Source organism: Hoplias malabaricus, chromosome 9 (genome assembly GCF_029633855.1).
Source record: "Hoplias malabaricus isolate fHopMal1 chromosome 9, fHopMal1.hap1, whole genome shotgun sequence".
NCBI lineage: Eukaryota > Metazoa > Chordata > Actinopteri > Characiformes > Erythrinidae > Hoplias > Hoplias malabaricus.
This window is the reverse complement of record NC_089808.1, coordinates 12,317,427-12,389,515: the sequence shown is the minus strand read 5'-3', so window position 1 is coordinate 12,389,515 and position 72,089 is coordinate 12,317,427. Positions and strand designations below refer to the sequence as shown.

Below are 72,089 nucleotides of genomic sequence, written 5' to 3'. Positions count from 1 at the left end.
TTTGGAAAGCAAAACTGTTTGGGTTTATTCACATGTTTCATTAAAATATTGTCTCTTTCAGAACAGACCCTTCCATTTTTGACATAATGAAAAACCTTCTGTCATTTACAGTGTCTCTTAAATTCACAGCACAAGGACCAATAGACATGGTCTAAAAAGACTTAAAATTACATTTGCTTTAACATTGTCTTACTCTGATAATAAAAATGGTTCTACTGTGGCCTTTATATTGCTTATTTGAAAATACAAAGATTTGTTTTAATAATATAAGGCATAGGATAGGTAGAGTTTAATTATGCAAATGAATGGTATATTTAACATTGTACCCAAAGTACAGCTGTGCAGATGTTAGTATAACCATTTCAGATGTAAAGTAACAGTCTGGAGTTTAAAACAAGTGAAATGAATCCATTAATTAATTATAGCCTGTATAAGTATAGCCTGGTAACCTCTACAGTATTGTATTAACACTCGCAGTAGAGGAGTATTCAGCTCTGTGGACGTTATTGTGTAACCCAGAGGAATTTATTTTACCTGACATCTTTGTTCACATCTCCTCAGGCACCACACTGATTCCTGCAACCCCCTTCATCCTGCTCAAAGTTGCTACTCCTGTCTCCTGCATCATGGATTCAAACCTGGTGGAAATACTTAAAGGAGACAAGTGCCTTTCCACAAGCGACTGTGAGTTTAACTCTTCCCTGCTTGGAGACCCTGAGGCTCGGAACCTGACTCCAAGCCCTGGCTGGACTCCGGAGGCTGAGCCCCTGTCCCTTCTCAGCCCAGCGATCACAGCCGTCTACTCTGTTGTGTTTGTGGTGGGGCTGGTTGGAAACTGCCTCGTCATGTACGTCATTATCAGGTACAATACACATCAAAGTCAAAGCATATTTCAGCAGAACTCTCAAAAGAGGTTCCATCAGTGGCATCTCACGTCACACAGGGTAACTCCAATTTTCATCAGTGCCATGAGATATTCTTTTCCAGGCAGACTTTGGAGGTATTTTCTCGACAGGAAGGACAACTTGATGTCACTGTGCCTCATGACTAGTGCAACACTGTTATTTTCATGAAAGACTGTTAAATGCTCCAGGAATTTATAGGTATTTTTGTTAAATAGATAAATAGATTTTTTAAATTATATAAAACAGACTAAAACTGAAAGCTTTTAGTCCTGTTGTCTGTACTTTTACATATTTACTATGTGTGCACTTTAATTTTGTTTCCTTTGTGGTGTGTGTGTGTGTGTATTTGTGATTTAAGGCAATAGTTCCAGTTTCTAATTTGTCAAATGCTGATGCAGGAGTTTTTAATAAAACTGCTGTAGAAGCCTCCAGCTAGAGCTCTGTTTTATGAGTCAGCTCTAAGGTAAATCAAACTTATATTTGGTAAAAGACTTAGAGGGTGTGTGTGAGTGAAAGGGGGAGAGAGAGAGAGAGAGAGAGAGAGAGAGAGAGAGAGAGAGAGAGAGAGAGAGAAAGCCTGGTATTGCACAGAGACACACAGGTGTTACTCAGAGGTGATCCTTTATCCTTTATAGATCCTATCTGTCAATATATAAATGTCAAATCATCTGCCAAGCCTTTACAGATTGGCCTCAGTGGGGCAGACGTTTTTTGCTTCTCCATCATTAAATCTGATCCAGATTTTAAAGTGCAACTTGACAGCGGTAAAACTGATGTATTCCACCCCTGATTCAGCACTTGTGCAGGGAATCTCTGAGTGTTATACCATCAGCCTTCTTGTTAATGTGAATTGAGCTGAAGTGATACTGTTCTGTTCAATCAAAAATACATGTACATTATTTATACAGGTAGAATTCCAATGTACTGACCAGTTCCAACACTCAGTTCTGGTCTATTTTGTGTTACTGTATCATTTCTAAACCTAAAACATAACCCTCTGAACATAAAATCCACATTTGCTTAAGTGACCAACTTGCACATCAATATTTTAATGATATCATCAGTGCCACAGCCACATAAATTCTGGAAGTGTCCTGGAATGAGTGAACACCATTCTTCCAAAAGATAGCCCCTCAGATTTGGCAGGGTCATCAAATCAGAGAATACTGTCTAAATAGCCCAGATCTCCCAAATTTGCACATCTGAGTCATGATTTGGTGACTAAGAAAGCTGTAGCTTCTGGTTTACTACATTATAAAAACAAATTGAGCCGTTCAGTGACACTTCCACATCTTTCAGCAGCTACACTGGCTACTGATTACAAAACATGTAACATTGTGCCGTTAACCTTAAAATTCCTGCATGGCCTCACGCCTCATTATCAGACAGTGCTACTCCAGTCATATGTTCCATTTCACAAAGTAAGTTCCTGTAATTCTAAGTGTCCCAGGTTCAGGCTCTTCACTTCGGGCATGAATTCATTCAGCATTGCTCCCCTTTTCAGAAACAATATAGTCTATTCTCTTCACTCCTGTACTTCTCTTTTTTCCTCAGAACTTTACTCTTAAACCTCTTTACAGAATACATCCACTCACTCACAATCACCAGTCTTCGTTAGAAATGTTTTTGTTCGTTTTTGTTGGGATCAGGCAGCATCACTTTTGCTAATTTGTAGTGAAATTACAAGAGAACACAGACTGTGCCATAATAATTATCCCACAGCGTAACACAACCACCAAACCTCTTTACCTAGGCACTGAGGCACTTGCACACTAGTGGGAAAAGACAACTCATATTACCATTATGACAGGTTTTTTACTGTCACCAATCTGTTCTTGACCTGAATTGACATTCTCAGTCACCCGAGCAACAGATGCTCTTCGCGATTTTCTTATATAATGCACAAGCACCAGGGCCTTTGAATCTGCATTTTCAACCACAATATCTAATCCTATTTACTGCTGTGAAGCAGCAGAACTGTGTTCTCTACAGTGATGGAGGACAGCAGTACAGTACATTTGGTATGAGATAGAGTGGAGTTTGTGATTCATAACTCATCTTCCAGAATCACTACCTGATGTTATAGGTATAGGATGTAGCACAGAGTGGTGGATAACACTGCTGCCTTCCATTCTGCAGACCAGGGACTAATTCCCTGCACAGACAGGAACACCATGCTTCACCAGTAAGAGTAATTAAGCAAGACCTCTTATACTGCCACAGCCTACATCAGTAACATATTTAAAATAATTTAGCCAACTGCTGTAAAGAGAAATGTCTTGCTGCTAAATGCAATCAGATCCTCAAAGCTATGTTCCAACAGATTGTGTCTAGATTTCCCACTGGAATAACTGTTACTGCACCAGTGGGGCTCACATTAACTGTGAACACATTTTATTTTAGAGGAAAGGTTGGATGAGCAGGTGTCCACAAACTTTGTGGTGTATTTACTGCTTAGAACACATAACACAACAGCCCACTCATATCATTCATGATGTACTTATCTAAGGCCCGTCTGTTCATGAGGGTGGACATTAGTCTTTTGTTTGTAAAGTACACTGTTGCTGATGAGCACCAGCTAAACACGTTCCATCAGTTCATTCATCCTTTGGATAATGTACCAGTTGCATTTACACATGAATGTATTGGTGATCCAGACAAAGAAACATGCTCTTTAGGTAAGTATACCCTCATAATGTTACAGAATAGTCAAGGTTCCTTTTAAGAACTCTTCATCTTTATTTCTTTGTCAGAATTGCTATGAATTTATACATTTTCATGAGTAGCCCTGTGGGTGGTGTTTCAGGTGTAGGAAAAGACTTCCTGCATTTACTTCAAGCAAGTTTCATACCTCAGCAGAGAAACACAGCAAAACCTGAACAAAGTTCAGCACAAAGTCCAACACATTATGTCATGGTTCTGTGACCTTTGATCCAGATGCATTTTGTTTAGGCGAGAAACACATTCCACCAAATGCTCAGGTGCCATCAATTTCAAGGTGCCCTTGTGTGTTCTGTGATTCCAGCCCCTTTTTTAGAGTATATTTAAAGTATATTCCAAGATTTTCTGATGTTGTCTGTGGTTGCATGTTGGACCTTTGCCAAAACAGAGGCTTCCATAAAGCAGTCACACAGTCAGACAGAGTCAATTTATTATGTTCTCCATTAATATTAAAGGACTAAAGTTACCATTAGCCCTGGAGGGCTGTTCTACCTATTCCTGAATGGAGCATTATTAACCTAGCCATGGTGACTGACAGCTAATTGTTTCTCCTCCTAACTGATTAGGCTATTAGCTGTGATTGGTGTTATTCCTTGGCCAGTTTTAGAAATAGCCTCTATGTTTCAGGCTTTCAATGTTATGTGTTTGTTTTTTGCTTTTTTGCCATGTTTTCAGTGCACACCAAAGTGCTTCTGCATCAAAAATAAAATGTTTCTTTTTATTTGCTCAGGTAAGGATTTAAATCATGCTAGGAAAGGAACCAAAATTGATATTAAATCTCCTATAGAAGTGAAAAGCTTTTACTTCCTTGTGCTCTAGCCAGGAGTGTTTTTGCTTCTTTTACAGTATTTGTTTAATAATGCAATTATGTGTAGGTTGCTTGTGGTTTCCTGTTCTACAAAGTGCTCTCCATTTGCTAGTGTACATGTTAGAATCACAGTATATGTATGACTCCTGCCATATAATTACTTCCCCATCTATACAAATTAAATATAAATCCTGTCTGTCTTTTACTGTCCTATAATTATGCTTTTACGTTCACTTAAGGAGGCCATTTCAAAACTTAAGCCATTCCCCTGCCTTTGGCAGCAATCTTGGCCTGTCTTTTTTTAACCTTCTTTCTGCACAAAAGTCAGAAGAAAGTGAGTGAATGAGTGGAGTAGAGAAAACCCCATGAACCGATGCATCTGTCGCCCTGACTTCACTCAAAAATATCTAATCAAGGCTTCTGTCTCTCCTTTTCTATCCCCTGATCGCTGTGATATATTTATTCACTGGTGGATTTCAAATGAACCTCTGTCACATTGCTACTGGCAGTGAATGTTAAATAATAAAGTGTATGTGAAGAAAAGAAAGAAAGACAGTAGTGTAAAAAGGGATGGTGTAAGGAGATATTAGGGTTTGACGTGTGTTTAATGTGACTGAAAGCAACATCTGAAGCAAGTTCTGAAAAAGGAATCCTGTAAAACCTTTCATCCTGTGAGTGCTGAAAATTTAATCTACATTCAAAGAGGTTTGCAATGACACTCACTTATTTCCGTGGGTATTTTATGATTGATGTGTCATTTCTTTGACCTGACTTTTACAGTATATACATTGCATTTTATTATTGGATACACAAAACCGTTTTGTTCATTCCCTGACATATTACTGAATATCCCATTAGGTAATTTTAAATTTTTCTATGAACAGTGATTTTACCCCACAGAGTTTACAGTGACAGTGAATTTGAAATGTTTATTTCATTTCCCTCAGATACACCAAAATGAAGACCGCAACCAACATCTACATCTTTAACTTGGCACTGGCTGATGCTTTGGTCACCACCACTATGCCATTCCAGAGCACAGACTATATGCTGAACTCCTGGCCCTTTGGAGAAATAGTATGCAAAGTTTTCATCTCCATCGACTACTACAACATGTTCACCAGTATTTTCACATTAACCATGATGAGTGTGGATCGTTACGTGGCCGTGTGCCATCCTGTCAAGGCCCTGGACTTCCGTACTCCACTCATGGCTAAATGCATCAATGTGGGCATCTGGGTGCTGTCTTCAGCAGCAGGAGTGCCAGCTATGGTGTTGGGGGGCACACAGACCAATAATGGTGAGTTACACTAGCTTCAGAAAACTTAAAGTTTCACAGTCAGAGCTGATGAATAAAGAAAAAATGACCCGATACATTTTGTCCTACCTACATTTCTCACATTTAATTGAAATACAAAATACAGTGGAACCTCAACTAACGAACGCCTATACTAACTTTCCAAGATACGAACCGGGCATTTGAATACTTTTTGCCTCCACCAACGAACCATGACTCTAGAAACGAACCCGAGCCTCCGCCGAGTCGGCGGCTGGAAATGGCCGTATCTACGCTTCGTCTCCCCTTTTTATTTTTAGTAATGATACAAGTATTTTTTTTACTAATTTGAGAGTTTTGTAAACATATATCAGTGCAAAAAGGGTGACTTTCGGGGTGGAATTGCTTTTCCATTATTTTAAATGGGGAAAATTGACTCGAGAAACTAACTTTTCCACTTACAAACTGGGTCACGGAACGGATCAAGTTCGTAGGTAGAGGTTCCACTGTATATAAATATATGCTACATACAAATAATGCTACATACATGCCATATACACACCCACAATCTGTGTTTACAGAATTAGTTAACATTACACATATTATTAATAATTAAGTAAATTAATATAATGCCTTTCAAGTGATGATAAAATCTTAAAATAGTTGAAGCATCCTGCTGATATCAAATCATTACATAAACATTCAGTTACTATTCTAAATAAGTAAATATGCACTGAATTATAATTCTGTTTAATACAAAAATATCAATATGACTCTAGCTGACTCCAAACATTTGAGCATTAGCTCTGATACAGAGCAGTGTCCCTGTTTCCTAATGGATTGTGTGTGCAGCAGAAGGTTTTCAGTGTGGCCTGACACCATTTACAGCACATGTGTTAGATCTGACCCTTCCAAACTGACAGGTGTTTTAAAAAAACTTTGTGTTGACCTCGGCTTATGGAAGATTTTATACCAAAATGCCCTCTTTCATCTTACAGCAGTCTTCTTTTTGTCAGTCCTAGTCTTACTCATTAGATTTTTCTTACATTTCATAACCATGTCATGTGTGTGACTCCTAGTTCTTTAACAAAATCTTAAGTAGAACAACTAAAAACCCAAGTAGCTGGAGCAGCACATCATTATGAAGACAAAAATAAAATGATGTGGAAGGCATGGAATTTCTTTATAGTATCAGTGCCAAACAATAAAAAAATATCCTGATTTGACAGCTTGTGACCTGTTATTTTATTCTAGATGCTGACACTTAGCGAGCCTAAATAAATCAGAGAATATCTTCAAAACAATTGCCATTCAGAGTTATGTAAATGTGGTAATTCTTTTGTCTTCTGTCTATTGGATATATATTAATCACAGATCATTTAATTGAAATATTCACATGTTTTTATTAAATATGTAATGGAGCTTGTTTTGTGAGTGCTCCTAATAACAAATATCCATGTTCTTGATTTGATCACATTCTTCTTCTTTCAATTTGCAGGCACCACTGAGTGTGCACTGCAGTTTCCTGACCCATACGAGTACTGGGATACCTTGATGAAAATCTGCGTCTTTGTCTTTGCCTTCGTTGTGCCCGTCCTCATCATCAGCGTCTGTTACTCCCTCATGCTCCTGCGGCTCCGCAGCGTCCGCCTACTTTCTGGTTCTCGAGAGAAAGACCGCAACCTTCGTCGCATCACTCGCTTGGTCTTAGTGGTCGTGGCAGCTTTCATTATCTGCTGGACCCCCATTCATATTTTCATTTTGCTGAAAGCCATAGTGTCCATTCCTGAGACCACTCCAGTGATGGCTGCATACTTTCTGTGTGTTGCTCTTGGATACACCAACAGCAGCCTCAACCCTATTCTCTATGCGTTTCTAGATGAGAATTTTAAGCGCTGCTTTAAAGATTTCTGTCTGCCAGCAAGGGGGAGGGGAGACAGAGGGCTGGTTGGTAGCAGAGGAGGGAGAAGTGCAGGCAGACAGCTCCCTCAAGCTGCAGAGAGCCCCCCAAAGACAGCAAAGCCAGCATGACTAGGCGTGGAACTGTCCTCCATCACCCAGACAGGAAAGGAGGACTCAAACATGCTCGGCCTCACACAGGTGTCATCCACCCTCTGACCATGGTGCAGCCTAGAGCCAGTTTTGGTGTGAATGACTCTGACAAACTTCTCTAGCAAGCACAAGAGAGCACTGTGATAGACATGCCATACCAGGACATTATTACAGGACTAGTGTGAGGGTGTAAGAACCAACTGGAGACTGTTGCATATTCTACCTACAACTGTGAAATTTTGTTTTGGCTTAACAGATATATGGTCTCTGACATATCAAAGCTTAGAAACTCTACATTTTGTTTGGCTTTGTTTCCCTAAGACACTAAGTATTAGATATAAGCCTTGATTTCATGATGAATGGATCAATAAAAAAAATGGTCCAAAAACTGTATGAGTAACTTTTCCTGCAAAGCTGCCGTCACAGTGATATTAATCACATTTCACACTTTGATCCGATTTTACTGTTTGCGAGTTTAAAGTGTTTTAAACAAGGACAGTGTCATGGATGTGAAGCTACACTCTTATAAAGCAGTAAAACTAATTCTAGTGCCCCCTTGTGGACAATCTTCAACCTACTCAGCATGAGTGAGTGGGTGAATGAATTACAAGCTGTGAGGCGCTTCAAAAATTGAGTGAATGTCGGAAATATTAGTGAAGGAACTGTTGACACAGTAGTGAATTATACATAATATTCATTCATTGTCTGTAACTGCTTATCCAGTTCAGGGTCACGGTGGGTCTGGAGCCTACACGGAGTAACTGAGCGCAAGGCAGGAACACACCCTGGAGGGGGCGCCAGTTCATCACAGGGCACTATATCATTTTATTTATTTATGTATTTATTCATTTATTGTGCCCTGTGGGTATATACATAATAGAGGATATAAATAATAAAAATAAAGGTCTTTTTGGGGGATAGTTTTCTCTAAAAATAAATGTATTATAGTGAATTTAATTTGGTCATAAAAGTACACACTTTACTGAATGTTATTACAATCGATTTCTTTTGACATTCCAAAATCACTGCAGTTGAATTGCTACCTTCAGATGCATTTTAAACCCTTAATATCTATTGACCTTTCTGCAGACATGCAGTTACAGCAGGACTCTGAAAAGCTGTGTTCATTGGCTACCTCTCAGAAAAAAGGTCAATCCTGATTTGAACTCTCTCCTTTTCCATTCAGAGACTCACTCAAGCATGTGTACACCCTCAAAAGGTCTTTTGATGTGCTTTGGGGAATAAGGCTCTGCAGTCTGAACACCTGTGGCACATAAATGTATACAATTCACATGCATTGATTGTATAACTGTAAAGGTAATCCTTGACATACATTGGATGGGTGAGACTAGAAAATGTTGATGTATTTCTCAGGGCTTTTGGTTTGTATTTTGAGTCAGCAGACACCACTCAGTTCTGACTTTCTGTTGCATGAGTTGCATGAGTCCTTATGTTGTTTTGTTTCTCTTGATTTACTTGTGCTGAAAGTGGGCTATTTTAAAATGTTGTGAGAGTATCTGTTTAAATGAGATGTAATTGGGAGCTTGTCTCAAGTTCTGATGTAGTTGATCATGTTTTAGGGTTGTGATCATGTGGATGAATGGCAGTCCTGCACTGTTCATGTCGTTCTGTATTATATACAGATACATGTGCACTTTAAAGGCCAGAATGTTTTACCCTTTCCAATATAATTGTCTTATGAGCGCAAGCACAACTCACACAAACAAAACATTGTTTCTCAGAGGTGGCTGATCTGTTGAATGGCTTCAGCTTGTTAAAATCATTTCTTTCCCTTTTTGAGACAGTATATTCCAGCTGTAATATGTTCTGATATTAATGCACAAGTATGCAGCCCTTGGACCACTGTACTAGGCATTTTCTAAGTAAAAATGTTGATAGGTTGAACATAAACCAAGGCTTTACTTATGGCCAACAATTCAACCTACAGGAGTCTATAGTCCCACACGTTCCCATTGAAGTTATAAGAAGTATATAAGCAAAGTCTTCTTTTTTGATGATAGACCAATGAGAGACCATCTGAGCTTTTAAGGGATAAGTAGAGGTTATAAAATGGTCAAGTAACAATAAATGAGGACTTTTGGGTATGTGAACCTACACAAATTTTACAGATAAAGCTTGGGAATGAAAGTAAATGTCATAAAGTGAACAATATTGCATTTAATTAAGAGAGTCATCTTACATTAATCTTAAAGCATTCTTTAGGTCTTGTGCTAGAGGGTTAAAAAATGAGCAGGTATAGATTGTATGTGTGCGTGTGTGTGTATTTGTGTCTAAGTGCAGATAAATGAATGTGTGGATATAAGGATGGATGGGTACATGCAAGAAAAGAAGCAACTTGTGCCATCTCAGATTGTTTTTGTAAATCCTGACCTGAATGTTAAATTTGACAGAGGGCTTAATATTGATGTGCTGTGATCTCCAGGTCGAACAAATAAAGGTTCGACATTCAGAAAAAAATACATGCATGATAAAATTTGTACAGAGTGTAAGAGCAGATTTTAAATAATAATATAAAAAAATAATGAATTGAAATGGAGATACAAACATCATTTAAATGTATGTAGCTAAACTTATAGAAAAATAAACCAAACAACCCAGAAAATATTGCGATTTACTTTGAAATAGAACTCTAGAGATTAGATTTTCAGAAAAAGGCTATGAAGTATTAGAGGATTTAGTTTGAATGCAGCCAAACTTCAACCTAAGCTGACTCAGCAGACATAACAATGCTGGCATCATTGTCTAACTGCTTACATACTGCACTGTATATAGATTCTTGTCTGTATTCCTGTGAATAGCATATATGGCACAAATAACTATTTACTGTAATTCCAGTATGTAAATACATATATTTTCATGAGGTTTTAAGGGTTACAACATATTCGTTTTACACTTCTTTTTCTTTGTATCCCTGTTGTCAGCGTAGTTTTGTGCACTGTGAAAATAGTTCACAGCTACTGCTGATATTATTTCTCTTTTCAATGGTCTGAACGACCCCCTATAAAGTATTAAGAGAAATGTATTAGCAGTAGTAGGTTTTTTCTATGTACAAATATTTATTTTTGTATTTTTATTTGCCTTATTTCTTTTTGTCCGTCCTTCATGAAATTATTTTGTGCATTTTGGTTCTATGAAAGATTTTTTAAAACAGTACAAATGTCTAAATAAACAACACCATTTGTGGAAAATTCGGGATGCTGAGTAAATAAAATAATAAAAAAAAACAGAATGCAATGATGTGCAAATCAAACAAACCCTATATTTAACTGAAAATATAGCAAAGACTATATTAAAAATGTTTATTTGCTTATTTTATATTTGATGCCAGCAACATGTTCCGAAAAATTGGGACAAGGGACAAAAGACTGGTAAAGTTGTATAATGCTACCAAATAAATAAATAAACAGTCAATCATTCAGTGACATGATTGGGCTTAATACGAGCATCTCAGAGAGAGAGTCTTTCAGAAGTGAATATGGGGAGGGTGTTTACCACTCAATGAAAGCCTGTGTGGGCAAACAGTTATTAAGTTCAAGAACAATATTTCTCAACATAAAATAGTTAAGATCTTATACTTTTCTTATTTTTATTTAATTATATACCTTACATAACATCATTAAAGATTTCAGGGAATCTGGAAAATCCTCTATATGCAAGGGACAAAGCCCAAAGTCAGTATTGGCTGGTTGTGGTCTTTGGACCCTAAGGTGGCAGTGAATTAAAAACAGACAGGTTTCTGTAGTTAATCACTGCATAAGCAAAGAAACACCACCCAAACCACTGTCTGTGAAGAGTTTCTTGCTGCATCCCCAAATGCAAATAAGAAAACATATATAAACAAGATCCAGAAACGTTTCTGCCTTCTGTTGGCCCTGTCATACTTTTTTGGAATGTATTGCTGTCATCAGGCAAATATTATTCAAAAAACAAACTTTCTTAATTTCAACATTTAAAATGTTGCCAATGTACTATTTTAAATTCAATATAGGGTTTGTATTATCTACACTTTATTGAATTTTGTTTTATTTTACATTTTGCACAATGTCCCAGTTGGACTATAGTACAGTTGCACAACTAATTTAAAAAATACTTGCCATATAAATCATTCATAGTGTCATCTCTGGAATTAACATAAATACATTGTAAATTATTGTTTTTTTGTAATTACAATGCCTCTAAAAATAACAGGCCTCTAATCTCTCATTAATTTAACTGGAGAATTCATAATATCATGAGAAGAAACAGATCAACTATCAAAATATGAATAAAGGTATATATCTGTAATTTATATATTATCCTGCAAATATTTATGTGTATTTTAAGTGCTTAATTAATAGGAGTGTAAGAACAATCTGGAGGTGTGTGTGTGTATATATATGTGTGTGTAAGCATAATTATGTGACTGAAATGTGTCCAGTTCCTTCTGCAAATAGCAGTGAGAAAAAAAAATAAAAGTTTTTTGCATGTAATTACGTGTGTTGTTGTAAACTGATGCTGCAAGAGCATGATATAAAATGCTAAAAAACAAGATTCTCAAAAATGCAAAGCCCCTCATGGAACTGACCTTTAACTAAAATCACTCACCTACATACACACTCACAATTCTGAAATGTTTCACATGAGCTCAAGGAATATTATTTTTATAATGTGGTCTTTCGGCCCCGAGCTAGAATTCATAGCCTAGTCTGCCAATTAAAGGGTAACAGTGTTATCCACTAAGCTACACAATAAAAGTTAAACCATGGGGTGGAAGCATCATTCATTCATTCATTCATTGTCTGTAAGAGCTAATCTAGTTCAGAACTGCGCTGGGTCCGGAACCTTTTTGGAATCATTGGTTGGGAACACACTCTGGAGGGGGCCCCAGTGCTTCACAGGGTGACAGACACTCGCACATTCACTCACACATGTGGACACCAGTTCACCTACCAACGTGTGTTTTTGGACTGTGGGAGGAAACCCACGCAAACACAGGGAGAACACACCAAAGTCAGTCACCCAGAGCGGGACTTGAACCCACAACCTCCAGGTCCCTGAAGCTGTGTGACACATAAAATGTAGATTTATGAACTGTGAAATTTGGAGTTTTTTGTTTCTAGGGCTCCCAGCACTACTGAAATCAATGGGGAGATGGGGGATGATTTCCTACCTTCCTCCAAAATTACATAGTGCAGTTTCTGCTATGCTGAGCCAAAATGACAGAAGCTCTATTCTCCCTATTACAGGTCAGGGCAGCATCATTTAAATTGACAACAACACTCTGAATAAACCTAGAGGCAGACACAGGTAAGTAATACAAAAATACAGCCTTAGATCAGTAGCTCTTTGACCACAGCTTACATTTATAGGAGAGCTGCTGTTCTACTAAATTCAAAGTTAATGTTCAAGCACTAAGATACATCACATGCTGTAAATGGCACAACATCTCTTTCTTGGCAAGACAATGTCTTCCACTAACTGTGAAACATGGCAATGGATCCATAATAGCTCCAGTAGCCGTCATGTGGGAGTCATTATATCCCAAGTTATTTCTTCTTGAAAATTACCCAGTTCTGTCACAGAATTTATATGACAGCATTTCAAGGACTTGAGCTGTTATGAAAGCCAAAGATGAACTGGTCACACTGGGAAATGAACTGGGAAAGAAGGACTGGCGTGCCCTCCAGAGTGTGTTCCCTGAACTGGATAAGCGGTTATAGGCAATGAATTAATTAATGAATTAATGTATATTCAGTATAAACAATGAGCACCCATTTTGGACATATTCATGTCCACACAGCTTATACAATCTCTATTTAAAAAGGATTAAATTTTTCACTTTGAGGAAACTAAAGATTATCCTATGATCATCATGTTCAAACCAAGCATCAGCTACCGGTGAATAAACCGCCCCAGCATTAGGCTGTGGAGCATCATACAATACCTGGGATTGTAAGAGGTCTGCCTGGGGTTGGGGCGAGGCTGCCGGCTAAACCACCCCCAGTCACTAGAGGGAAACAGAGACACTCTTAATTTGAGGCAATTAGTTCCACCTGGGCTACTCCTACTTAAGGGAAGCCAACACACTCCTCAGTGCTCAGTCTTGGGTTTCTCTTTTCAGAGTGCTGTGCATGCCTGGCTGGTAATTTGGTAAAGGCTCTTGAGTATTCTCCTGGGTCTCCCTATCTTCTGACTCTCCACCAGTGCTTTCCCTCTGAGTTTCTCTTGGGATTCAATAATTTCTTTTCTTTACCATTTTTAGTATAAATAAACAATTAGAAATAAAATTAGTTCTGTTTTTGTTTCCCCCTCTTTTCTTTGCCAGTGACTGTTCTATCTTTTTAATTTCTTTTGTCTCTTCTTGTCCCTCCCTTTTGTTTTGGGAAACTCTTTTGCCTTTGTTTTCTGTTGCTCAGTCATTTTGAGCTGATCAGTTTTCCTCTCAGGTGTTTCATTCTTTTCTGGCACTCTTAACGTCCAGAGGTGTTGTTTGTGTGTCTCTGCACTTGATGCCTATTTCTCTAGTGCTCTCTTGGTGGCTTGCCCTGTTTGCTCTAGTTTCCCAAACTGGGGGTTTGGGGTTCCAATCCACCCCTGGGTGAGCTGCCATGTTACAGGGATAAGTTACTTCAAGTGTTTTTGAGAAGAAAACAATGATCCAAATTCATTATCAGATTTAACTATTGCTTGTATGTTTGAATGACATCAATTATAAACAGCATCTAAGCTAAAAGCTCCCCAGAGTATGTAAAGATGTGCCTCATTTCAGAAGAAAAGTCCACTGAGTTTTAGCCATACTGTGAAAAAAAGCTAATGCTCAGAATATAAAAGATTTAAGCTAACACTGGATCTGTGAGTGAGTTCAAACCAGTTCCATGAGGTACTTTGCATCTAAAAATATGAAGCAGATTATGGAGTTATATTCTGTTTGCAATCAAGGAGCTGAGATTGTATTTGTACTAAGTGTTTTGATGAATGTCCTGTGTTCACGTTGTATACAAGATGTGGCAAGTCCATTACCTTCAAGGTTTCATAGATGGTTGTGACATACTGACCTCTGTCATAATACATCAGCAGAGTGTATGCCTTCTGGAAAACAATTTTTCAAATTTGCATTTGCATTTTCCTTCTGTCTCCTTAGATTTGAACTACTCCTGTCAGTGTTTACCTACACTTTCAATGGCAAGGCAGAGTACTGAATGTCCTCCTTAAATAAGAGCCATGCTTCTGCAGTGATAATTGAAGAGAGTAAAAAAAAAAGTTGTAATTTGTTGTTAGTAATGTGAATAAATACTTTGTTTCTTTCAGTATGTCTGCAGTCACAGTCTGACAATTCTATGACAACCAGAGCACAGTCCTGTGATCAGAGCTGAACACCACTGATTCACACAGAGCTTGGCAACAAAAGCTGAGAAGGTCACAGAACAGCACTGGATAATTTAGACTAAATTGAACCAAGACTTATTCTTCAGTTCCTTCTTTAAAAGTCCACCGTAAATGTTACTGTGCTTACTGTACATTCTGGAAGGGTAGGTGCAAAAAAATGTACACCATCAGCCTCATTTTTATTTGTTATTGTTATATCTACCTATAAAAACTCCAGTTAACGTCTGGTTTGGAATTATACTGGTTTGCAGTTATACTCTTGACCAAACAAACTACAGGTCAAATAATACCTTTAAGAATTTGTATTTACCTTAAAACTAAACCTTCATTGTGATGTTCCACTGACCTGTTATAGGGAGAACAGAGCCTGTGTTGTTGATACTTGTAGCTCAGCTCTGCAGAAACCACACTATGCAACTTTTGGATGATGGTAGGAAACCTCCCCTCCCACCTCCCCTTTGATTTCAAGCCAGTGCTTTGAAAGTGAATTACATTCTGCAGCTGTAGGGGGAGCCCAAGTGCAAAACATTGCCAGTCCTTCAGAGGACAACACACACACATATATAACCATGGACACTTTTTTTGAGGCACCAATCCATTTACCAACATGTGTTTTTGAAACATGGGCGGAAACTGGAGCACCCAAAGGAAACCCACACAGACACAGGGAGAACACACCAAACTCCTCACAGATGGGACAGGGCTTGAACCCACAACCTCCATGTCCATGGACACTCCCTGCTGCACCACTGTTTCACCCTTAGAAATTCATGTCAGCTAACCTAAAATTATTGGTAATTTTATAATCGGTGATGTGAGGATTATATGTTTACCATGAAGTGGGATTGTTGTTGTTTCTTGTCCTTCTGGGCTTGGATTGTCTCTGTCTATATATTTAGAGGCGTTCATCTTAGAAATTACAACCTCTCAGACGACACAGACAGTTCTCCGAGAGTAGGTTCATGTCTCCCTCTAGAGGTTACAACCGATAACTACAGTACATTTTCATTAAATATATATTGGAGGATAAAATGATTTTTTTTTTTAACACTTCCAGCACTAATCTGTCCCATAGCCTACAGCTACCTCTAGTAGTGAACAAGCTAAATAAAAGACAATAATCATGACTAAGTAATATAATGAATGTATTCTTAATCTTGTATGGACAAGAAGGACTTATATAGGGGTCAAATTGTGATGTATAGGCTTGAATAGGGCATAGTCTTTTGGGGTGTTCCCTGTAATGGTGCAGTGGCTAGCACCTACCAGAAGGGAGGGGGAGGGGTATGTCCTAAAGAAGATGAGTTGTGTATTTTTTAACTGTGTAATTGTATTTCCACCAGCAAATGTGATATGTGATGATCATAAAGATGTATGAATTAACAGTTAATAATCCTCTATTCACTTCTAAGCTGATGTAAAAACTGTGAATAAAATATAATGCAAAATTATGATAAGCAGCCATATATAAGAAACCTATATAAATATGCCTATTTTATATTGAGGATTTTCAGTAATTATCCTAGAGTCGTTCTGCTCCTACTTATGTTAGTACATCTTAGACATTTAATTTGTTTAATTTTTTGTCCTGTTTTAAGTCCATAGACATGTTTCAACATGTCTGTCATGATGACTTGACCACAAATTCTGTAAGTAACCACAACTGTTACTTGGTAAATTAACTTGCATGATTTGGTGTCCTACATCTGGTTTTGAAATTTGAATGAGTAAGTCATGGGAAATTGGTAAGTATAGGATAACTTACAAAATTCTGAGCAATGCAAAGGTAAGCCGTTTCAGTTTTAGTATATTTAGTTATTAACGTCAAATACCATCAAAACTACATTAATTTTTGCTGTATTTCTGATTTATCTTATATACATTTTTGGAGACCGGTAGTACCAATTGTCCAGTGGTGGTCCATGATGTCGTGAAAGGTTATTCAACCGTAAACCTGCAGCTTTGCAAAAGGTATGTACTACTGTTGTATATATTTAAATATGTCAGCAATCTTACTGAAATTAAACAGGTATTACTTTTTTTTTTTTTTTTCCCCTCTTCTCTTCTTGATTATTTTTCAGCTCAAGAAGGATGGGCTCCCCCTCAAAGTCTGGATCCTTCCAAGGTTTCTTCCTTAGAGGAAGTTTTTCCTTGCCACTGTTGCCAATGGCTTGCTTTTTGGGGGTTAGGCTGTGGATGCTGCAATGGACCTTGCAGAGAATTTTCTTCATTATTTTGAAGTTCTAATTATAATAAATTGATAAAAGTGAAAACATCTTTGTCACGGCTCAGCATTCTTTCTCAATGAACATAGGCAGACATTAATGTCCCCACTATGCATGAAAAAAAAAAAATATTAACAAAGATGAAGCTAACAGCTGCTAATAAGTTAACCAATTTCTTAGCAATGTAAAATATAGTGGCAGTTTATTTAACAAAAAAAAGTATAAACATGTTTAGTTGAACTCAAGTCAATTGTTTACACAGTTACATACAAAAATATAAAATACATAAATAGATGGATAGACATACAGTAATAATTGTATTTTCATAAGCTAATCACATTAACTCTCCTTTACAATTAAACATTTTGAAACTTCACTGCATTGAAGTGAACAGAAAGCTTCATTAGAGATATGTACAATTTTTGTATATTACTGAACAGATTATAGAAATTGAAGAAACTCGAGGCACGTGTTTAATTCAAATGTAAAAGGAAGTGTGTATGTATTTTTAAAATGTAAAAGGAATTTGAAGTATGGCACTGCAAATTACGTGCACGTTGTTACTGTAAAGCAGCAAACATTGGAAAAGAAAACTACTACTGTTTATTTCAGATGATGGTTTTAAATGCCAGACTGCTGCGATTACACTTAGTGCATCCAATGTTTTGTCTGAATTTAACACAAAGAATGTCAGATATTTTTAAAAGATTTATAAAAATATTTTTCAAAATGTGAAATGACCAATTCCGCACCAAAGCATCCTTTGTGTAGAGGATATATTCATTCTCCCTGTGTCTGCCTGGGTTTTCTCCAGGTGCTCAGATTTCCTCCCACAGTCCAAGCGCACATGTTGGTTGGTGGATTGGCTGGAAAATTTTCCACGTATGTGTGTGAGTGAATGTGTGAAATTGTTCACGTGTGAGTGACTGGGAGCATGAAATTGTCCACAGATGAGTGTTACTGGGTGAGTGTCTGGAAATGTCCAGAGCTGTGAGTGCATGTATGACTAGATAAATGTTTGAAATTGTCCTCAGGTGTGACAGGGTAAGTGTGTTGTGCCTTGTGATGGACTGGAACGCTGTGAAAATGTTTTCCTGTCTCGCACCCAGCGATTCCAGGTAGGTTCCAGACCGACCAAGACCCCGATTAGGAATTAAACAATAAAGAATTATTCATTCATTCATTAATTCATTCATTGTCCGTAACTGCTTAGCCAGTTCAGGGTCGCGGTGGGTCCTGTGCCTACCCAGAATCACTGGGCGCAAGGAAGGAACACACCATGGAGGGGGCGCCAGTTCCTCGCAGGGTAACACACACACATTCACACCTATGGATTCTTTTGAGTCGCCAGTTCACCTACCACCGTTTATGTTTGGACCGTGGGAGGAAACCAGAGCACCCGGAGGAAAGCCATATGGACACGGGCAGAACACACCAAACTCCTCACAGACAGTCACCCGGAGCGGAGCTTGAACCCATAACCTCCAGGTCCCTGGAGCTGTGTGAGTGCGATATTACCTGCTGCGCCACTGTGCCGCCCAGTAAAGAATTAATGAATGTTAAATTATTTATTGTGCATTTATTTATTAATACATATGTCATATTTTGTCGTCCAAGGGCCCACAGCATTCCACAGTTCTTAAATGGTGTGTCACTCCCGTTAGCTCACAGGGGTAAAAGTTGTGGAGTGACCATGACGTTGGCTGTGGTCTATTAATAGGCTGTTTACAAATCATGTCGCACTGTGTGAAGTGCATATGGAAGACAGGAAATTATTTCTATGTAGGAAGTATGGCGCTACTTTGGGATGCGACCAGAGCTCCTCTACTGACTGACAGCAGAACAGACCCCTGTTTACAAATGTGATGTGGATTATTTGGTCAGGGATCCATATTTCTTTCATTTCACATAACATCTAAACAAGCACTACAAGTGTTGACAGAAACAATACAACCCTTTAAATATTACAGTTTTATCTGACTTGTGTGTGAGTAATGAGTAGGTCGATGGCGGCTATCATACTGTAACGACAGCCATAACCCAAGAATAAGAGACCCACCACAGTCATCGTGGAGCACCTTGGTCAAGCCAACAGATAACAAACAAGTTGTATGCCTCAACATTTAAGAGCTTTTATTGTTTTGTGAGTTGGAGAGAAGTCTAGAAAAAAAGACATTCAAACTGCTTCAAAATAAGCTAAACTTACAGTTCCGTTAAAAATCGTTATCCATAACTTTAATGATATTTGTAACACATAATATAATTTTTATTGTATGTTTCTCTCACAATATCGTCAAATATTGCACTGCGTCTCCTTCGTTCTCATTATCACATACCGCCCTCGTCTGCTTTGCGCGTGTCGTCGAAATCACGTGACTCTAAACAACTGGTAGTTCTGGGCTCGGCCAATCGGTTGTCGAATTGGATGCAGCCAATCAGAAGACATCTTGCGCCCGCTTATTGGCTGTTAATGAGCTCGTCGACGAACCTTACGGACGCATGGTTCAGGAAGGTTCCAGAAGGCTGTCTGTTGTGATGTCACAGAACACCCGAAATTGTTAAAGGCCCTCTCGAGACGGCTTTCGCTCATTTGGACAACGGAACAATGTTTGGGAAGTTGTCTGCGTTATGCCGCGCTGTGGTGGGAGCCAAGGTGTTCCCCGAGAACAAGACTGTGGGACAAGTGCTCCTCGACAGTTTCGACCCGCGAATGGTCAACGGGGCCATGGCCTTGGCCGCCACCGGGGCACTACTGTGCTCCTTCAAAAGGAGCGGTTCCCGTCTCTGGGGAAACGTAAGTTCAGTGATTGATTGGAGGATTACAGCGTTAATGAGTTTTTACAGAGTAATGAGCTGCACTGCTTTAATGCCATGACATCTCTTAAAAAAATGCAAGAAAACGTTAATGAACACGAACAGTTTATGTTGTGTATTAATTTAATTCGTTGTTCATCGGGCAGCCATGTTAATAATCATGCCGCAGAATCTGCGAACAGACCCCTGCTGTTCTTTCAGGAAAATAACGGGCTTTTAAACGAAGCTGTTTTTTTCCCATATAGTTAAATTAAACAAACAAATAAAAAACTATTTGGAAGTTTCATTAAGCAGGTTAGTAATGAATATAACAGGACTATAATTTACGGTCTCATTTAAAAGCTGTTTTTAATTGTTATTAACTTGTGTAAATACATTTGAATGCGTGTAGGTTGTTTGCTGGCCCAGTAGTCGTTAACGTGAGTTGAGCCATTTTATGTTAAAGGTTTGCTAAAATTTTATCTATTAACTTTCCTTCTGAATTTGTAGAATTTGGATGAGGATGAGCAGAATCCCGACGCCGGAAGGGTGATCAGGGTTATCTCTGTCAGTGCGACCAGGACGAGATACCATCTGGACGCCCAGTGGTCGTGGCAGCACGCCAATATCAGGGCCACGGCAGTTGAGGAGACATGGCGAGCGGAGTGGATACTGAGTTGAGGGTAAGAAATGCTGTTCTGATGTCCTGAAGCCGGTCACACCCTGGATGGGCCAGCTGATGAGGCCACAAAGAACGTAGTCACTATAGTCCACACAGAGGGACATATCACTGAGCCATCAGTACGTGTCCCCTACTTTAAATGTTTCCTGTCTACTTGTTTATAGACTGCACTGTAACAGTACATCTTTGACTTGGATATGAACTGAGCTCCGTCTTTTAAGAAGAATTTAGTTTGAAATGTTTACTAAACAGTTTACTGAGTTTGTACCATTTCTGCCCATATAGACAGGAGCTGAGGAGGACTGTCCTACGCGATGGGGAGGAAAAAAAAAAAAAAAAGATGATTTTATTTTTATACCGAGAGGAGCACATTCATGAGAGATGACCCAAACCTCACGGGCTACCAATGCTTACTGCGTGAGGTTTAAGAATCAGACCTCCTCATTTTGCAGTAAGTATAAAACAACTGAGTTTTCTTATTTATAGTACTATTACAGTCATATATACGAGTGTTTTTTGTGTGTTCCAGGTCCTCCTGCCGCTCTTGAGTTGACTCTCATCCACACCAGAGTTGACACCAAACCTCACGGGTTACCTATGCTGCGTGAGGTTTGTTAAGAGTCAGGCTGCCTCTAATCACAGTAAGTAAAAGAAAATTTGGAGTGTCACATTGTAATCATATCATGTTAGTACATCTAAGACATTTAATTTGTTTAATTTTTTGTCCTGTTTTAAGTCCATAGACATGTTTCAACATGTCTGTCATGATGACTTGACCACAAATTCTGTAAGTAACCACAACTGTTACATGGTAAATTAACTTGCATGATTTGGTGTCCTACATCAGGTTTTTACATTTTAATAATTAAAAATAATTATGTAAGAAATAATGTTAAATTGTGTATATATCTGTTTGCAACTGCAGTGCATTTCTGTCTTTTTGTGTGTAATCCAGTTCCTGGTTTTGAAATTTAAATGAGTAAGTTATGGGAAATTGGTAAGTATAGGATAACTTACAAAATTCTGAGCAATGCAAAGGTAAGCCGTTTCAGTTTTAGTATATTTAGTTATTAACGTCAAATACCATCAAAACTACATTAATTTTTGCTGTATTTCTGATTTATCTTATATACATTTTTGGAGACCGGTAGTACCAATTGCCCAGTGGTGGTCCATGATGTCGTGAAAGGTTATTCAACCGTAAACCTGCAGCTATGCAAAAGGTATGTACTACTGTTGTATATATTTAAATATGTCAGCAATCTTACTGAAATTAAACAGGTATTACTTCCCCCCCCCCCTCTTCTCTTCTTGATTATTTTTCAGCTCAAGAAGGATGGGCTCCCCCTCAAAGTCTGGATCCTTCCAAGGTTTCTTCCTTAGAGGGAGTTTTTCCTTGCCACTGTTGCCAATGGCTTGCTTTTTGGGGGTTAGGCTGTGGATGCTGCAATGGACCTTGCAGAGAATTTTCTTCATTATTTTGAAGTTCTAATTATAATAAATTGATAAAAGTGAAAACATCTTTGTCACGGCTCAGCATTCTTTCTCAATGAACATAGGCAGACATTAATGTCCCCACTATGCATGAAAAAAGAAAATATTAACAAAGATGAAGCTAACAGCTGCTAATAAGTTAATCAATTTCTTAGCAATGTAAAATATAGTGGCAGTTTAACAAAAAAAAAATATAAACATGTTTAGTTGAACTCAAGTCAATTGTTTACACACAGTTACATACAAAAATATATAATACATAAATAGATGGATAGACATACAGTAATAATTGTATTTTCATAAGTTAATCACATTAACTCTCCTTTACAATTAATCATTTTGAAACTTCACTGCATTGAAGTGAACAGAAAGCTTCATTAGAGATATGTACAATTTTTGTGTATTACTGAACAGATTACATAACTTGAAATTGAAGAAACATGAGGCATATGTATTTAATTCAAATGTAAAAGGGAAAACCAAAGAAATAAAAAATTACACAGTTCAGATAAATAAAACATTCACAATGCAGATTGAAATACTCATGTTAGTTATTTAGCTCCATAAAGATCCAAAAACAAAAATCACACCTGCTTCTTAAATTACCCACTCCATCAGGACAAGCTGCTGGCTCCAGCTAGCAGGTAATGTATCAGCAGTTACAGGAGTCTGAAGTTACAGCTTCTCTCTCACTCTTTAGTCTGATTTCCTGTACCATCTTAAATGGTGCTTTAATTTAACTTGGTCTATTACTGTTCTCTTTCCTTTATATTCAGGGAGTTAAGATGGTATTTTATTTACATGCACCTTTCTCAATGGTAAAACACAACATAATGCACCATGATTTAAAGCGAAATTGGGAATTTGAATAAGAAACTAAGCAAATAAGAAGTGAAGCCTTGTTAACTTTTATCTGCTCGTTGGAACCATCAGCTTGTCCTGGTGGAGTAGATGCAAAGTGCTGGTGAGAAACTTCAGTGTGGCTATGGAACTGTACAATCTTATTCTGCCGTGGGTCCAGAGTGTTGTCTAAAAGAGCTTGCAATACAGAAAATGTGTCACTAAAGTCAATGTTTACACTTAATACAGTCTATAGTGTGCAGTGATATTTCTCACAGGCGACACACACACACATTCACACCTATGGATTCTTTTGAGTCGCCAGTCCACATATCAATGTTTATGTTTGGACCGTGGGAGGAAACCGGAGCACCCGGAGGAAAGCCACATGGACACGGGCAGAACACACCAAACTCCTCACAGACAGTCACCTGGAGCGGGGCTTGAACCCACAACCTCCAGGTCCCTCGAGCTGTGTGAGTGCGATACTACCTGCTGCGCCACTGTGCTGCCCAGTAAAGAATTAATGAATATTAAATTATTTATTGTACATTTATTTATTAATACATAGGTCATATTTTGTCGTCCAAGGGCCCACAGCATTCCACAGTTCTTAAATGGTGTGTCACTCCCGTTAGCTCACAGGGGTAAAAGTTGTGGAGTGACCATGACGTTGGCTGTGGTCTATTAATAGGCTGTTTACAAATCATGTCGCACTGTGTGAAGTGCATATGGAAGACAGGAAATTATTTCTATGTAGGAAGTATGGCGCTACTTTGGGATGCGACCAGAGCTCCTCTACTGACTGACAGCAGAACAGACCCCTGTTTACAAATGTGATGTGGATTATTTGGTCAGGGATCCATATTTCTTTCATTTCACACAACACCTAAACGAGCACTGCAAGTGTTGACAGAAACAATACAACCCTTTAAATATTACAGATTTATCTGAGTTGTGTGTGAGTAATGAGTAGGTCCCCAATTTGGCGGCTATCATACTGTAACGACAGCCGTTACCCGAGAATAAGAGACCCACCACAGTCATCGTGGAGCACCTTGGTACCGAGATCAAGCCAACAGCTAACAAACAAGCTGTATGCCTCAACATTTAAGAGCTTTTATTGTTGTTTGTGCATTGGAGAGAAGTCTAGAAAACAACCAGTAGTTCTGGGCTTGGCCAATCAGTTGTCGAATTGGATGCAGCCAATCAGAAGACATCTTGCGCCCGCTTATTGGCTGTTAATGAGCTCGTCGACGAACCTTATGGACGCATGGTTCAGGAAGGTTACAGAAGGCTGTCTGTTGTGATGTCACAGAACACCCGATATTATCAAAGGCCCTCTCGAGACAGCTTTCGCTCATTTAGACAACGGAACAATGTTTGGGAAGTTGTCTACGTTAAGCCGCTCTGTGTTGGGAGCCAAGGTGTTCCCCGAGAACAAGACTGTGGGACAAGTGCTCCTCGACTGTTTCGACCCGTGAATGGTCAATGGGGCCACGGCCTTGGCCGCCACCGGGGCACTACTGTGCTCTTTCAAAAGGAGCGGTTCCCGGCTCTGGGGAAACGTAAGTTCAGTGATTGTTTGGAGGATTACAGCATTAATGAGTTTTTACAGAGTAATGAGCTGCACTGATTTAATGCCATGACATCGCTTTAAAAAATATGCAAGAAAACATGAAAGAACACGAACAGTTTATGTTTTGTGTATCAATCTAATTGGTTTGTTCATCGGGCAGCCATAATATTAATAATCAGGCCGCAGAATCTACAAACAGACCCCTGCTGTTCTTTCAGGAAAATAACGGGCTTTTAAATGAAGCTGTTTTTCCCTTAAAGTTAAATTAAATAAACAAACAAACAAAAAGAACTATTTTAAAGTTTCATTAAGCAGTTTAGTAATGAATAACAGGACTATAATTTACGGTCTCATTTAAAAGCTGTTTTACATTATATTATTAACTTATGTGAAAGAGTACATTAATGTAAATATTGTATTTAATGCTGTATTAAATACATTTAAATGTGTGTAGTTTGTTTGCTGGCCCAGTAGTCGTTAACGTGAGTTGAGTCATGTTATGTTAAAGTTTTGCTTATTTTATTTATTTATTAATTTTCCTTCTGAATTTGTAGAATTTGGATGAGGAAGAGCACAATCCAGTTGTCGGAAGGGTGATCAGGGTCATCTCTGTCAGTGCGACCAGGACGAGATATCATCTGGACGCCCAGTGGTCGAGGCAGCACGCCAATATCAGGGCCATGGTAGTTGAGGAGACATGGAGAGGTCAGTGGATACTGAGTTGAGGGTAAGAAATGATGTTCTTAGTACTGAAGCTGGTCACACCTTGGATGGGCCAACAGATGAGACCACAAAGAACCAAGTCACTGTAGTCCACACAGAGGGACATATCACTGAGCCATCAGTACGTGTCCCCTACTTTAAATGCTTCCTGTCTACTTGTTTATGGACTGCAATGTATTAACATCTCTGACTTAGATATGAACTGAGCTCCATCTCGAAAGATGCTGAGCTCCATCTTTAAGAAGAATTTAATTTTGAAATGCTAAAGTTCACTGAGTTTGTACCATTTCCACCTATATAGACAGGAGCTGAGGACTGTCCCACACACTGAAAAAAAAAAAAGATTTGTTGATTCAACAATCCATACTCATGAAATTCATTAGCTTCTACTTTAAAAAATAGTTCTTTATCTTTACTTTATGTACATGAGTATATGCGACTCAAAAATGTTATTATTCCTTTGAATAAGATAAATGCATTGAAAGAACGAATGATTATGAGTTGTTTCAACTTCAGCTAAATTTAAGCTCATTCAAGTCACTAGAGTACAAAGAAGACATGTCCAGAGCATTTTTTGAACCGGTTTGGTTCCTGATTCTCGGAACCTCGGTTCTTCCCAGTGAACCGCCGTGTTTCTGCACGTTTAGAGGGGAACCAGGAATACTGGTTCTGTTAGGTGCGATGCCATGCGCGTTGGGCAAAATTCTCCTGTTTCTCCACTGTTCTCAAACTCAGCAGGACGGCTCTGAACTCAGCAACATTTACACAGTATTATATCTCACTCTGGTCCGACTCCACGGTAAACAAAGAATAAATGACCCTATCATGAGTCTAACAGCTTATCTTTGGGTCTGACGCTGTGAACCGCGGCAGTTCACTGGAAAGAACCAAGTTTTCAAGAATCAGGAACGGTGTGGAGCCTAATTGTACAGCCCCGTCCTAATTCCCCTTCCCAAGGACCCCTGGGCAGCTGACGTTCCGCCTGATAAAAAACATGACTGACTTCTCGCTGTCAGTAAGTTACGCAAACCAGACCATGTTCCTCTGAATGCTTTCTGTGCATGAAAGAGTTTGTTTATATGCAATAATCTGGATGAAATAAACAGTGTGTGTGATATTTGCTCTTAGCCTAGGACTTTTACATATGGGGAGCAAAACAAAATGGAGTCAGGGGGTACGCAATTAGACACTAAGGTTTTAAAGTGTTTTAACAGTGTTATTTGTTGTTGCAAGACCCCTGGATGTATTCTCTGTGTTAAATATTTTATTTTTATACCAAGAGGAGTTAGGGAGGAGCACATTCATGAGAGATGACACCAAACCTCACTGGTTACCTACGCTTACTGCGTGAGATTAGTTAAGAGTCAGCCTTCTTTTATTCCCAGTAAGAAAAAGAAAATTTGGGGTGTCACATTGCAATCGTATTATGTTATTTCATTTTAGACATTTAATTTGTTTAATTCTTTGCCCTGTTTTAAGTCCATAGACATGTTTCAATGACTTGACCAGAAATTCTGTAAGCAACCATAACTGTTGGTAAATTAACTGAATGCTTTTTTTGTCTTGTTTTTGTACTCACCATGAATGTAGGCAATAGAGGACTGAGCTAAGGTATGATTTCAGAGGTTGATTCTGAATATTTTGATCATTCCAACTTTTTTAAAAACAGCAAATTATTCCGACCTGGTTGGGGAACCCTTGGTGGCTGCCAGATGTTTGGGTGTGTCTGCATGGGTCATGTGATCCTATTGTTCATTCAAAATTGTAAGAAATACATATATAAAAATATAATTTCCACGAGGTCAGAGAGCCCTAGGACTCCGCTACACGCCACCTCTCGGCTTGGTCTGAGTGCCCTGGGCTTCAGAGAACCAACTAGTGCTTTCAACAATGGTGACTTTAATTATGAGTCTGACTCTACTCTGGAGCCTATTGAAAACCTTGTTCTCTGGTCGGGCCCGGGCACCCACATTTAAAGCTGATTAAAGCCTTTAATGTGGGGGAGTATGGAAACAGCACCCAGTGGGTGCCCTGCAGTAATTTGGCCCACTGGAGGACCTCCCTGTATTACCAAAGTGGCACCAGGACTCAGATAATGTTTTGAGTCGAACAGTGGCAGTGGTCAGTCCGATTGTCCGGTCGACTCCCATGACCCCCCTATAGGCTAAACTATGTCTTGCACTATATATCACCATTGGGGATCCGGGGCCCAAAGGAGATGTTTCCCTTAACCTCTAACAGACATGGGCAGTGGTCAGTCCGAGTGGTCAATCGAAGTTTCCAACATAGATAGGATACCCTAAGTGGTTTCAGTGTGTAATAACACAATGACCATTGTCTCTGTGTCCCCGAGTCACCCCCTAACGTTGCAGTACCACGGCAGAAGTGTGATATCCACAGGGGTGAAATCTATGCGAAAATGAATGGGGAGGTTAAAGTCAGTGGCGGGCCGGTGATACTGCTGTACCGACAGAGGAGAACCAAGAAATGTTGATTCATGGGGTACGCTGACAAACAGGAGTGGGGCCACAAGTTCAGATGCAGAGCCCTGGACATCACTGTGCTTGCGGACGCCGTTTTCGGACTGTCTCAGTGTAGGGAATTGGCCGCCTAAGTCTCCCAAAGATAGGTACGGGAAGGGTTAACAAAACCCATTCCTGGAAGCTGACTCGCAGCATGGGGTAGGATCCCTGTGCTTGTTTTTATGAAGCCTGGCAGGTGCCTACCCAAGGCGGGTTAGGTCTTCTGGTAGAGCAGTAGCACCATTTCAGTTGTTATCGTTCAGACACCTTCCTTTTGCACTGCCCTCTGAAATACTGACGGCCCCCCACTGGAAACGCCAATGCCCACGTTGTGCTCGGCCCGCCCAAAATAACCTACGCCAAAAGGGTGCAGCATGCCTGTGCGATCCTCTCCGATGTTGACGTAACCCCTCGGACCCTGGATTACTAAAACCTTGTATTTCGAATATCACTATTGATATTTACTGATCAGCCAAGACACACAGAGTCCGTTTTGTGTTGAACATGACCTTTCTCTCCATACTGATTTGAGATAACGGAAGCTAGTTGAAACGGTCTGAAAGGGAGCAGAATGCGTCAGAACATCACAGATAGTTAGAAACAGAGTGAACACCTGCATAATGTAACTTTGTTCATGGCCATATGAGACAATAGAATATTTGTTGTATAATTAGGGCGGGGCTAGGGTTATAAAGGCTTTTTGAGAAACTGTTCCAGGGAAGGAGGAGAACAGAAGGGTCTATGCATTGCATTTCCTTACTCAAATAAATTGGACACTCACTTTGATACCGGCTCAGAGATTCCGTTTTTCATTTCCGTCACAATTTTCCACCACAGCATACAAACGGATGCATGGTTCAGGACTTCTTGGTTGCTCTTGACATTGACCACCCCTGGTGATTTGTACCAATGAGGCATCTATAAAAAAAATCCATAATTATTAACATAGCATGTGGAAATAAAGGAACAAAAACGTTGCAATAAAAATTGTGTACACAAAGCTTAGAGGATACAGTAAGGGGAAGATCAGATGGCATCAAGTGCAGGACAATTTTTAAAACTAAACATAGCACAAAAAGTAAAGAAAATTTTGCTTGGTAGATTATTTCTTTGTTGTAACAATGCTTCTCAGCAATTAATCTTACACCATTGGAAGCCTGTTAATTTTCCTTTTAAATGGTGCTGCATTTGTGAAGACACACTCTCAATCTTTAAATCTAGATTAAAAACCTACCTTTTCAAACAAGCTTTTGGTTAATCACTCACCTTCAGGTTACTCCTTCTATATTGGTGTTCGGGCTGGTTTTCATATTATCACTGTTCTGTATTAATCCTGTCATATCACCATAGCTACAGCATTCTTAGTTAGCTTTGTAGTAACTGCCAACAACGCTGTCTGTCGCTAGGTTCTCTTGCCTGACCAGTGGAAGCTTTTTTCGCAGGACAAATTTCCCCGTTCTTTACCATGACCCTACTAACCTTTTGTATTTTTATTTGTTCCCTTTGTCTGGCTTTCTTTCTCCTGTCTCTCTCTCATGCTTTGAGATGTCCTGCTGCTCTCCAGGTTTTGCCCTGATCCAGCCCGTGTCCTGTACAAGATCCTGGCCTTGTTAAGACTCATACATCACTAATATCATCATCCTCACCATTTTCATTTCTGCTTCTCCATCATCACTAATATACTACATTTATATTACTATAACCCCTTCACTTTTACTTCTGTTCTCTATTGTGTCTCCGGTGTCGACCCGAGGAGGATGGGTTCCCCGTATGAGTCTTGGTTCCTTCCAAGGTTTCTTCCTCGTGTGCTGAGGGAGTTTTTCCTTGCCACTGTTGCCCCTGGCTTGCTCATAGGAGGCTTGGACCCGGATCTCTGTAAAGCTGCTTTGTGACGACTTTTTGTTGTGAAAAGCGCTATATAAATAAAATTTGATTGATTGATTGATAAAGAACATGCAATTGTGGGAGGAGCAGTAGAGCTGAGTATGTGGGTTGTGCCCATAAAAATTAGCCAAACAGCTTATTCTGCCATTGACTCATTGTGTGGGTTGTGACTGGCTGATTGAAGGTTGAAGAAACAAGACATATTGGCAATTTAAAAATGTATTCATTTAACAAACAGGAGCCTCAGTAGCGTGTGGAAGAACAATACACAGCCACAACAGCCTGGCACCTCCTCCTCATGCTGCTTACCAGCCTGGTCACACACATGGTTGTGTTGGTCACTGTGGCACAAACAGCATGCCCAAGCTGATCCCACAACTGTTCAGTGGGGTTGAGGTCAGGAACTGGCAGGCCACTCCTTCCTCTCCATTCCCAAATTCTGGAGGTAGTCTCTGATAAACACTGCTCTGTGGGGGCAAACGTTGTCATCTTTGAGGATAGAGTTCGGTCCCAGACTGTGGAGATATGGGATTGCCAGTGGTTGCAGAGTTTCATCTCGATATCTTTCTGCATTGAGATTGCCTCCAATGATGACAAGCCTCGTTTTTCCAGTGAGGGAGATGCCGCCTCACACCATCACACAAAATAAGCTGTTTTGCATTGGCAGAGAAGATTTGGCAAATATTTTTCAAGAGCACAACCCACATACTCGGCTCTACTGCTCATCCCACAAATGCATGTTCTTTACAAATGTGGCACCATTTAAAAGGGAAATTAACAGTAACAGTATAAAGAATATTAGCAAGAAGCACTGTTACAACAAAGAAATAATCTACCAAACACAAATGTCCTTACTTTTTGTTTATTGTTTATTTGTCTGCATGTAATTGGTGGAAATTAGTGAGATAATGGATGAATTATATTGATAATTACAGTTAGATAATGCAGCATGTCCTGTTTGGTGTTAAAAATGAATACTAATACGTTGGCACTGTATTTTGTTATGGTTTTCCTAATGTCATATCGTATCATATATCTCCATTTCTTTTAGGCATATTGAGATATGAGTTTTTGGTCATGTCGCGTAGCCCTAGTTGTCGCTTGCTCACACTTTTTGCAGTGAAGAGGAAAGATATTAATATGAACTCAAAAAATACATTTTTTTCCACAAGTACTATGATTTCAATTTGATACCTGATCTAAAAGCCATGCAGATTGATATGCAATGCACTTCTGTCAATATGATGTCAAATGAAATCAGGAAATCCTGTATTTGACCTTTAATTTCACATATCAAAAGCACAATTTTCAACTGCATCAAATGATCCCCATAATGACCCTGATTAGAATTAAATGGTTGCAGCAGATGAATGAATGAATGAATGAATGAATGAATGAATGAATGAATGAATAAACAGTAACTGCTCTTCATAAAAAATTCATAAAAAATTATCCAACAGAAACTGGTCAAAATTTCTAAGCAGTTACCTTCAGTTAATATTAGAATGTTTTATAAATTTTCATACATGGGGTTCCTACGTCTGTAAAGTTATCATATTTCAAGGTTTTTATATTCATTAGTACTTTTAACTGCAGGTAAGATAACATGAAATAGAGACTAGTTTAATGCAGAGAAGGAAGTAAACACAAGTAGAGAGAGAAAGAAAAAAAAAATACAAAGAATGAAAATTTTTACCTCATGAAGTTTCCTGTCGATATTGGAGATTGAAATTGTAGTACAAGGAGAATAGGGCTGCCTTTCCAGAGACTAATGGAGGCTTGTGCAAACACAGACCACTTGTCTTTCCACTGTCAGCAACCATCTTGCATTGGTCAAAAAAATTTCACTGTAATAATAATTCAAATGCATCTTAAACTTTTGTCATTCTGGAGTACTTTGACAAATCTTGCAATTATATATACATACCCAGAATAAACATCTGAGGACTCACAGGCAGGTTAAGGGTTTCAAAATCAGCAGCTGTGGCACTTGCCTAAATGATGAGAATATAAATTCTTTTAAGTCTTCACATTTACCATAGCAGTTTTCAATGACATGTCAAATTAAAATCTACATGACATAGCCTAGGTCTAGTTTCAGTTTTGCTGTTTTAATGATACCTATAAATGAACCTTAAATGCACCAAACTTCCTGAAAGTCATGGTGTAAAGAGCCTCTCTACATTTAAAACAAAGTACATGCATTTCATAAACCAACATACTACTTTTTGTTTTTAGGTACTTTGATATGGCGTTATTTTTGTGCCACAATTCTGCACAATTCGAGTGAGCAACTCGAATGAGTGAGAAGGTTTCTGCGCGCGTGTGGATATTTTGAGCAAGCAAGAAATTTTTTACACGCTTGCAGATATTTTGAATGAGCAAGGTTTTTGCGAGTGAGCACGGATATTTTACTACATTAGAGTTAAAGCCAACAGAATTATGAATAGCTAACCGCAAGCTAACTTAACTGCAGTATTAAGTTATTTAGATTTTAGCATTACATAACAAAGCATAATAGCCATGTATGTTGATAACTAACTATCTAGATAACATTTAAAATATATTCTATCACTGATAGCAAGGAGACGGCAGACCACTGTTGTTCCACTGAGGAAAAGGTTGGAGGTCCACTAGTGTTTTGCACAGTGAACCACTGGTGATTTAACAGAATTTTAGACAAAATGCCACATTTTAGCACTTTTCCATTAACAGTCCAATTTACATTTTTACCTTCATTAGGTTCTTTTGTTATTCTTTATAAATAAGATTAGTAAATAATTTTAATCCAGCACAGTGTCAACATTTTTAGTATAATCATTTAATATCATTATGATATGTATTATATATCATATATAGACAAATGAGATATATCTCTCATAGTTGTTGGTAATATTTGTATTAGTTTGTTTTCCAGAATAAAAGTTTCTGTGAATTTAAAATCTGTTTGAAGAGATTAAAAATTAGTTATGTCCTGTACAGGACAGTAATCTTAGTGGTCCGGTGGTGGACCTGCAGTGGTCTACAGTCAGTGGTGTGCCAGCATTTTTATGCCAGTGGACCGATATATGCTCGCTGTCTGGGATTACTAATAAAGAAGTTTCTACAGTAGTTGCAGTACCATTTACAGTCATTGCTAGCACTATTTTATACTATGTACATTATTTTCAGCACATCACCTACGTTGCTTACTCAGTAAAACTAGATAAATACAATTAAGGCAAAAACAAAACCTCTACCATGTGGCCAATTCAATTCATATAAAATAAAATTACTGGCTGTGCACTGGTCTGTTGCCGTTTGGAGGACATTTTCAGATTTCGCAGCTAGCCATAACCTGTAACCGGTGTCCCACTGTTTACTGGTCTCCGGCCTGTATGTCCACCCACTTGGCGGTCAAGCCATTCGATCAGAAATGACCTTTGTCGTTTTGATTGGCTAAAACTGAGGCACTTTGTAATGACTGTAAGTGTGAAGCGAGCGCGCGGGTCAGAGACAGAAGGACAGGAGAGCAAGATGTGTAGGTTGTAGTGTGCTAGTGATGTGTCGTTCACGAACGAACCGGTTCAAAGAGCCGGTTCTTGTAAGTGAACGATGAGAGCCGGTTCCCGTCTAAGACCGAGCCATTTTTTTCTAAGGCCTGTCATTCAACCAATCAGAGAACAAGCAAGCTCCAACCTTCCAAGCTGAGACACTTGGTTTTCCTGAATGCCAAACTGCCTTCCGAAAACCTCCTTGCTCGTTCGATATCCGCGCGCGTGCAGATTTGTGGCACAAAAATAACACCATACTTTGAAAGCAATACTCTAACTAAACACAGTTAAATAATTAAAATGTACACACACAAACACTTAGTCAATTAATTTACTAGTTTTGCATACCTGGCTAGCAAATAAGTTCTTCCTTTCAAAATCTGACTATAAACTAAATAACAAAAATGGGAGGCTCAAATCAGATTTGGAATGGAGCTGGTAATTCTGCAGCAAAATATTGTAGCCTATAAGTCTCAAAACTGCACAAAGTAAAATAAAAAAACTGACCTTTTTTCACAGCAAAACCTCTCCCCATATTTTCCCGCCTTCTTCCCCCCTCACTCCAAATATGTATTCATAAACTGGAATGCAGTTTGTAATTCTGTAGCTAACATTACATGTTCTACATTTACAATTCTCTATTATAATGAACGTAGCTAATTTTACCAACATCTACAACTGACCAACGTCAATGACCAGAATCCCTTTCCATCTGTTTATATTTCTCTTTAAAATGTATTACTCTGCTAGCTAAATAAAATTTGAATATTACTCACAGAAGTTCAAAACTGGCTCGAAAAGCCTGGGTTTACAATTTTTCGTAGAGTTAAATTATCGTTCTCTACCTGGTGGTCTCTACTGCACTAAATAATAATGCTACGACTGACCTGTCCTTTCACGGTCCGCCTGTTTCAATGGAGCAGAACTCCCTCTTTGTTTTCTTCCCGCCTCTTCTCTCCTAAATTTCCCTCAGCCTCCTGAGGCTTTTCCATCCCCTCACACGGACTAATTTGAGGGGAGAAACGCCAGTTGACTCTATCTACGACGATAAAACATTAACATTTTTTGGGAGCATACAAATGTGCAAATTCCACAGGAGTTAGCTGGTTAGCGATACATTTTAGCGGCTATCATAACTTGCACCAGCTATCTTGCTAAAAAAAACAGCACCAACCCACTGTGGTTGGAAACGATTAGAGCTGTATGATGATTAAACATACATTTACTCATTAACGTTATTCTAAAATCCTGAAAGTACGACGCCTGCAGTCTCTGTATACATTGTCTCTTCATTTTCGTCTGTCTCTCGTCTCCGTTCTTGCCCCCAGAGAACCGTGAGACCCGTTCCTGCCACCCCGCACCCAGAGAACCGTTAGCCCCGTTCTCGCTAACCTCCCCAACCTCAACAGAAAATATAAATAAATAAAGCAATATTGAAGGCTAAGCACCACTTAATGGACCTCCATGAATATTTCACATTATTTTAGTTACTGACATAAGTATGAATTAAAATGAAAATAGCAGCTTAATTTGCTTTAAAACTGAAATTTTATTAAATTGACGGAAAAAACCCGAGCTCGCTACGGAAATTCTTGAACGCAACCGTGACGTCACTGGTGGACAACAGCTGAACAACGCCGCGGTAAAACACCGTTATGACTGACTGTTATGACAGTATCTAGCTAAATAACCAACATTATTCATGACAATAGCCTAGCAATAAGCTAAACTCAAATTTAGAGGTACCGTTATTCTTGTAAATGTGATCGAAAGTCGAACTCGAATTCATCCGACACTATAAACCTCCGTAATGCAGCTACGTAGTCGAGTATAATCTGAGCCACCAAGTTTAGCAAGTCAAGCTAACCTTAACTAACACCAACTAAAACAGGCGAAGTAAATGTACTTACCCTGTTTACCTCCATGTTACAGAGGCTCTTGAACACCTTTCGTTGGTTTCCTTACATTTCCTTCCCATATTGTTGGAAAAGTACCAGTGAAATTAGCACTACAGATAACGGAGTGAGCGGATGGTCCTTTCAAAAGTGCCCGTTTAAAGTTTACAAATTTAGTCAATTGTCTTAATATTTTGGGATCTTTGGGCCATTTGTGCACAGATGTTCCACTGTACGTTGAATGATTGCAGCCAAAAATAACACACCTTTTCGTCATTTTGCATTAAATTAAGTGCAACTTCTAGAGTTGTTGTCCACCATCTACGTCACACGCAAGACGATTATAGTTTCCGAACACCGTTGGGGGGGGGGACCAACGGCCTTTTAAACCTTATTCCTTGAATTAGTAAGAAACATGTTTTCTGACTATCAATAACAACAAGTTAGGAACTCAAATTCCACTGTATTTATTTGTTTGACACGTTCATATAGCTGGTGCTTAGCCTTTAACGCAAAAATATTTGTTTGGACGAAAACTATTCTCTTTTCCTGTTTTTTTTTTTTTTCTTGTAGTGAGGCCTACAACTGATGTTAAAAAATGAACTCTACCATTGCCTAAAAAACAACAATGTAATTTTGGAACGATCTAAGCTATATTTTCGTTGGAAAAACAATAAAATATGTGAGAAATAAATGGTTTAAACAAGTTACTCACCTTCAGATGCTATGTGCAGTCCTCAGCCTCCCCAGCTCGCAATACAGTGAAATACTGTAAAGCTAGTTGCTTTATTGCTGCTTCCAGTCCATTACCCAGGATGCATTGCAATAAATTACTGTAGCAGACTCGCTGTAAATTTACAGCAATTTTTTTTACAGTGTATGATATGTGTTCTATTTTCAGATTGAAAAATCACACCTGCATTGATCTGCTCACTCTCTGCCATGGTAATTAACCCTTTGGCTAATTTGGGCATTGCCCCACTCAGAATCTTAAACAGATCATGAAAAATGAGAAATAGAAAATGAGCATAAGATCAGAGATTAACTTTCTTCCTGACAGCCATGTTGTAGATGATACCACATTGGAGAGAGAGAGAGGGTATACCTCCTAAATAAAGTGAAGAAAACGAATATGTACAAGAGTGTAATGACTGTAATATACATCCTTACTCCAGAGGAAAGAAGTAGTCAATGACCCCATTTCGGTGGTGAAAGAAAGGTGTCCCTCTTCTTGAAAGAAGTGTTCCTTTAGATTTAGCCTACAGGTCTGTTAATTAAGAGCAAATTTTACACTGTATTGTGATATTCGATTGTAATATGCTAATATTTTAAATGTGTCCCCCAAACACACACCCCTTTTGGGATCACCTGTATGGACCTTGGAACTATATTTTCTGCATCTCTTGATTAGCATGCAAACACGCTAATTAGAATATTCGCTGCAACGACCAAAGACTTAAAGCTTATAAATGTATTGTCAAACACACCAAGTTCTGCTCCTGTTAATTGTCTGGTTTATTTGATCTTTTTAAGTGGGGACATTTCCCAACAGTGCTGGACACCGGCACTTCAGGACGCGAGCTGAACATCCCTGGTCTACTGTAAAGAGAGTTTTAATGTTATATTAAGTGCACAAATGCAGAATATCGTTTTCTTCCACCTTGCAGACAACAGACCTTAAATACCTAATAACTTGCAAGTTTACACTGTCAGATTTATAAGACTGAGGCCTTGCTCCAAACCTACTTTTGCTTCCTCTTTCCCATGTAGACATTCATTCATTCATTCATTGTCTGTAACCGCTTATCCAGTTCAGGGTCACGGTGGGTGACCTACATGGAATCACTGGGCACAAGGCAGTAACACACACTGGAGGGGGTGCCAGTCCTTCCCAAGGCAACATTCACACATTCACACCTAGGGACACCTTTGAGTCGCCAATCGTGTACCAACGTGTGTTTTTTGGACTGTGGGAGGAAACCGGAGCATGGACATGGGGAGAACACACCAAATTCCACACAGACAGTCACCTGGAGTGGGACTCAAACCCACAACCCCAGGACTCTGGAGCTCTGTGACAGTGCTTCTGAGCTTTTGGGACAGATTTCAAGGGTGGGTGGGTCTGAGAAGATGATGCTCACCTTGAATCTCCTTTGGTCACTGATCTTGGAATAACATGTGCTCTGAAATATTGACCTAGCCAAGCCCACCCTTCCGATGGGACAAGTACTTTTCCAAAACATGTACATTGAATTTTAGCATTAAATAACTGATACAAACATTATAATTAATTTTTGAATGGTCTGTAGATATTGCAATGCTCATATTTCTTACCTACGTAAGTGTTTGCTCCCATGCAGTTGATGAGATTTTTAAAATGCGCACATAAATGAAAACAGTTTAAAAATGCTTTGGCAGAGAGATTTGGGGTGTGAAATTGATAGTGAAACCTGGTCAAAGATTTAATCACGTTCAGGAGGATATATTAGGAAGGCCAGAGGTAAGTTTACCCAATATAAAATATTACATAGATATTACTGGACACCCTGCCGCTTGTATAAAATGGGTCTAAATAATATAAATAAATAATGATTACTGTTGGAGATGTCAAAAAGAAAAGCGCACGTTTTTTCACTCCATTTGGGAATGTGTTTGGTTACAATCATTTTGAGAGTTTTGAAGATATTGGGTAATTGGATGGGAAAAATCCTACCGGTATGTCCACAATTGTGCCTGTTAGGCTATACAGATGTGGTAAGAGATATAAATAAGGTTGAATTTGAGATATTGATTACAGGTTTAGTTACAGCATCAAGAATAATACTTAAACACTGGAAATGAAATAAATTACCAGAGCTAAATGAATGGTTAAATTTAATGACAGAAACTGCTGCTCATGAAAATACGTTAGCTAGAAAAGCAGGAAAGGACATAACAAGAAACCTATGAGAGCAAATAAAACTTTAGGGGTAGTGTAACTGGCAATACCCTCATCCATGCCCAGCATCTCCACTCCATGTTAATTTTAATGATATACAACAATCATTTGAAATGTATTATAAAAATTACATATACACATTCTAAAATAGATGAAACAAACATGAAAGTTCTCTTTGACACAATAAATGCCTAAAGAATAAATTAGAAAAACAGTATCAAATTTAAAACCCAGTAAGGAACTAGGACCTCAGAATGGTACAAGGAAATGAAAGATCTGTTGATCCCAGTAATAAAGAATGTATTCAATTATTTATTGAAGACTGGCATAACTCCTCCTTCTTGAAGTGAAGCAGTGATCTTCTTGATACAAAAAAAAGGGTAAAGACAAACTTGAATGTGGAAATTATCGACTAATTCTTAACCAAGATCACAAAATTTCTACTCACATCTTGGCAAAAAAAACAACAACAACAAAAAAAAAAAACTGAAAAAAATACCCCAGATAATAAGTCTGGACCAGGCAGGTTTTATTCCACAAAGACAGATGGAAGACAATATTCGTTGCACACTACATATAGTTGAATAAATAGTAGGGGAAAAAGCCCAGGCAGTATTCTTGGGTCTCGATGCAGAAAAAGCATTCTATGAGTTAATTGGGAATTATGTAGAGTATTACAAGCATTGGATTTCATTAAAGCTATACAAGCATTATACAAAATACCAAGGGCAAGAATAAAAATAAATGGAGGTATATCACATTTTTTTTTAGCCTGGAAAAGGGTAATCATCAGGGCTGTCCGATTAGTCCATTAAGTCACAGTATTATTCAAGACAAAAATATTACAGGTATAAAAATATTTAGACAAGACTATAAAATCTCTTTATTTGCAGACAATATTTTAATTTATTTGTCAAACCCAGAGAGTTCAATCTTGAATCTGGTATCATGCTTAGATGTCTTTAGCTACGTCTCAGGGCATAAACTGAATATCCCAAAAACCCAAATATTAAGTTTCAATTACAAACCTAGCCAAAGTATTAATTCTAAAATACAGTTGGATTGGAGTTTGAACCACATGAGGTATTTAGGAGTAAGTGTCCCAAAACACTCAAAAATGTGTATTTTTTAAATTTTCCTCACTTAAGTATGAAATTAAAAGAGGACATAAAGAGATGGAATTGTATTCCAATGTGAAGTTTTGAGTCTCAAACTGAATCTGTAAAAATTAATATTTTACATAGAGTACTATATTTATTCCAGACCCTTCCAGTTGAAATAAATGATAAAGAATTTAATGAATGGGATAGATTAATATCACAGTATCTTGGGCAAGGCAAAAACCAAGTATAACAAAAGCAAAAAACAAGGAAGGGGATGCACTTCTCTGCCTTAAAGACTATTATATATCTTCCCAACCCAGGTACTAATTTTTTTGGTGTAAACCTGGTTATCAAGCAAGATGGAAAGAAATTAAAGAGAAAATATCAGAGGAAGTTCATATTCAGGCACGAATTAGGTGATAAATGACTAATCCAAATCTTAAGGGAAGAGATAAAGATTGAAAAAAATAAAGATTTTTAGAAGATTTTGAGATTTGGATTTCACCCCAAACCAATTAGATGTGACCTGGCATACTATAATTTTTTAAAAATCAAGATATACTGAATAATATCCAGAGGTTAAAAATACATTTTGGGTTAAATAACAGATATCTTTTTAGGTTTCTATAGATACACCACTACATAAACGCCTCCATGAAACAGAGTCAAAAAGCATTTAGAAATCATCTACTGAAAGTGTTTATAAGTGCCTACAGAGTAGATTCTGGGCTTAAAGTGAGCTCCAGGATATATCCTGGACTCCAAAAAGCAAAAAAAGCAAGTACCACCTATATAAAACAAGAATGAGAAAAGAACACAGACATCAGAATTCCAGAGGAATTTTGGACAAAATATTGTGAATTTTAATGGAAGATATCAAGTTCAGCTTCATGGAGAGTACTGGATAGAAGGGTCTTATTAGATATTTTATTACACCTGTTTAGTGTTCTTGTTACTTGGGCTCCTCCAGTTGTTGGAAGTCTTGTGACTCACAGGAAGTACTTCCATTTGTTTTGGTCTTGTCCAAAATAAATACTTTTTGGAGCAAGATGTACACAGAATTTGTGGATAGATTTGGGACAGAGATTACTTTTAAGTGGGAAGAACTTCTTTTTGGCTTTCTACATTCAACATCAATAAACAATAAATCAAAGTAATTATTTGGAATGCTAAGTGTAGCCGCTAGAAAAGCAATCACAAGAAAATGGTTCAAGCCAAATCCTCCATCTATTGAGAATTGGTATGGTATTATTTATAGCATTTTTTAATGGGAAGATAAACTTTTTCCTTCAGGATAACAAATTTGAGAAAATTTGGGAGAAATAGAAGAAACGGCCTTCCTTTATTTGAAGATGTTCTATTGTATATTAATAAAAACATAATAAGAAAATATATATCTCGCAGCTCACCGCAAAGTGGCTTTTTATGTGTTTATATATTGGAGGTATGTTAAGTATGTTCTGAGGAAAGTTTAGCATAGCAGTTATTTTTACTTACATTTGTAAACAGCCTGCTCCTGCGTGTCCACCATACTCTTTAAAGCTGCTCCAGGTGAATTATGGGATATGTCGGGCTCGACCAAGTACGACATTCGGAAACTTTTCGCATACTGCCTGATACAAACTAGGTATTCGGGCACACTATATCGTGTCGCATACTAGATTTGCATACTACCTAGTATGGGAGTATGCCATTTCGGACGCACCCATTCAGAAGCAACCGTCTCGGTTTTTCAACGTCATCAGGAGGCATTGGTATCACCGAGAGGCGGCAGAGAGAAGAGAGAGGAACGGCTGTGACAGCAAATAAAGCCCAAATACGGATAAAAATAAGGTCATTTTCACAGAATTTTCCGCTTTTAGGGTGAAATGCAAACAACACTGTAGTATTAGACAGACAGCGAGAACTGTCTCAGCTTTATTTCTTTAACGTTAGTCCTGTTAAGTCCCTGTCTGTGGGTCAGGTTCACTCAGTTTGACGGTGGCGGGGTTTGGATTATGTTTAATTCTTTTTTTAGGTTTTATGAGATAACTGCTGATAACGCTTCAGGTTACAACATGTTTAAATGTAGTTTAGCTTAGACTGCTGCTGGATGTCACTGGATTACAGTGAGAGATAATGGAAATCATTTGAGATGTTATACTGTTTTGCCTGGCTTCTTCAGCTGGGAGAAAACCCCGAAGATCCTGAATAAGTTCAACACTTTCTACTGTGTTTTGAATGGTTGAATGTCTTCCACTCCAGGCAGAACTATTGTTAAACAACATCTGAGGTGTCAGGCAGGTATTCATCAGCATTTCATGTCATTTCTTTCTGTGAGTGAGCTTTACACTCTTTAGATGTCTAATTCCTGTCACCAATGTGAAGGCTAATTGCCATCTAAATATGGCTTGAGCAATTAGTGTGTGTTTGTTTTCTTGCAGGTCTCTAATGTTTAGTTGATTTTCAAGTTCAGCAGCAGAGATGGTGCTGTCTCTGGTGAGCCTGTGTGCCCGAGAGGTTGTGAGTGACCACAGTTCTTCACCCTCGTGGCTGAGCTGTTTGCCCCGGGAACTTTACCGTCCTCTTCTCGATGCAGCTTTTGATCACAATCGACCTCTGGCCGTGGGGGAGCTGGTACAGCGCTGGCCAGAGCGGACACTGAACGTGGGTGGACAGAAGAAACATGGACACACTCCTCCAAATCGTCTCTGCATCCAGGCCCTGCTGCTGTCAGTGGTCAGGGGTTTGACGGACAAAAGGTAAATTCATTTTCTCATTATTCTGTATTAAGTTAGTCTTATTCCACATTAGCTCTCAAATAATTTTGGCTTCAGGTTCAAAGCAGTCTGCAGAAGCAGACTAAAAATCTCTAGATAGATGTGTGAGATCCTCACTGTTATATATCCACAGACAGAATAACAACCTTTGTAAATATTCACAAATAATTTTGTCACTTTTCTCTTTCTCTATCACTCGTTTCCTCTTTTTCAGGTGTGCTCTACAGTTGTTGGATCTAAGTGGTCTGCAGTGTGATGAGGGCCTTTTGGAGGACTCGATGGGTGGGTGGTCTCTGACAGTGGCTCTGTGTTCTACACTGATGCAGGCACAAGACTCCAGGGGGTGCCGGCGAGATGGAGAGAGAGAGCGGAAGAGAAGCCTGAAGACACAGAGAGAGAGAGACAGCATAATTAAACGAGACAGAGGAATGGAGAGCAGGAAGAGAGGGATGGAGGGAGAAGAGGGAGAGTTCGTGTCTGGGGATAAGAAAGGAGAGGAGGTGCGAGAATGAGAGAATTTACTACCAGATGAGACTATTATTATTATTATTATTATTATTATTATTATTATAAGTAGTAGGGCTTAGGTGAACTCATAAAAATGTCCGGGATGATTTATGTGCAAACGGAGGCACTTCACAAAGCAGTACAAATGTACAATATATAATCAGTTCTTTTTTTTATATCAGTATTTTTAGTCACTTTTCTCTCAGTTTAGTCACATGTAAATCTTGCAAATTTAGTCATGCCCCACTCCCCATCTGAGGGCTCTTGTATCATCTCTGCTATTTGCGGATAATGTTGTCCTTCTGGCTTCCTCGTATGGGGGTCTCCAGCATGTATTAGAGGAGCTTGGAGTAGAAGGAGCCATTTTAAGTGTTTCAGGCATCTGAAATGTATGCCTCCTGGACACCACCCGCTGCAGGTATATCAGACATGGCTGGAAGGAGGCCCTGGTTTAGACCAAAAACCAACTTGAGGGATTATATCTAACAGACACTTGCTTTTGCTAAGTAATGAGGGGCACAGGGTGGATGATCCTACTCTTCTAGGAACCCCAGTCACAGATAGCTATTGTATCTTCTCTTCTGGCATATTATATTAGGTCCTAGCCTTCTAGCATCAGAAGGCATCAGATTATTATCATTATCATTACTATTATTATTACTAACACCACATAATTAATTATATTTCACAACAATAATTCAAAGACCAACACCATGTTGTGCTTTCAGGGTATAAGCTTGATGAGAGTGTGCTCCCAGGAGGAGTCTGTGCCTGGTGTGAGGAGGAGAATGGAGCTTCAGAGGAGAAATGAACCTCAGCAGACCAACTGCAGCTCAGACTCAGATCAGCCTGAGGTGGTCCGGGTCAGAGCCGATCTCTTTATAAACGCTCGCTCATGGGACAGGGTTTGTGGAGCTCTAAGTCTTGTTGGACCACTAAAGCTTTACTGCAGATATCTCAGGGTTGAGGAACTCCCAGCTCCCTCTGTGGCTTCTCTGCTGCAGCTTCTTCCCAGAGAGGGCCTGTTGGGGCTGGACATCCGCTATGCCAGCCTAGGCGTGTCCGGCCTGGCCTTGCTGCTCCCTCAACTGGAGCCCTTTCTCTTGCTCCACACACTCAAACTGCATTACTGCAACCTGGACCTGCGGCGTGTTCAGTCGGGAGAGCAGGGAACAATGCAGGACATGTGCAGAGGGCTCAGCGCTCTGAAGCAGCTTCGCAGGCTCAGTCTGACAGCCCTTAGGTTGCCAGGACACCTGCGCCTAGTGCTCAGGTAAGACATGCAAAAGCAAGGACAAATATGAAACCGGTGTGGGATCCCAAAATGATAGTAGGGCATGTTAGGAGCTTTTCTGAGCATATTATGGGTAGGGCCCCCTCCAGGGTGTATTCCAGCTTTGTGCCCAGTGATTCCAGGTGGGCTCCGGACCCACTGCAACCCTGAACTAGATCAGCGGCTACAGATAATGAATGAATGAATGAATTATGGGTAGGAGTGATAATAAAACTGCACTTAACCACTGCAAGTTTTATTCAGATAGAACAATGTTAATCCTTAACTGTATATAGTGCAGTACAGTATGTGAAATATTGATTAAATATAATGTATCCATATGTTTTATGTCTCTTTTTAATTTTGGCACTAATTTTGCGTTATAAATACATCTTTTAAACTCCCTATTTATTCATTCATTGTCTGTAACCGCTTTTCCAGTTCAGGGTCACGATGGGTCATGAGCCTACCTAGAATCATTGGGTGCAAGGCGGGAAGAGACCCTGGAGGGGGCACCAGTCCTTCATAGAGCGACACACACACACACATGTACTCACACCTATGGACACTTTTGAGTTGCTAATCCACCTACCGACGTGTGTTTTTTCATGGACTGTGGGAGGAAAGCGGAGCACCCAGAGGAAGCCTAAACTCCCTATTAATATTAATAATTTACTAATAAGGGAATTTATTATTTATTTAATGATATTTACTTTTCATTTATTAAACTGTAGAAATCTGGAATAAATCCACTACAAAGACCAATACAGTACAAAGAAAATATATTAAAACACAGTATCCTAGCATAGTTTGCTCTTGCTGGGGTAAAATCAATATATCACCAAATATTGGTATTTAATATCATATCAACTCAAGATCAAAGGACTCAATATAATGGATCAAATAATTAATGCATTGTAAAACCATTGAATTCATAAGAAATACTGAATAGTGCGACTTCTTTCTATCTCTCTCTCTCAGTTCCCTCCCTCAGCCTCTAGAGGTGCTGGAGCTTCCCTACCTCAGCCTGACCCCTGCTGATATGTCCTACCTCTCCTGCAGCCCCCATGCCTCATCCCTCAGAGAACTGGACCTGAGTGAGAACAGGCTGGACGAGTCTGCGGTGCCTTCTCTACGGCGGCTCTTCTCTCAGGCTGAGACCCGGCTGGTTCAACTGTCTCTGTGTGGCTGCGGTCTCTCTGATGGCCTGCTGGGGACGTTGCTGCCCTCTCTGCAGCGCTGCCGGACCCTTCGGACCCTCAGATTGGCCCTGAACCCCTTGACTCGCAGCGGCCTGGTTTCTTTAGCATGGACGGCTGTAGAGATCTCCTCTCTGCAGCTGCTTCTGTACCCCACACCCCTGGAGGAGTATGAGCCTGGCCTCCCCCCATTACCCTCCAGTGCACAGCTTCTGGACTGGCCTCTGATGGAGGGGTCAGAAGTTAGGAAGCTTACATTGTCGCAGCTGGGCGAGATTCTGGAAGCCAAAGGCCGCCAGCATGACCTCCTAATGACCTCTGATTTGCTTAAATATAGCACTGACCTGACACTGGAAGAATAGTGTCTGAATGTGTGTAAACCATGGCCACATATATTTTGTTCCTGCCCTAATGCACTTGGTTCCACAAAGTAGTATCAAGGAATTCCACTGATTTTTAAGAATTTCTGCATAATCAGGGCAGATGTAAGCATTGGTTGAGAGCAAGTATCAGAATGACACTCTCTTCCATTTAATGAGATCTTACCATTAAAGGAACACTAGGTTGTATTTGTACCTTAAAAAATCATCTTCAACATGATACTCCACTGACCTGTAATAGGGAGAAAAGAGCCTCTGTTGTTGCAATTCCAGGCTCAGCTTTGCAGAAACGGCTCTATGTAACTTTTGGAGGAGGGTAGGAAAACTAACACCCTGCTTCCCCTGCACATATGGTTTCAGGATAGTGCTGTAAGAATGAATTACACTCTGCAACTGAAGGGGGAGCCCAGGAGCACATATACCAAACATTACCTAGTATTCCTTTAAGACCAGACTGGCTTGTAAGATCATCCATTTTGAAAAAATAGAATGAAGGAATTAAGTCCCCCTGCATAACCGATATTCTCAGCACTGACCTGGTGGGGGAAGACATTTATTTGAAGAAAACAATGTAATTTTTTTTTGTGGCTAAACTACTGCTCTCACTTTCTCTAGGACAATACACTTTAAGTGCCTCATGCAATCACAATCATGCAGAAATCCTCTTTATCTTATAGCTTACTTATGGCTACTCTTTATTCACCATCTCATAGAAAAACAAAAACACCAACCAGTTCTTTTTCAGATGTTGTTTGATTTGCTGATGACCAGTTTTACACCTGTCATTTTTACCAGCTTTGCACTGGTCTCAACTCAGACGTAGAGTATATCAGGTGCTTGGTTAAAACAATGTGTTTTGCACACTGTGACTCTCAGCAGTAAACGTGTATGCAGCCAGCATTTTGACTGAGATCATTTACATTTCATGACCCCATTTCAACTGGGCACAATCATATATCTGGTATGTGATTTGTATTTTCATTTTATTTTTATAATTAAGTAGTAGCTTTGGCTTGGCAATGTCTGCGAATGAGACAAATAAGATGTAATCATGACTTAAAAAGGACCGGAAGACATAATTGCATTATCCATGGATTAGGGTGATATAAGTAGCCTAAAATTTGACAGGCATGAGAACAAAATTATTAAGTTGGTGCCAGGAATCGGTAAGTTGTGGGAACTTGGTTCTCTTTGTTTTGGGGATGAATTTGGAAGGCAATACTTCAAGATAAGTATGTTTAACTACAACTTACAAAGTCATGCAAATATGTCATAGCCATGGCTTTGTAAGACTTGGAAATGAATAATGAATAAATAAAGCATGGAAATGAGATAACCAGGTCATCGTCATGACTTGGGTGATGGAGACAAATGAAATTGATAATTTCATTCATGAACACACACATGAATATTTTTCCTTACTAAAGTATATATTACATTTATTATCATCAGTAGACGTCCCCAGTGAGATTTTGCAGATGACAAGGGTAATGTGGAGAAACTGTATGCAAATACAACAAATCTATGATGCAGTGCTATAGAGTTGTGTAAATGTTCATGTGTTCAAGAACTGGCCCTGTGTAAAACTGAACCAATGAAGAGTTGGGAATTGACAATCTTTTTAGGAATTGATTGTAGAATTTATATGACCCTCATCTCAGCGTTTAAATGTTGATATAGTTAGAGATCATGGACAGTCATACAGGTGTGATGTAGACCTTATACCTGCATTATGTGCCAGTGAAAGTATTTATTTATTTTTGTGTATCTTTTAAAAAGCCTTATCTGTTTTTATCCATTCATAGTATTAATGCAATAAAGCACATCTAAACTGCTGCATTTATATTTCAGTGCATCAGCCCTGAATGTGATTGCTTTGCTACTTTTATAAACATTTTCACTTTACATACTTGTAAACATTTGGGGACCCCTGGTCAGGTAACATGTTTATTGTGTAAGTAAATTTATGATGCCTGTATAAAGAGGACATTTTTGAAAAATCATCTTTGCAGTGTTTTAGCACATTAACTCGTGGCTCTGGGACTCTGGTCAATCCCCAGTCTGTGAAATAAAACATAGTTTGCAAAGTGCCCAAGTCTGAAATCATGGGATAAAGTTCTCTCCAGTCACAGCTCTGGACCTGTGATTTTGTGAGAGTGCAAAGACAAGTTTTAATGGAGCAAAACAAACAAAAAAATAGCATGCAGGGATTAGAGGATTGATTAAAACATGATGAAAATGAGAGCAAAGAAGAAAGAGGCCGGAAAAAATGACTAAACCTCCAGACCGACTGTTCCGCACTCCTCATGCCTGGACTCTTGTGCTGAATGTGAGCTGTGGCTCATTCTCATTTATTTCGTTCTGAAGAGGGCTGTTTAGTCGGAGGGAGAATGGTGCTGTGTTGTTTCATCCTTGTGGTATTTTCACCAAAGCATATCACATATGTTTCATTAAGACCCCCAAATAAAATGTCTGTTTTAAGCAATATATACTGTACACTAAATTTTGCAAAAAAAAAAGGTTCTTCGTAGACTATTTTTATTTTCATGAATCTACAAAACGTGATTTGATGAGGAACACCTAAACTTCTGTAGTGGTTTGTATTGGGCTGTAGCATCTGCTAAAGAGGGGACAGAGTATGGGTTACAAAGCAAGATCTACTTTTAGCTGGAGGCTTAAAACAAAGATCCAATCGCTAACCTACAGCAGAAATTACTTTTCCCCATAATGCACTATTTAAATCACAATATAATTTATGCTGTTAAATGCTAAAGGCTGCATATGTGTCCACAATATACTTCTTCACTCTCATATCTACATATTAGCAAACATGAAAGCAAAGGATTTACAGCAGTTGTTGAACAATTCGTAGTGGTTACTTAAAAAAAGAAGTCTTAAGATTCATTTGATTGAATACATCAAGGATTAAAGTGGTTATTTTAGATGATTAAAATCAGGACAATTAACTTGTGTATTAATTCATGTTTATTATATCTAAACAATATTCTCTGCATTTGTTCATTCCAATAAACAAAAAAGACAAAGTGTTTCATATAATGAAATGTAGCATTGTGTTTTTTTTTTATATAGGGTTGGGAAAATCATACAGTGCCTCTCCAAAAAAAAAGTTGCATACTCACACATACACCAATCAGCTGTAAGATTACTACCTTTTTTCTACACTGTTTATTCTCTCAGCTCTGTTGACCATTTTAGTTCTACAATTACACAGTGTAATCCATCTATTTTTACTGCATACTTTGTTTGCCTCCTTTCACCCTGTTCTTCAATGGTCAGGACCCTAAGAGAGCAGGTACTGTATGATTTGGGTGGTAGATCAGCACTGCAATGACACTGACGTGGTGGTGTTTTAGTCTGTGTGGTGTTGGTATGAGTAGAAAAACACCTCATTGTCAAAGTTGGACTGAAAACAGTCCACCAAACAAATTACTACTTTAAAAATACCTGCTCTGTGTTGTTCCGTGTTCTGTGCTCTGTGAACGTGGGGTGGAGCAACAGATCCACTAAAGTCTGTAATTGTAGAACTACAAGGTGCAAGTATACACTGAATATAGAAACAAGGTGGTAGTAATGTTAAGGCTGTTTTGGGTACAGTATTAAAATAGACCTTGTTTCTACATTCTTTGCCCATATTATCTGCTTAGCTTACCACATAAGTGCCTTCTGTATGCAGCTCTACAGTGACATACATCATTCAACCCAACGGAAATCAGAGCAGTAGGACATTAATGCAGCTGTGAAAGATGATATGAAGATTGGGACAGTTTTTAGTTTTTATTAGACTGCCTTGTTTTAGAAGAACCGCGACCCTGAAATGGAGAAGCGGAGAAGAAAATGATGATGATGATGTTTTAGAAGAGGGTTTATCTGTAATACTGGACATAGGATTGCTCCAGAAGGAAGTAGCGTCGTGGCGAATCTTCCTTCAGACAGTGTGCGTCCAGAGAGAGAGGAAAAGGAGAGAGAGTAATATGAGCAAGTGGAAAAGAGAGCAGACGAGTGAAACCCATAAGCAGCGGCCTGGAGACGAGTGGTGGCAGCCAAATTCCTAACAAAAACAACAAAGAGTAAAGAGATTCCACATTAGCGTTATTCCATTTGTTATGGAATACAGATATATACAGTCTACTAACATTCCACAGGACCAAGTTTACAACCACAATCCACTGTTTTAATGATTAAAAAAGATCAATGTCCAATGGCAAGCAAACTAAACTCTACAGACTAACCAGGGAATGCGGAAAACTGAAGAAAAAATAATAAGAAATACATTGAAATGAAATAATCAGAACTGTTTCATGGTCAAAAATTAAATATCCAGTAATCAGCCATAAAATTACCTTCATTTTACCCCCACTGAATCATCACACAGCAGGTATTATTTGAATAATGGATCATCCTTAACAGTGCAGTGACATTGCTATGATGAAGGTGTGTGGGTGTGTGTGTGTTGTGCTTGTACAAGTGGATAAGACACAGCAGGATACCGAGCAACAGATGGTATGCAGTCTGTAATTACTGAACTACAGAGTTCACCTATATAGTCAGTGGATAAAATGCCGTGTTCACCGTTACTCTTTCTTAGCTGAATTGTACCAAAGTACAACATAAATAATTAAATCAAACTTTAGCCTTTGTAAAAATGCTACATTTAATGCTGTTTTTTCCAACATTGTAAATGATAATGGCAGCTTTGAAGGGTTTGAGGAAGTTTTGATCCCAAAGAAACAATACTGATTCATCACAGTGACACTATACTCTCACCTCTAGGTTCGTGTACTCGGGACATGCTGTATGTCTCTCCTAGACGCTGCACTGCCCTCCATCTGAGAGAGGGGAAAAACCAAAACTATTGCAAAAATGTGTGTTGTGGTATTTGTGTATTCTGAGTGAAATGTGTGTAAGGTGTCTGTACCTGTATGCCCGTGTGTCCAGCAGTACAGTATCTTTTCTGCCCTCTAGAGGTGATTTGTTGGGTTGCACCTGCCCATTTTTCTGGAGCGAGCAGAAAAAATGCAATACCTCCACAGGTGAGATAACACTGTCCCCTCCGGAGATAGGGGGAAGTTTCTGCTTGTGAACCTGGAAAAACAACAGTAAATGCACATAGAGAAGATCTTAACACAGCAAAAGGCACAAACGTATGGAGCTCATCCATGCTTTTGAAGAGAAAAATATACACACTCCTCCCAACCTGCAACCAAAACTGTGGAAAAACAGTGACATGCAGAAAGTTGTGCTGCAGATTTTCAGTTGTAAACTGCAGTAGTTGGGTATGGCAGAGGTTTTCAGCAAATTCACTGGTTAATGCTGATGCAGTTTTACCTATTCATAATAGGCTATAATATGTTATATAATGTTATATAATAAAAAAATGTTTCCCAATCCAGTTACCCTATTAAAACATTCATACACTGAAAATACAAATGTAACTCAAGAATTTACACAGATTCCATACATCCCATACATTTAAAAAACACACTGGTTTTAAAATGGTTGTCGGTCAGTATTCTTTTTCTCACTCTGTACTGGTCTGTCCAGACGTGCAGCCATTGTCCTGCTGCTTCTCTCAGCTTTTCCATAGGGTTCGGTTGCTTTTGAGCTCTGGAGTCCCAAGACTCCAGCTGAGGACGGAGCCACTGCTGAACATCGTCAACCCCCAAAACCTGCAGCATACACACTGCCAGACCTCTGGACAGATGGTGGGAACAAAATAAATTTATGTTTGAACAATAAATAGCAACATTTCATTGTTCAACTGAGAGCATTACTCTGAGTGGGTGGATCAGTGATGGTTTGGGCTGCCATATCATGGCATTCTCTTGGCCCAATACTTGTGATAGATGGGCGCGTCACTGCCATTCTGGAGGACCATGTGCATCCAATGGTTCAAACGTGTCCTGAAGGCGGTGCCGTGTATCAGGACGACAATGCACCAATACACACAGCAAGACTGGTGAAAGATTGGTTTGATTAACATGAAAGTGAAGTTGAACATCTCCCATGGCCTGCACAGTCACCAGATCTAAATATTATTGAGTCACTTTGGGGTGTTTTGGAGGAGCGAGTCAGGAAACGTTTTACTCCACCAGCATCACATAGTGACCTGGCCACTGCAAGAAGAATGGCTTAAAATCCCTCTGACCGCTGTGCAGGACTTGTATATGTCATTTCCAAGACGAACTGACGCTGTATTGGCCGCAAAAGGAGGCTCTACACCATCCTAATAAATTATTATTGTGGTCTAAAACCAGGTGTTTCAGTTTCATTGTCCAACCCCTTTATGTTCATGAATACAGAGGATACACAGAGCTCCCCCTTCACACCATGAGATAGTCCTATCAGCTGAGGGAGCCATAGAGTCTGCAGCCATAAAACAGCCTCTGTCTTTCTGATCAAGTGAAACCATGGAATTTCAACATTAAACATTCTGTGCAACAGAACAGAATATACATTTCAACAAAACACAGGGACTTCAAGTAAAAGTTTAAAATGGAAAATTTGAGAAATCTTTCAAAAAGAATGATTATTCAAGAATAAAACTTCAGAGCTCTCGCCCCTCGCTGCCGTTGTGTGCTTAGCTGAACCTATGTGTGCTTTTAGGTCCTTTACACCTCTATTTGCTACACATAGGAAAACATGGGAATTTCTTTTTTAATTCATCCGAGAACTTACATTTACGTTTCAGCATAGCTCTCTCAACGTAAACGAGGACTACTGACGTGCAGACAAAACGTAAACAATTAAATGTTTACAGAGATGGTTATCGACCAATAACAGTAGCTCTACAGTCAGACCGTGCAATCCAAAGACTTTAGTCTACTTCACCACTCCCCCTTCTCACTCAAGCGAACCAAATGGAGTAGGGGAGGGCGGGACTAGTTTGTGAACGAAACGCTTCTTGAAATTCTATGTAAGCTCTAGAAAAACAAAATCCCAGACGTTTGTGAAATTCCACCCGAGCATTTTTTTAAGTCTAAAAAAGAGGACATGTCCAGGTAAAAGAGGACATCTGGTCACCCTAATTAACTTTCTTTAATCAAAGCTGTATCATCTTACATACGTTCTTGAAGTCATGAGTCCCTTATGTAATCCAACCTAGATTTGTAAGAATTAATTTATTGTTTTTGTGTTTACTGGCGACTCTCGGACATAAAATTCCTCACAGAAATGATGAATCAAACTACTATATGTATTTTACGTACAACCCCAATTGCAATGAAGTTGGGATGTTGTGTAAAACATAAATAAAAACAGAATATGATGATTTACTCAGTCGTTCACAAGCAATGATGTGAACCAATGCGTGAGCAAATCGTCCAACAGTTTAAGAACAACGTTTCTCAATGTACACTTGCAAGGAATTTAGGGATTTCATCATCTACAGTCCATAATATCATAAGATTTAGAAAATCTGGAGAAATCTCTGCAAGTAAGCAGCAAGGCCGAAAACCAACATTCAACGCCCGTGACCTTTGATCCCTCAGGTGGCACTGCATCGGCACTTGCATGCAAATCAACATCATTCTGCAATGGATATTACCACATGGGCTCAGGAACACTTCAGAAAACCATTGTCAGTGAACACAGTTCCTCACTCCATCTACAAGTGCAAGTTAAATCTCGACTATGCAAAGCGAAAGCCATATATCAACAACACCCAGAAACGCCGCTGGCTTCTCTGGGCCTGAGCTCATCTGAGATGGACTGACGCAAAGTGGAAAAGGGTCCTGTGGTCTGACGAGTCCACATTTCAAATTGTTTTTGGAAATCATGGACGTTGTGTGCTCTGGGCTAAAGAGGAAAAGGACTGTCTGGATTGTTATCAGTTAGTTAAAAAAACAGCATCTCTGATGGTATGGGGGAGGGTCAGTGCCTATTGCATGAGTAACTTATACATTTGTGAAGGCACCATTAATGCTGAAAGGTACATACAGGTTTTGGAGCAACATATGCTGCCATCCAAGCAACGTCTTTTTCAGGGACGTCCTTGCTTATTTCAGTAAGATGGTGCCAAGCCACATTCTGCACGTGTTACAACAGCGTGGCTTCGTAGTAAAAGAGTGCGGGTACTAGACTGGTCTGCCTGCAGTCCAGACCTGTCTCCCATTGAAAATGTATGGTGCATTATGAAGCGCAAAATATGACAAAGGCGACCCCGGGCTGTTGAGCAACTGAAGTTGTACATCAAGCAAGAATGGGAAAGAATTCCACCTACAATGTTTCAGCAATTAGTGTCCTCAGTTCCCAAACGCTTACTGAGTGAATTTAAAAGGAAAGGTGATGTAACACAGTGGTAAACATGACCCTGTGCCAACTCTTTTGGAACATGTTGCAGGTCTCAATTTAAAAATAAGGAAATATTTGCAAAAAAAATGGGGATTTGGGGTAGTACAATTGTTTTAATTTAATTTAATTTAATTTTTTAAATAAGATAAATAACTCAGTCAGTATGTAACTAATACAGTAATGTATTAGACTGTTATCTTGAAGCGCTGTGAATTGATAAAGTCTTAGATGCCTGGAAACATGTTGAAAATTAGATGAAACTTAGCATTTTAGGCTAACTCTGGCTATTTACAGAACTTCTCTGTTGATTAATGAACATTGTCCCTGTCAAATAAATAAATAAACAATGTTTCTCCAATGTATTTTTATAAACAAATAAATTAATCTGGACGCTATCTGACCGAAGTCCTGATTCCTGCCAAGTCCAGAAGGCAGGTTTTAAGGACTAAGCTCCACCCTGGAGCCCTCTGGGCCAACCACCAGCAGCTCTGCTGATCCCTCAGGGTCCAATCAAAGCGCAGGGTCCTCCCATGGGAGGGAGTCAAAGGAACCATTGGAAAAGCCTCATTTGAAGAATTAATCTTCAGTTAAGTTCCGTTCCTCTTCAGCAAGATTATATATGATATAATATAATATAATATAAGAGTAAAATAGCTCAGCGTCGCCCTTGCAGTGGGTGATATGTCGCTTTCATTAAGACTGCATTAACGTGTGGAAAAGAGACTATGATATGTCACCTTTAAGTGTTTGTAGATTCTTACTGTAATTTGAGCTGTTTATTTGCCAGAAGACTGAGTAACTCCACAGCAAGTTCATAACTGTGAGAATTCACACACACCAGGAATTTCAGCAGCTCCTCCACAAAACGGTGCTCATCATCAGACTGTAATACACACACACACACACACACACACACACAGAGGATAAAATACAGCACAGTGTGACTGTAACTGGTGATGAAGTTTGTGTATTTGTCGTTTGTACACTTATTAGCTAGATACTGTTTATAGTATTTACTTGCCATTGTATCAATAATAGTAAGCATATACTGTGTCTAATATGGAGTATTCACCAGCAATAAAAGAAATGTGAGCTATCACTTTTCCCTATATATAATTAGTATTATGTAGTTTTCAAATATGTGGATCTGAATGAGTGCTACAAAATGTGTGTGTACCATGTTCTTGTGCAGGCAAGAGTGTAGTGAGGTCAGCAGGTGGTGGGTGAATAATTGTGTGTCGTTAATGAGGTTTTGTCTGTTTAAAGTGATGATAGCACTGAGCACGGACAACTTATGATCCACAGCACAAATCTTCAGAAAGTCCAGCAAATGACGACAGAACTCAGCTGGATTCAAAGACTCGGAAATACACTGTATGAACACACACAAACAGGGGTTTTTACCATTTTATATGTGCTAAATGTAGTTTTTACAGATTAAGTTTTTTTCTTTTAAACCTGGAAATACACAACAGGAAGTATTAGAAATTAAAAAACAATCTTTCAATCTTTCATAGCAATCTGTCAAGTAATGTAGTCACTTAAAATATTACTTCTAAAATATTATTAAAATAATACTAGCTAAGTGCCTCAACCTCACCTAAACAGGCCATCCTTGATTTTAATTTAGAAAGAACACTGTTAATTTTATTAAAAAAATAATATTTGGACCGTTTGTAGCATTTAGTTTTAATACAGTGTCAGTGTCATTTTTTTAAATTTTATTAAGACATTACAGGTTGTGTCTCATTTGAAGGCAATAGTGAATGAAATTTACTGGGATTGGTTGTAAAAAAAAACATCAGAGAAACAATAGCTTATTTGTACTTGATGTACTTGATATTATAAGTAACTATATCAACTGTCCAGTGCATACTACATTGTGTTTAGGTGTGTGTAAATCTCACCCTCTTATCAGGGTGCATACTGTGGAACCACTGCTCCCCCAGAAACTGTTGCAGGAAGATGGGCAGTTTTGGTGAAGAAATGTGAGGAGCTGGAGGAGTGGCTTGTCTGGGTGGAGTGAGAGATGGAGTGGGGGGTTTAGGTGGAGATAGAGGTTTTGGGGGTGGAGCATGTTTAATGGGAGGAAGTGGCCTAGATGCCTGAGGGAGGGGCAAAAAAAGGAAACAAGTGCAGACAAAAGTTATATAATCAGCAAAAAAAAAAAAAAAAAAACAAGTCCAAAAGACACATTGCAGGGACATGCATAAATGTAATGGATTTCATTAGCTTTTCAGTTCTAAATCTCATTTCATAATTCTGCATAGTCCAGGATTGGAAGCTAGACCTATATGTTCAAAAGTATTCAAATCCTTAATATAAGGCCTGTTCATTTCTTCCAAAATCTGGGAAATTAATGGGGTTGAACTGCTGCTAGTGTTCAGCCAAGAGTATAAAAGTCTGAATTGAGTAGATGTGGATTAAAATTGGAACTCCAACTCATCACAATGATGTTCAATGGAGCTTCTTCACTTGGGTGCATCACAAATGCATCCAATAGACCAGGGTTCCCTAATAGGCGGACTGTGGGCCTAATGCGGCCCGCAAGAGACTAAAAACCTTTGGCCCGCCACCAACACAGTCACAGTCACATTGAGTTTGTGTCTTCAAATTTTTGCATGTGAAATTCCATATGTTTTGCCGCTACTGCTAGAATATCATCACTCTTCTTATGTGAAACTGCAGAGACAAAATGCAGGAGGGTTTACAGCGCTGACTGCTGGCCTCACACTCTTCTATTCTTGTGTGTTCTTATGTTCTCATGTTCTTGGGAAACGTCAACAATCGCAGCCCGAGTCCTGTTCTGTTTAAAGATCCACATCTAGCAGAGTACAATTACAATGCCTGGATGTGTTCTTGCTCCGTCCATATTATAGGATAATAGGATAAACTAGGACAAGACTTATTTAGATCTGAGAGAATCATATAACTCATAATGCATTTTGCACCAACCTCAACGCGATGGCTTTTCTCAGTCACTGAGACGGTGACTCATGTACATGTTCCAATTACAGAATGACCACAGCGTCCTCAGAACTTTGTACTCGTGAGTTGAATCCGCCAAGTTTGTACAACCAACTACAGGAGTTTAAACTTAAAGTATTGAGAAACAGCCTAAGTGAAATGCAAAAACCAAGTGTGACTGGAGCTTAATGCTACTGGTGCCAAAAAGAAAACAAGCTAACCAATCAGTGAGCACCGCCCCAAATTGAGGTCTTTTGTTTCGACCTACCGCTGTCACTTCTCTCATTGAATTGTGAGTAAATTCAAATTACTGTAGTTAGTTAGGGCTACCTATTTATATAGACTTAATAATAATCATAATCATTGTAATAATAATAATAATAATATGATTACCGCAATAAAAACTCTTGTCCAGTACTGCAGGAAATAGTATAAGAATGACACACTTAGCTTTGCCTTTAATAGCATTTAAAGACGACTTTAACAGTTTAAATGTTAAAGACGACTGGAGGTGTGGTTGGACAGGAGAGAGGGCGAGGCTCTAGGGAAAGACATTGCTGAATAACTGTTTGTTTGGCTCTGAGGCGTTTGTGTGACCTCTGGTCTCACATAGAGCACCTTTTAATGTAAATACATATGACAAGATAAAAACCTCTAAAAAGTCTCTGCCCTGATTTCTGACATTTAAACTCTTCACAGTGTGTCGCTTTGCAGTGTGCATAAATCATACTGTAGCACATGTCCTCCTAGTGTTGAAAAGTGGTTAATTTTGTATTAATTTTATAATTCTGCATTTACTCAAGTAATCTTACTTCTTTCAACTGTAACCAAATAATCTTACATAGTTGTCCCTCTATGACATGTTAGTAATATGCAGTTAAATGTTTGTGAGGTTTACACCCATGTATCTGACCTAGTGACCATAATACTATACCAATTTATACCATTCAATTGCCAACGCGTTCCTATACAGACTAGCAGCAGAAGATGTGCTTTAAGTAGTCAAGAGGCTGTCTGGATTTTCCCTTCTATATCAAAACCCTAAACACACACAGGTTTGAAACACACCTTCTCTGAAGGGAGTGGTGTTGGGGATGGACTTTGCCGTTCTGGTGGTTTTGAAGGAGTCTTGGCTCTTTTAAAAGACAGCATATTATACTCCTCTTCATCTTCATCTTCATAAAAGAAGAGCTGCAACTCCTCCTCCTCATTCTGTCCAACACAGACAATGTTGCTTATGTTGTTTCTGACACTGTATTACAAACTTATTTTTAGAAAACGTGGTCAGAATTAATATTTTTAGAATATTTAAGGACAAAAACATGTTCTTTTTTGCCTACAATAACAATGAAGTTAAATAAATGGTTTAAAGTTAAATTTTAAATTAACATCTAATATTTTTAGTTCTAGCCAAATTAAAGAAGCATTTTATTTAATTAAGTAAGGCTTGATAGCTTTAGCTATGCTGTTGTGATTGGAAAAATGAGTTATGTATGCTATGGAATGGAATTCTATTTCAGGATGATTTTTCATGTCAAGATTATTCCATCCTTTACCTCCTCAGTCTTGTGGCTTAGGTCATCTCGTAGCTTCAGTGGTTTAGGGGATACAGTGTCCTCTACTACCATGTCTGGCCAAAGCTGCTGAACCAGCACAGAGTTGGGGACGAAGCCCAGCAGACTCTGATGGCTAGGAACTGGACTGGTTTCCTGCAACAATGACAGCAAAAAGACAAGACAAATTCACTGACTCGTACATAATTTAGATACCGCTGCTGTGGTGATTATGAATCTTGTATAATCTTTACAGGACAGAAGAAAATATATACTACTTGTTATAAGGATTTTCTACAGCTTTCTCATTTATTATCTTTTACTTTGTAACAGTTCCTAATTTTTTACAGTTTTCTACTAAGTCACCCTAAAATTCTAAGGTACTAATATCACATTAATATAACTTGAACATATATCTTTAACAGGGCGGCACAGTGGTGCAGAGGGTAGTGTTGCTGTCACACAGCTCTAGGGTCCCTGAGCTGTGTGTTCTCACTGTGTCTATGTGGGTATACTCTGGGTGTTCTGGTTTCCTCCATAGGTGTGAGTGTGAGAGTGAATACGTAAGTGTGATGTCCTGTGGTGGACTGGAGCCTGTCCAGGCTCTGGACCCACCCTAACCCTTGGCTGGATTAGCAGTAACAGAATATAAATGAATGAATGTATCTTCAATAAATTAGCTTTTATATTGTTAAAAAAATATTCCATGCTTTGAACTGTTGTGCATGAATTAGTTTAAAGTTCAGAAATATACATTTAGGTACTTGAGGTTGAAAAAATACTGTTTTAACATGCTATATACTATAAGCTATAATAGTTTAAAAAAGGGAATATATTATACACAATTCTCCCCAACCTAACACAGTACTCATCTGTAATGTGCTTTTGGTCAAAGAAAGTTTTCATGTGTTGACAATGAGGCTTTGTAGACATTTACTGGTGCCTAAGAGTGAGATGTGAGAAGCAGAAACACCTGTTTTGGTCAGTTTGCTATTTGTTGTTTCTTATCCATTCTCCTTTAAAAAGTACACTTTTTTCTCAGCGCATATTGTGTTTGTTTTGCTCTGTTTAACCTTGTTTTGCTCTCTCATATAAAGTGGGTCATGAATTGTGACTGGAGAGACTCAGATTAGAAGGCAGGACAACTCTGAAGTGACTGTTATCTACGCAAGACTAGTACCAAATAAGAACATCTTCTTTATCCCAGGTTCTCAGGGAGATCACAAAAAAAAAAAAAAACCCTGAATGTGTTGTTTTATTTCATAGTTTGTTGGATAGTAGGAACACCACATCCTCAAATGAATGTGCTGATGCACACATTTTTTATTTCATAACACGTCCATTTAGGGGATTGGCGACTCAAATGCTTCCCTAGGTATGAGTGCAAGTGAATGTGTGAGTGTGTGTCGCCCTGTGAAGGATGCCAAGTGATTCTGAGTAGCTCCAGACCCACCATGACCCTGAACTGAATAAGCAGTTACAGACAATGAATGAATGAATAACACGTCTCCTTAGAGAATTAAAGAAATAAACAATACTCATTATTTAGTAGTGTATATTAGTAAAACCTGTGTTCTATCTAATTTCTTGCCCAGGCTCCGGTTGGGGAAGATGCCATCTTGAATTGGAGGAGTAATATTTCTTTGTTCAGGTGGTTTTGGTTGAAACAGAACAGTGTCCAAGTCGAAAGGGTCATCATCTGGAATCTACACAGACATAAATAAACTTTAACATAGCATATTAGACACTTTCTTTCAATAAATGCAAATTTTAGTCATTCATTTAATCACAGATAAAAATATTAATTTTAGCATTCACTGTTCATAGTTTAAAAACAGTGTACTCAGTAACACTTTACTTGGATATACTGCTGCAAATTCTTTGTATGTTAATATGCATTAGACTCAAATTGACCTTAAAATTGAACTTAAAATTAACGTTCACCAGCACCAAGTCATAGCTGAGCCTCAAAACAAACAGTTCAGGCCAGTTCATCAGGATAAATTAAGTAATTTGGGGCAGTAATATCGCATATCGAAGTGTTGAGCCCCATTAAATTACTGCACGGGTTATTTTTTCACTGTGACAGCCCTACTTTCAGCATCAGGGAAGCATTTGGGGATGCTTGTAAACCATGCCCTTAACTCTAATCTAAACCTCTGGTCATTGTTTTGCTGTTTTTGCTGAAGTTATCCTGCTTTAATTTGTAAATTGTGGGAATGTAGCTACAAAACAACTACCTGGTATGATCAGCACCCTGTCCTTTGGCTGCTCTCAACACAGGTTTATGGTTCCAGAACAGAAAGGTTATGGGGCCAGAATAGCACCAATTAAGTTAGCCAAGAGCCATTTTTACTGTGTTGGAAAAGCACAGAACCATTCATGATTCTGGCACCAGCAAAGGCACAATGTCAATGGAAAAGATATCTTAATATATTTTGATTTGTTCCATTTTTTTATGGATTTAAATGGTATTACCTACATACTTGTTGAAAAATATTTCAGGATTATTTTTTTGCCGACTATAAAGTTGTTTGTCATTGATATTTGGTCTGTCAAACAGCAAGGCTTTTGGCCACCATAGAACAATGGTAAAATGTATTTATGTATATATCTAATGTGGTTTACAAAGAAAAATATGGGAAAAATTAAATTTAGAAGACAAAATTAAACATAAATTAAAAAAAATATAAAAAAAAATGTGTTCTCTGTAGATGGGTTATTTTCTAAAATGAATGAACATGTAACTATATGTTGCAGTCTCCACTTTTGCATATGAATGTAATTCTTCATAGATGGCACAAATTAGATTTAGCCAGCCTAATAAAATTAAATTCTGCCTTTGCGTGTGTGTATTACATTAATATGCACAGGCTCCTTGTACAGTAGCTTTATGTAGCGATTGAATGCTTCTCTTCTGGCCTGTGGAGTGTAGGCTGTTGTTTTCATCTTGTTGTGTGTTTCTCCACTCTGCAGTGAACGCAGGTCTGTATTCCTCACCAACAAACACTTAAACTCCTATAAACACACGCATACACACATAGTAACACGCATCACATCAACATCACAACATCACGTCATCAACACTTAATAAAAAATCAATCATTTAATATATATTTGGAAAAGAAAAAACACATTTATTTATATGGATAAATACCTTTGGATGCAGACATGATTCTGATACAATTGATATAAAGAGTTTTTCATTTTACCCTCAGTGAACTGCATAAAATCTCTTGAGGTAAATGGTTAAGTGCAGAAAAACTCATTTTACGATTCAGTTTAACATGTAAAAATATAAATTCACAGTCATCCATTAAGCATACATTCATTAATTGTCTGTGAACGCTTATCCAGTTCAGACTTGCGGTGGGTCCAGAACCTATGCAGAATCACTGGGCACAAGGCGGGATCACACGCTGGAGGGGTTGCCAGTTCTTTACAGGGCAACACATTCACTAACACACCTATGGACACTTTTGAGTCGCCAATCCACCTACTAACATGTTTTATTGGACCATGGGAGGAAACCCACGCGGACACACCAAACTCCTCACAGACAGTTGAACCCACAACCTCAAGGTTCCAGGAGCTGTGTGACTGTGACACTACCTACTGCGGTGTAACACCACCCCTTAAGCATACAACTAAATATAGCTACATATAAAGTTTCATGCATACTGGATTGTGGGATGAGTGTGAAACAAAATGAGTATGGCTATACGCTCCCATAGACCATAGACGTGTCCCATAGACACACACACTTTGAAATATGACACACTTAAGATTTTCCTGTTTATAACACACACACACACACACACACACACACATATACACACACACACATACTCACTGGATCTTTAAGGTCTCCTTGTTTTTCAGGACCCTCCACTTCACTGACAGGAGAGCTCACAGACCTGCAGAAAAGAAAAGTGTGTATGAAAGATGAGCAATTTGAGAAAATGTCAGTACCAAGCAAAGCCAATCACGGCTTCTGCTGCTAACCCAACATCACTGGACAGCTCAACGCACTTGAAAAAGAGCAGTAACTTCTTATTTATCTCATTCTTTCCAACAGACAGCAACATTTGCTAGGACAGGGCTGCATGTTTTGGAAGAGGATATACATATTAAGATTTCAATATTTCTAGATTTTATTATACTGTAATCTGTGTGTGTGTGTTTGTGTGTGTGTGTGTGTGTTTACCTTTGTTTATGGATTAATCTGCAAGAGAAGAGTGGATCAGGAACAGGATCAGACAGATCCTCATTATACAGGAACTATGAAAATATAAAGAGGAAGAGAGAGAGAGAGAAACAGAGGCAGAGGAGGGAGAGAGCCCAAGAGACAGAGAGAAGTAATGGTAAGTAGAGAGAAAAGAAAAAAGCAATCAGAGACAGAAAGACAAAGAAAAAATAGAGGCAATAGAAAACATAAAAGAAAAAAGAGGCAAAAAGGTCAGTAAATGAAAAGGTAAATGGAGAGAAAAGAAAGAATGGAAAGTGTAGAAATGGATTAAAAAGAAACAGACAGAGAGAAAGAGTGAGAGGAGAGAGAGAGAGAGAGAGAGAGATAGAAGGAGAGCGCAAGAATAAGAGGGAGAGATTGTAGAAAGCACTTAATTGACTTGAGTAATAGATCTCCTTAAATGCACTTCTCTGTTTTGTTCTTAATTTTTATTGACATTGAGTAATTTAAAAGAGCAAGTCATTAAAAAATTATTCAAAAATATTTACCATTTATCCCAAATGTAACTGATTTTGATCACAACTGTTTGATGTGTGTGTGAAATTTACTTATTACTCACTACCCTACTTATTTCCCATACCGAAGCAGTGCGGCTAAAAGTTTATTCATCAACAATTAGCACAATGCTCAGTTTCACATACTTATCTCAAATCATGTTGGGTTCATAAGTCATCTTTTTATGTGGTTTCTGTCATAGTTTAATTGTGGAGGTTGTGTATTACCTGCAGTTGTAAGTCCGGTGGAAGTATGTGTGTATAGTGTATTCTGTACAGATCTCCTTTTATCCCCAACAGCAGTTCTCCTCTGTCCCCATTGAATTCAACACACTCTGGCTCTGCATTCAACTCCAGAGTCCTGAAACCCACACACACACACACACACACACACATAAATTACTTGTAGAGTTGACACAATAACATTTTTCTTTTCCAATATAACAGTTATTGAAAGCTTAACATGCAATTTTAAAAGGCTTTTTAGTGCATTTAAATATAAATTTGTGGCAGAGCAAAAAAAATGCCAAACTGAGAGGTTCTGTTTCTCAGGAGCATAAATGTTTCACAACCAATCTAATGCAGAGTCAGCTCCTGAGTCCTGGAACACACTAACAAACACATGTGCACAAGCACAGACACACACCAATACTGACCTTAACAGCCGGTTCTCTTCATCCCAGATTCGCACTGTCCCATCCTGACTGCAGGAGGCAAATACACGTAACTTCTGACACATGCAAAAGCCTGCACACAGGCACACAGCACAACAACAACATGTGGTCATTTGTTTATGCTGAGAGAGCAATGCATTTACACTGCCCAGAACAACACGTCTACAAGACTAAACGTAATGCCAACTTAATGTTTTGTGGGTTGTATCTGTTTTGGCTCTGTGTGTCATACCTGTGATGGTGCTGCTGTGGTCATGTTCTGGAGGATGGTCCATGCGAGATTGTGTGGTCAGGTCATACTGCACCAGGCTGTAGGTGGCACTTTGTGGCTGCTGAAGGCCAGTGGTCAGCAGAGATCCCAGCAGAGCGACACACACGGGAGTGTGAGCACAGAGCACACTTATGTGAACACTCAAACACTCCTGTGCATGTGGGAATACTCTCCATAACAGAACAGCGTTATCCTCACCTGCAGAACACATACCAACCCTCATCATCACCAACACTGATACATTCAAGTGTTGTATCACATGAAAGTGCAGATAAATGGTCAGGTGGGTTGTGTGTTTTTGTGTGTCCATGCATGTGTGTACCAGCAGTAAGGATGCAACTGTTGTTAGGGTAAGCCTGTATGCTGCAGACATTCTGGCCACTGTGGGCAGAGCTTGTGTACTGAACCTTTCCAGAGTGCATTTCCATCACACTGATATGCCCACCACAGTGACCCAGCACAATCAGAAACCTGAAACATGCACACACACACACACACACACACACACACACACACACACACACACACACACACACACACATATATATATATATATATAAGCTGCAGGCCTAACAGGTTTCACAATATCCTCCCAAACTGTGTCCAAAACTGTATCACTGTTTCATAATATGGATGCTTCTCTAATTTAGTTTCCTTTAGATATAGACACACTTTCTGAGTCTATATCTATCTTTGTTGCCTTTTTTTCAGATTTACAGAATTTGAAAACACCCAGTGCCCCCTCTTTAAATGTAATGATGAGTAAGGAACTAGTAAGGAATGAGTAAAGATGCTGAAACTGTGGCACAGTATATTTTATTTCCATACAAAAGATTTAAAATTTGACTACATATATAGAAATGAATATGTATTTATATGTGTATTATATTTAATGCCATTGTTGTTAAATATATGAAGAAAAAAACATTTTCTTTTATATTATTATGTGCAAAACAACCAAATATATTATTTCATTAAGACATGGAGAAGATATTCTTGATTAAGAAGGTGTTGTTTTTTTCCACATATTATGTCTGTATATCAGCAAGTAACAGAATTAATGAGAAATTAAGTATTACCTATTGTTATCACTGTCCAGCAGTGTCCTGCTTCTCATTTTAAACTCTTTCTGCTGCTGCAGTGACCTCCACTCATCTAACGCCCTCTGTGGCTCTGCTACATCACTGTACAGTGCCATACAGCAGGCCAGCCCTATGTCCACCTTCTCCTTTCCACTCCACCAATCCGGTTGCCTCTCATCCAGCAAAGTCATTGGACTAGTTAGCGTACTGGCTCGAATGACAGTCCCCTCTTCACTCAGGACCAATAAAATTTCTTTACAGAGACAATAATCCACACATCTCACTTGGCCTTTGGCCCTGAATGTCGTAAGCACTGCCCCTGTCTCTGCAGCCACCAGAGTGACTTCACTTTTGCCATGGACACACACAATGCGAGAAGGGTAATGTAGTTGAGTGGGTGGAGCTAAGATTTGACGGACTGGCCCATACACATCTCCATCTAATCTGCAGTGGAGCTCATAGATATTGCTGAAAGTCCAAAAGTCCACGCTTGTTCTGGAGAAGGAGAAAAAGGTACCCAAAGCACTGGGGCCACCAACAGTCAGCGGAGGGTCAGTACCAACAGCGATAGACACAGTCTGGACTTGGTCACCTGTCTGTAGATTCCAGCAACGCAGTGTCCTGTCCAGAGACGAGGACAGCAGCAGACCAGACACAGGACACAGCAACAAGGCGTTGACAACAGCTGAAAAAACTCATACAGTTAGTAAATAAGGAAGTAATATCTATTTTTTGATTTGATGGATTTAAAACAAATGAAATAACACCACATTTATTTATACTTTTATGTACAGAATAAAATAGAAGATTCAACAAGTTTAAAAAAAAGTGTCTTTTATCTAAAGCATCACACTCAAGGAGTATAGAGACCACAGGGAACAAGATGATACTAGAGACTGGTCTAGGATTGACAACATAATTACCATCTTCACTGAGGGCAGCACCTGTGGTGGTCAATGAAATTACTTAGGATGTAGTGTGATTTAGTTCCACAAGGTGCCTGGCAAATATTATAAAGTGGACCAATTGTTGTGTTTATACCAGTGTGTCCCACAAAGGACATAAGCAGATCCCAGTCTGGCCCCCACACTTTGATGGTCATATCTTTAGATGCAGTCACCACGCTCTCCTGCAGTTGGCAGTACACAACGCCAGTGATTTTCCTGAACAATGAAACAGGATTAAAAGAGAACATTACCATGTTAGCATCTTATCCATGGGACCAATCAGAAGATAATAATGATATTAAAGGAACAATAGGTAAGGTTTTTAAATTTTTTGCTCCTGGGCTCCCCCTTCAAACTCATGTTTGATTCATTTTTACAGCACAGTTCTGAGATCAAGGGTAGATGATAGGGGTGGGGGTGTTTTCCTACACTCCTCCAAAAGTTAAATACTTCAGTTTCTGCAGTGCTGAGCCCAGAGTAGCAACAACAGAGCAAAGAGGCCCTATTCACCATGTTACAGGTCAGTTGAGTCTCAGTTGAGCTGTAAATTTAAGATAAAAATACTACTTGGTGTTACTTTAACTATAATTTTAACTATAAATTCACATGGTTTTGGACCGTACTCCTACACTTATTCCCTCTGAAATGTATTTTTTAAAATATGTTAGATTTATATGATGAATGATATATTCTGGATAATACTTTAATTAGAACTTTATTGTGGATATACATTTTATTCTACACCATAATTTTATCGATGTTTTACAACGTTCTCTATCATTACAGAATTATGTAGAGCCCTGATTATCATTCTGAACACAAACCCTTTCGTCATTATTGCTTACAGCTTAGGAAGCAATGGTAAACTAATTTTATTAACAATAGTATACCTAAGGTGTAGGTTTGTTTTGTGCTCCAGCACACATCCCTGTCTTAGGTCCAATACAGAGACCGTTCTGTCACTCACTGCCAGCACTCGCAGGCCTTTGTCAGCAGCAGGAGCTAGAGCAAGCATTGTGAACAAAGTGTTTCTGTTGAAACCTTCCAAAACCTGCACACGACACACCATGTGACTTAGGCACCACAAACACACGTTACCAGCCCCAGCTGTGACGAACTCTTCAGAACCTTCTATAACCTGGAGATAGAGATAAAGAGGCAAAGAATGTAATATAAAATGTAAAGGATACTAAAAAGAACTGTATCTACTTAAAATACCCTTCTAGTCAATCCTTGGCTTTGAGCATGTAACCTTAGACTCATGTGCAGCTGCTCCAATGTCCCATATTTTATGCTTTTCTATGGAGTTGTGTATGCACAACTGATCTTCTGTGTCCACAATGGGTGCTGAATTTCTAATTATAAAGGATGTTCACAAACTTTTGGACATATAGTGTCAGGCTTTTGCCCTGTCTAGTGTGTTCCTGCTCTGTCTGTCTCTCGTTTCCTTGTTTATGGCTCTTTTACTGTTTTGTTCCTGTCTCCCTCCTTGTCTCCGCCTTAGCTCCACCCTCTCATTGTGCCTCCATTGCGGTCCTGCCCCCTCGTTATCTGTCCCAGGTGTTCTCTGTGGTGTGTATTTAAGTTCCCTTGTGTCAGTGATTCTTGGTTGGACATTACTGCTTGGATTTCCCTTTGTGTGATCTGTTTGGTCTGTCTGTTTCTTTCTCTGCCCTCAAATCTGTCAGTTCCTGTTTGTGCCTTTGTTCTACCTGTCTGTATCTCTCCCTAGCCTGTTAATATTGTTGCATACCTTCCTCTAGTCTGTTTGTGTGCCTTTCTCTTTCTAGTCTGTTGGTATCTTCTCTGTACCTTTCAAGTCTGTGTCACCCATCTGTCTGTATCTGTCGTCTGTCTGTATCCCTCTCTAGTCTGTGTGCACCGTGGTATCTCCCTTTAGTCTGTTTGTTTGTAAATCTTCTTAGTCTGTTAGTTCCATTGTCAGGTCTAGGTCTCTGTCCCAGTATATATGTTAATTATATTTTGGTTTCAATAAATCCTGCTGTGTTGCGTCTTCATCCGACTGGTCGTGACATTTTCTGCCGTGCCCCCCTTTTGTAGACGAGAATATTTTTGTGCTGCACTCACCCCCGCCCTGCCAACACACTTTATTGTCACATGTACACATCTTTTAATTCCAAGCTCCTCTTGACTTTATTTATAGACTCATACAAAACTGCGACTACTTATAGAATAAAAAAAAAATAATAAAGTGATTGTGCTTAACAGTCATTAAACATATTTGCTCCTAATTGCTTCCCTGCGCAAAATATAAATTACTGAGAGAAAAATCCCAAAACCTGACCATTTGCTCTGCCAAAATGGCACATAAATCCCCTCATCTCTTCAGTGACTGGTATGAGTTTACTTTGAGATATGCCTAGTCATATTTACTTGTTTTCCCTTTGGAAGTTGTGGCTTAAGAAAACTTATCATCTGCTGCATGTTTTGCTCTCACAAACTTGTTCATCTTTTGCTATCTGTGCTCAAACATGCGTAGATCATTTGCCTTGCCATCCCTGCAATAGTCCCCCACTTTGGGAACCACTGGTACAGCTTAAGATGTCAGTGGTTTACCCCCCTATAAAGAAAGCTGTAAAAATAAAGAAAGACTGCTTAATCTATTGATGAACTGACTGACTTAAAAATGACTGATTCATTGATCAGTTGACCTGTAAGTTGGTTAAACTGTTGGCTGAATAAATGACTAATCAATTAGACTGATTGATTAGTGATCACTTTGAAAAACACTAATGATATGTCCATAGCAGTTCACTCATTAACTCCTTTACTATTCTCTACATACTGTTTGGACAGGTAACCGCCATGAAATACCTGATTTATCAGTGAGAATTAGACAACCGACACTGATGCTTTTCATGTATTAATAAGTGAGATTGATCACAGGATGAGTAAACTGTACCTGGCAGACTCTGATGTCTAGGGTATCCCGTGCATGGGTCAGTGGCGTCAGCTGAGAGTCCAGAAGTGTGAGGGTGTTCCCAGGGCCCCAGCCCACCAACCTGTCTGGCAGATTTGTGCTTATGAGGCCCTCGTATGGCACGCTGAGTTTTAAAGTGATGGATGAATTCCTCAGTCGGCCATCTGGATGATAAAACCTCACACAACCATTGTGGTGGACACTCAGAAAGCCCCCTGCTCCAACGCCACCACTCATATATTTTACAGTGTCTTCACAGGGGACATTCTGGACATGTTGGAGGCCATGTGTCAGCACACTGATGTCATGGCCACTCAACTGGTAGAAAAGAAAAAGTAATATGAAGGGCCATGGAAAATAAATTGAGATAAAATGAGAAAGAGAGAGAGAAAAAAACACATTTGATTGTTTTATTTGGGCATTTAGGATTAATATATCCTGGGGTTAGGGTCTGGTTTGTTTTATAGTAGGTGGGAATTGTTTTGCATACATGAGTCCCTACACAGTGCCATTAGGACCACAAATCCAAGTTTATTTCCACTGCTCCAGAGTCCAGCGGCAGTGTGCATTACAACACTCCATCCATCACTTATTGTGTTTGGTGACATAGGCCTAAGAACTGCATGAATATACTGAGCCATGGAAACCCATGCCAGGAAATTCCTGGCGCAGAGATTTTGCTGATGTTAATGCGGGAGGTTTAATATTCTGCTGTTATTGAGTCAGCAGAGCATTGGCGATGATGTGTGCCTCAGCCCTTGGCGGTCCCAGTTTTACAAACCGATTTTGCACTGTATTATAGTACCACACTCTAATTCAGGGAGCACTTTAGAATGATCCACTTTTTCACAAATGTTTGTACATGCAGACTGCATTGCTAGGTGCTTGTGTTTATAAAACTGTGGCAATTGGGACAGAATGAAACATGTGGGTTCAATGATTAGGAGGTTTGTCTCAGTACTTTTGTCCATAAAGTGTATGTTTAAATCATCCTATTCCCATCTCTGGTCCCGGGGCATTGGGGCACACGTTTCAACACTCTTGCTTTTAGCCAGCTGGGCTGTCCAGAAAGGACACATATCAGTTTTGTCTGGGATTGAAATGGTTAACATAGCATGGCACCTAACCAGTGTAAAAATTCCACCCAACAGTATAAAATACAGCCTTATAATACGATGCCGTGCGTGTCCGTATATTAAAAGACTGGACATGTCTGGACATGTCTTCAACAACAAGCGAGGATTCACACAACGTGCATACAAATGGGCTACAGTGTAGATTCTAAAATGTCTATGAATATATACCTGTTCACTGTAGAAATCACCGTTCACTGCTTTAAATATTTAAGAGACTTTTTGACATTTAGCATCACCCAGCTTCATACCTCACCTTCTCTGTCTTCCATTTGACATTTCTGGCCCAACTTTCCCCCTCAGCGCCGCCTGCAGGATACAATGAACGGCTTGAGACGCTGTGTCCTCCGGCCATGAGCGAGGAGTCGGAGCATTAAACTCAGCAGCTCTAATTTGTTTATTCTTCCAGAAGTCCACAATAATGTTGCTGAACTCTTTTCTTAGGCTACATTTAAACTTTCTGTATAGAAATAACTGGCGCTGATTCAGGTAGCTGTATTTTCCGTGATGACCGTTGGTGAATGCAGACGGAATCCACTGTTAACACTAGAGCGCCGGCTTCCATGACAACACTCTGCCCCTGTGTTCAGCTGGCTCTCACCAAGAGGCTTTGTCTGTTTCCATAAACTTCACTGAGAACAATACTGTAATGTTATATGGATGCCGACTGAGAACTTGGAGTTGGCTGGATATAAGCCATAACAATGCTAGGACAGGTCATAACCACTACAGATCTGATTCACTTTTAGGATTTTAATTCATTTAGAAGATCAGCAGGAAATTAGCATAATTAGAAATTATATATTTAGCCCTTAAGACCGCCATTGAAAATGTCATCCCAGCTTTTACTTGTGTGAGGTGTTTTTAATCTCCTATAGAAATGAAATATGCAGTCATCGCCACAGAAAACTGAAATTGGCAGCCTGAGTTTCTAATGTCATAAACTTAAGGATTAGTTTTTATAAGCTGCATATGCATGGCAGAGGCATGGACTAGTTGTATTTTCATAAGTCTGTGTATACTGAATCCAAGTCCTTGTAGGAGACAGTGTAAAAGCCTTAACATTAATTCATTATCTGTAACTGCTTATCCAGTTCAGGGTGGGTCCAGAGCCTAGAAACCCAGGCAGACATGCGGAGAACACACCAACTCCTCACAGACAGTCACCCGGAGCAGGAATCAAACCCACAACCTCAAGGTCCCTGGAGCTGTGTGACTGCGACACTACCTGCTGCACCACCGTGCTTGCTGCTCACAACAAAACCTCACCTACCAGTCATCTTTGTCAGTGGTGTTGGGATAGCATCAACCTGCTTCTAATTTTTTTAGAAACCTACTTTTTAACTAAAATGCACAGAATGACTGAAAATTTGGCACATGCCTACAGTATGTCCAAAATGTTTATTGATTCAGACTGAGTTACCAACATCCCAAAGTGTGTGAAAGTGATTTTTATAAAAACAGTGGAGCTCTCTGTGCTTTTCCTTTCCAAACGTTACAGATTTTTTGAATGTAATGACCTTTATACCTAAACTAAATTTAATAATAGGAATAACTTTTATATACACAGCTGTCTAATCAGCATATATCAAAGTACAGAATGAGATACATTAACAACATTTAAAAAATATCATAGCAATACATAATGGGCCATTACAAAAACAAAAAAAATTTCCCTACATTCCTGGGACCATTGTAGCGTTAATATAGCCTTTTTTTATTACATCCCTGAGGTATGAAGTTCAAATTCATGTGGATATCTAGTGTCAGAGAAATCTTGGCCCAAAATATAATCCAGTCCTGCTTGAGTTGAATCAAACATTCAGAGGCAGGAAAAATCCTACACGCGGTGATGTCAGAACATAGTAGTGAAGAAGAACCCTCGGGGCTCTGCTGATGTTTATTGAGTGGACAGAGCACTCAATGTCTGTTAGTTCACACCTACATTACTTAAATTCATTTTTGGATTTTTTTTCATCAACATAACCAAT

The 72,089-nt window shown here is 39.0% G+C and overlaps 3 protein-coding genes across 8 annotated transcripts in view; 2 read left to right on the top strand and 1 right to left on the bottom strand.

Annotated features, from left to right (window-relative positions):
• Positions 1 to 8,321, top strand: part of LOC136707168 (delta-type opioid receptor-like) — a 9,117-nt gene extending 796 nt beyond the window's left edge. Inside the window, exons 2-4 of one of the 2 annotated variants that reach the window (XM_066681089.1) lie at positions 562 to 862; positions 5,382 to 5,734; positions 7,209 to 8,321. In XM_066681089.1, the coding sequence (XP_066537186.1) occupies positions 627 to 862; positions 5,382 to 5,734; positions 7,209 to 7,741 (1,122 nt within the window). In that variant the 5' untranslated portion in view covers positions 562 to 626 and the 3' untranslated portion in view covers positions 7,742 to 8,321. Of the gene's footprint in view, positions 1 to 561; positions 863 to 1,294; positions 1,369 to 5,381; positions 5,735 to 7,208 lie in introns of those variants that run through there. The other variant, XM_066681090.1, reaches the window with a different exon arrangement.
• A 32,788-nt stretch (positions 8,322 to 41,109) lies between these two features.
• si:ch73-174h16.4 (leucine-rich repeat-containing protein 14) lies at positions 41,110 to 48,308 on the top strand. Of its 2 annotated transcripts, XM_066681537.1 has the most exons (6): positions 41,125 to 41,192; positions 41,524 to 41,642; positions 41,783 to 42,100; positions 42,333 to 42,618; positions 43,354 to 43,898; positions 44,880 to 48,308. In XM_066681537.1, the coding sequence occupies exons 3-6, from the start codon at positions 41,823 to 41,825 to the stop codon at positions 45,457 to 45,459; spliced, it is 1,689 nt and encodes a 562-aa protein (XP_066537634.1). In that variant the 5' UTR covers positions 41,125 to 41,192; positions 41,524 to 41,642; positions 41,783 to 41,822; the 3' UTR covers positions 45,460 to 48,308. The 2 variants fall into 2 exon arrangements, with proteins under 2 accessions (XP_066537635.1, XP_066537634.1); XM_066681538.1 differs by lacking the exon at positions 41,524 to 41,642 and having other exon boundaries at positions 41,110 to 41,192.
• Positions 48,309 to 48,481: 173 nt separating this feature from the next.
• wdr97 (WD repeat domain 97) lies at positions 48,482 to 70,499 on the bottom strand. 4 transcript variants are annotated; one of them, XM_066681534.1, is made up of 23 exons: positions 70,355 to 70,499; positions 68,948 to 69,283; positions 67,123 to 67,162; positions 66,915 to 67,026; positions 66,119 to 66,240; positions 65,075 to 65,762; positions 64,318 to 64,466; positions 63,957 to 64,193; positions 63,707 to 63,797; positions 63,279 to 63,411; positions 62,515 to 62,588; positions 62,161 to 62,224; positions 61,167 to 61,325; positions 59,876 to 60,013; positions 58,311 to 58,463; positions 57,823 to 57,966; positions 55,695 to 55,892; positions 54,965 to 55,159; positions 54,549 to 54,670; positions 51,021 to 51,189; positions 50,414 to 50,580; positions 50,263 to 50,324; positions 48,482 to 49,546 (listed from the first exon to the last, which is right to left on the bottom strand). In XM_066681534.1, the coding sequence occupies exons 1-23, from the start codon at positions 70,451 to 70,453 to the stop codon at positions 49,362 to 49,364; spliced, it is 3,837 nt and encodes a 1,278-aa protein (XP_066537631.1). In that variant the 5' UTR covers positions 70,454 to 70,499; the 3' UTR covers positions 48,482 to 49,361. The 4 variants fall into 4 exon arrangements, with proteins under 4 accessions (XP_066537631.1, XP_066537630.1, XP_066537632.1 ...); XM_066681533.1 differs by having other exon boundaries at positions 66,915 to 67,162; XM_066681535.1 differs by having other exon boundaries at positions 48,489 to 49,546; positions 66,915 to 67,162; positions 70,270 to 70,362.
• Positions 70,500 to 72,089: the final 1,590 nt, after the last annotated feature.

Bases quoted from the DNA above. Each gene is read 5' to 3' on its own strand.
- si:ch73-174h16.4 (XM_066681538.1), top strand. From the start codon at position 41,823: ATGGTGCTGTCTCTGGTGAGCCTGTGTGCCCGAGAGGTTGTGAGTGAC. The intron at 42,619-43,353 runs GTGCGAGAATGA...TTGTGCTTTCAG, and splicing joins GGGATAAGAAAGGAGAGGAG to GGTATAAGCTTGATGAGAGT. The intron at 43,899-44,879 runs GTAAGACATGCA...TCTCTCTCTCAG, and splicing joins CACCTGCGCCTAGTGCTCAG to TTCCCTCCCTCAGCCTCTAG.
- wdr97 (XM_066681533.1), bottom strand. From the start codon at position 70,453: ATGGCCGGAGGACACAGCGTCTCAAGCCGTTCATTGTATCCTGCAGGC. The intron at 55,160-55,694 runs GTGAGATTTACA...GTGTTCATACAG, and splicing joins GTATGCACCCTGATAAGAGG to TGTATTTCCGAGTCTTTGAA. The intron at 50,581-51,020 runs GTGAGAAAAAGA...TTGTTTTTCCAG, and splicing joins TCTGGACAGACCAGTACAGA to GTTCACAAGCAGAAACTTCC.